The sequence below is a fragment of the Nelumbo nucifera genome, chromosome 1 (assembly GCF_055504915.1).
Source record: "Nelumbo nucifera cultivar China Antique chromosome 1, China Antique-T2T, whole genome shotgun sequence".
Taxonomy (NCBI): domain Eukaryota; kingdom Viridiplantae; phylum Streptophyta; class Magnoliopsida; order Proteales; family Nelumbonaceae; genus Nelumbo; species Nelumbo nucifera.
In genome coordinates, this window is record NC_142649.1 from 43,570,572 (window position 1) to 43,642,660 (window position 72,089).

A 72,089-nucleotide genomic window follows, 5' to 3' on the forward strand; every position below is an offset into this window, starting at 1 on the left:
GATGTCAATTTTATATAATTCGAACTGAAGTGGACAAGTAGTAGAGGTACAAGGATGAAGTGGTACATCAATTAGAACTAACAAATAAAGTGCAGTCAAAGGCCTCAAGGAAGAGGTCCCTAGGGAAGGCACTCTGATGCTCAAGTTAGTAGTCAGTTGGGCCAAGCAATGGAAAGTGAACTAGTCTGGCCTAAGTAGGGAAGCAATTGAGCAAAGGGAGGCTAAAGAGTTGAAGGGTTGAAGAGAAACTCTAGCTTGATGGCAAATGCCTTTAAATAGCCATAGTCTCATAGTCCTTGCACTATGTTCCATATTCTGCGTGAGATCTTGCCAAAGAGGCTGAGGTTCGTGATCTTTGGGGGTACCACACTATTCAGCATTGGATGAGCTATAACTTATCTGCCTGGGGTTTTTGCTAGATGACATGATCACCTACTTTTTCATGGACTTTTGGCTACTGACATAGCCACAGTTCTTAGGCAAAGCTTATCCATGTCAGCATCCACATGGCAAGCATTAGCGGTTGAGGTACGACCGCAATAGTATTGTTTTTGGATTCTAATAATTTCTTGTCTTTGACAACCTGTCATTACCAATTCAAAGTCTAGAGACTGATTTTCTATAATTGTTAAAACAGCCATTAGGATCAATTTTTCCCTAAGCATGACTAACTAAGTTTCCCAATCTGCGGAATGAGAGAAACAAAGTGGCATTTTGGATCACAAGTTGTAATACATTCTCACCATTTTGCCATTAACAAAAAAAGTTCAATTGCAGCTTTTTCCTTGTATTGTATATCCAGTAGGGTTCACTTTGATCTTTTAACTTTAATTTATTTTATGGAAAAATTTCACTTTAGTACCCTGAACTTTGAGGGTAGTGTCAAGTTAGTACCCGAACTTTCAAACGTGTCACTGTAGTACCTAAACTTTCAAAAAGTGTCAAGTTGGTCCCTATCATTAACCGACCATCAGTTATCTATTAAAAATGTCAAAACTACCCTTGAAAAGAAGACACTATTCATTGTCTTCTACCTTGAAACTGAACTGGTTATCTTCAAAGAAAAAGAGAGAAAAAACATTTTTGTCTAGTTAATGTCTTCTACCTTTAGATCTGAAAGGCATTCTTGTCTAGTTATTTCTTTGCTTTTAGTTATTGTTTCCCTCTATCATATTGCATGTTTTTTCTCTCTTTTTCTTTGAAGATAACCGGTTCAGTCTCAAAATAGAAGACAATAAACAATATCATCTTTTGAAGGGTAGTTTTGACATTTTCAATAGATAAATGACAGTTGGTTAATGACAGGGACCAACTTGACACTTTTTGAATGTTTAGGTACTGTAATGACACGTTTGAAAGTTCGGGTACTAACTTGACACTACCCCCAAAGTTTAGGGCACTAAAGTGGAATTTTCTCATTTATTTTTTACTACATACTTTAAATGGCATCCCCTGCTTATTTATCTTGTCCAACACACCATGTGTGAAGTCCTCTTAGTGGAAACAAAGGGAAGATCTATTACCAAAAGAAAACAAGGCACCTCGTGGAGTGTTTTGACTATGTACAAACAAGAAAAAGGATAAAAGCAATTTTCTTTATGTTAAAAGGTGTTGGAATAGGGTATGGTGACTGCTAGCAGCTGTATATATTTATATATGTCTCTTGATTATAAAACGCTAAACCCAAAGACAAAACTACACAATAAAGAACCTCCAATGAATTGAAGTATCTCATAGAAAAATATATCAAAGCAAGTATTTTAAATATGCAATAAACCTTTTTACTAAAAATCCAAAATATTTAGTGTTAGGGTGCATTTGGAAAATGTGTGGCCAAAGACCTTTGATCTCTTTGAAGAACAAAAGAGAAAAAGGTGACATTCTACATTTGATAAGAAAATTTCAGCAGATTCTTTTGTCTTTGAAACTATTAAAAGATCCATTTTGAAAGTTTGGTTTCAAGCTTTCATATGGTAAATAGGAGAAACCTTTGAAAAAATAAACACCACTTTTTTTGGTATAAGAAAAAGCCTAGGTTGTGTTTGGTTTCTACCTTTTCTTTCCTTTTCCTACCTTTTCTTTCGAACCAGCAAACACAACCTATGGGATTTGTAGGGAAACTTATTGGGGATTCGGGGTCACTGAAACTTGGAGGAAAAGCTCTAAGGTGTGTTTGAAGATATTGTCTTTAGAAGATTATTTGCCCCCACTCAACTCCATTGAGTTTGTTGTTGGATTACAAGCAAATCGATTCCTAGGATACAATAGAACCTTGTGCGAGAGTCTACAACTAGCAAAGTTGAAGATTCTCCAAAAAAACCATCTGTTAGACAATAGTAGATCAAACATAGAGAGACAAGAGTGATTTTTGAAAAGCTTGTGTGTTCATTTTCTTGATTCATGCTCCTTAAATAATTTCTAAAGAGTCATGGAGCAGAGGAAGGTGCTAGTTCAGAAAAGGCTCATCGAACAGTCACAATTTCAAACATTGCGATTGTTAAAAAGGTAGTTAACAGTTAATGATTGTTAACTTTTAATAGTGCCTCTTGATCTCACCTAAATGAATCATGACTGTTGAAACACCAACGGTCAGCCTCACACCAAAGTCAAAGCTGCCCTTTGTGAGCCACACAGGTATGTGCAAAGTGCGAGCAAAGTCTGCCTCTAAAGCTCTTCATTGTGCGGCATACATGCGTACATGCGCGTTGCATGGTAGCAAACCTCCATACTTTCTTCTTTATTTCTAAGGAGTGTAAATAAGCTCCTATTTAAAAACTGAAAACAAGTTTTGTAATTTTCCAATGTGGGACAAGTTGAAAACTAGTTTTAGTAAGAGGAAAAACTATTTTCCAAGACACGTGTGCAGGTGTGTTTTTCATGTAATTGATCAATCAAACCCCATTGGGTTTAATCTCTAATGAAACATTTCCCGTGTGTGTAGGTGTGTTTTTTATGTAATGAATTTTCCTTTCCAATTGATTTTCCACTTCAGTTTTGTATAGTTTAAACATATCAAAGGCTTCATCCTTAGTTCTCATAAGGTAGACATAGGTGTATCTTGAAAAATCATCAATAAAGGTTATGAAATATTTTACCTCATCTAATTAATACACAATTTAGTTCATAGATGTCAGAATGAATTAGTTCTAGAAGTTGAGAATTTCTCTCAACACTTGGGAAAGATTTCTTTGCCATTTTAGATTTTACACATATCTCACATTTTTCATTTTATTATAAGCAGTTAAACTAAGTTTACTCATGTTTTTTATGGATTTAAAATTCAAGTGTGTAATCTATCAGCCATAAAGAGAAAGAATCAACAATATAAGAAGAACCTTTTCCTTCATTACTACTCAAGTTGAACATACCATTACAACCATATACCTTTCCAACAAACATCCCATTCTTGGATAGAATTAGTTTGTCAGATTCAAAGACAATTTTGAATCCCCTCTTACAAACTAGATTTATTGAGACCAAGTTCTTTCTAATGTTAGGAACATGGAGAACATTTAGGAGAGTTAGTGTCTTTTTGGAGGTGATGTTCAATTCAATGCTGCCCCTTCTAGCAACTTTTGGCACATGTTTGGTCTCCCACCTGTACCTCCTATCAATCAGTTACTTCTTCATATGTCTTAAACAGGACTTGTCCTTGAAAACATGGACTATGACGGATGAATCAAACCACCATTTAGAAGATGATTCTACCATATTGACTTCAGTAATCATGGCCACTAGATTGTCTTCCTCCATGTTTGCGGACTTCACTCCACCTTTACTATGTCGGCAGACTTAGGCATTGTGCCCCTTTTATCCACAAACATAGTAGGATCTTTTTCTTATTGTTGCTCTTCTTGAAGTTCTTGTCTTTCTTTTTACTTATAATGAAGGAATAGTCTTCTTCAATTCATTTTCCACAAAATTAACCTTAAATTTCAGTATATCGGCCAGGGTGTTATCCTTACTATCTCTAATCCGAGACTCTTCTTTAATATGAAGGTGTTGCTGAATTTTCTCTAAGGTAAGTTCTTTGGCCTTGTGTAGAAGCTTCTTCCTATAATCCTTCCAAGAGAGTGAAAGTTTGGAAATTATTGCTCTCACTTGGAAAGATTAAAGAAGGATGATATCAATGGATCAAATTCTATTAACAATCACCTTTCGTGAACTTGCTCCTATATGGTCTTATGATTGTTCATGGTGAAGTTAAAGTATTTTGCGATAAGATACTTATCCGTACCTACTTCTTGCATCTTGTATTTAAATTCCCAAGTCTTCTAGATTTCTTTTGGAGACGTAAGTTCCTTGTAGAAGTTGTAGAGTCAGTTTGATAAGGCGTTCAGTATATGTCCTCGGCATAGAAGTAAATCCTCTTCTCATTTTTCTATTTCATTCTTTAGCTTTTCAGAGTCTTTGTTAGTGGGTTCAGGAAGTGGTTGTAGATTCGAATCTAGGAGATGGTACAATTTCAATGTGGTAAAAAAGAAGATCATCTTGTCTTGTCATTGATTGAGATTTTCTCCATCAAACTGGTCAAGTCGAACAAGATCTTGGTTCATCACCATGATTGAAGTCATGCTTGCTTCCACCTACATTGCAAAATAACGTTCTAAAATTGTTGGGGAATTGAGGTCACTGAAACTTGGAGGAGAATCTCTGAGTTGCGTCTGAAGACACTATCTTTAGAACATTATTGAACATTATTTGCCCCCACTCAATTCCACTAGAGTGGCCAATTTTGTAGGATTTTTTTTTCCTACTCAAAATGATACCAAAATGGGTTGCTTTTATAATTCTATGAAAGATGTTCAATATGTCAATATATAGGGTTGTTGGAACTTAACATGAAATTGACCAAAAGGAGCAAGATCAAAACTCCTTTATCTCCAAACATTGTTTTTTACATATTGAATTTGCCATAATATTTATACAATTTTACTATTATCGATCACAAAATTGGGAGAGAGAAAGAGAGAGAGAGTTGGAATGCAAGTAATACAAGACAAGAACTACAACAATACAAAAGGATTCACCATCAAACTAAAACTTTGATGGGTCCAGCTTGGCTAATCTTGCATCCTTGTGAATATGAGTTTTTAGGGATTGCCAAGGTACTATCTTAGAGCCATATTCTCAAGGCAAGTAGGAAGTGAGTTCACAGATCATTAAATGGACTAACCATTGAACTAAACTTAATTTGATGGGTCCAACTTGGGTAATTTTGCACCCTTGTGAATATGAGGAGTTTTTAGGGATTGCCAAGGTACCATCTTATCCATGTTCTCAAGACAAGTAGGAAGTGGGTTCACAGATCAGCAATTAACAAGTTTATTCGTGATGAAAAGAAAACAATTAATTTGTTGGTCTCACATATCAAATTCCATGGGTTTGTTTGTGGGGAGGCCTAGACTAGAGGAAAAATTTTGATGAACCTACTTGGAACCAGATCAATAAACTTTTTAGTTCACAACAACGTCTATATTAGTTAGATCAATAAACCTACTTGGAACCAAAACCTCTTTTGCCACCAGTTTTCAGGTCAGTTGTTCGACCATCTGGTTTGAAGGAATGACTTGTTGCAAATTAAAAGAAATAATTAAAATAAGAAAGCCAAAACTTGTTCTCTGGATCGGTTTGATCGATGGTTTGACTACCCAGCCCAGTGGGTTTTTGGTAAAATTTCAGTCCTAGGGTGAAATAACACCCGAGTGTTATTTCGGACCGCAACATACCAACAGCGAGTAGCTCGGTACAATAACACCCGAGTTAAGAAATGCCAATTCAGAGTTGCCGACTTAGTACTCAAGAAGGTCATGGTACCTGAACCTGGTGTGGGAAAGCTAGGCCCAAATTGGGAAGGCCCTTATAGAGGCTCCAGGGTGATAGGTGGAAATGTGTACAAGCTCGAAACACTTGAGGGGAAGATGGTACCCCATGTGTGGAACATAGACAACCTGAGAAGATATTACCATTGAAAAGAAGTGTTCTGAGCTACGTCCGCGGACTTGTGAAAGGCACGTAGCCAACCTAACTAGCGTACCAGATAAACATTTTGCATTCAAAGGCACGTAGCCGACCTAACTAGAGTAACAGATAAACAAGAAAAAGCTCCATCTAAAAGAAGGTACCAGATGTGAAAACACTAAGTTTTATTAAGCAAAAAGGCCAGTGATCGAGATACATGTATGTAAAGAAAAAAAAACTTAGCATCAATAAGTTTGGATGTTCGGACACACAGGCCCAAGAGATCACCTTCCAAGAGCTCGCAGGCTCCCAGAAACACCAGAAGAAACAGAAACTAGTCAAGTTGACGTAATCTTCATAACCGCCCTATAGCTCACAAGCTCGTAGGCTCTTCTTCGCCATCTACTCCTTCACCCTCCTCGGGAGTCAAGGGCTCCCTATCGACCTACACAGCAAGCTCATTCGGCACATAGTTCACAGAAAAAATGCCAAAATCAAAATTGGAATGCAGTGTCCTTAAGCAATGATGACAGAGTTTAAACCCCTTTCGCATTGTAGGGATTAATAGCTCCACCTTTTCCATATCATATTCAGGAGAGCTATGGAAACAAGCAACAGTTGCCTCCTCGGCCTGGTGGATATCTTCAGCATACTTGGTCCGCTTCTCTTCCAGTTGTCTCTCTTGGGCAGCAATGGTTTCTCGGGCCTCGGCCAGCTCATGCTGCATTTTCCTGCTCAGCTCAATGAATCACTAATAGTCTTCCTCTGCACTGAGGTAGATCCCATGCATCTGAGGTAGGCCAACATTGGCCTACAGTTTGCTTCTCTCCTTTTGGCTCATAGCAACCTGATCCAATAGGACCTGCCCTATGGTGTTCGCCTACCTAAAAGAAAAAAGATATGATTACCAAGATTCACATGACCAAAAGATAGAAACTTCGAATGAAGACAAACCTGGACAATGCATAGAGTCAACCAAGTCCTGGTGTCAACTGGGTTCAAGCTGCGATAATACCGCACATCCTCAGGAAGCAACATGCCCCTTGCCACCCGAAGAGCTACGTAGGCATTGGTTATGCAATCGAGTACAGAGATGTTGGCACACAGAACGAAGTGAGGTATGTCCGATGTATAAGGGTCAGCAACACATTCCTCCTAGTTGATCTAAGGTTGAGAGACTGTAGGGCCCATGGAATATCGATCGATACTCATTGGGTCGTTGCCTACCTCGAGATCGAAGACAGGAGGGGGTGAACGAGTGTGACCTCACCTCGGCACTAGTCAAGGTACCCTCCATTGATGAATGACGCTCGGCCCTTCACTTCTTCCTTGAATCTTTCTTTTTAGATGCCTCCAACATCGACTCGATGAAGCACAAAATATGCCCACCAATAAATAAAGCATAGAATCTATTCAGTCCCGTGTGTTTGGTGAGGTGGTTCGGTCTGGGTTCAATCTGTGGTAAGCCGAGCTATTGTGCCAATTTATGAAACCGAGCTGAGAGTTGCTGAAATGAAGAGAGGTTATAGTGCTTGGGTAAGTTTTACCCAGGGTGACACTCCGATGCTTAAGTTAGTGAGTGGTTCTTTTAGAGAATTTGAGAGAGAGTGAGAGCTTATGTGCGCATACCTTTTAGAGTGTCCCTAGGTTCTTTTATAGTTGCTAAGTTCGCACAACAGTTACAGTTTGCCTACAAGTCTCATGGCGTGCAGTTCGGCGAGTAGTCCCTATAGTTTCGGTAATGGTACTAAACCAGATATGGCGCGCGGGACGGTTTCAGGCGAGTTGTTGTTGTCGGTGGGTCGAGATCGCTTCAGCTCAGCCACACACCTATTATAAACTGCCACGTGTTGAACTGGAGAGCTGTCTTGCTGAGTTGGACGTTGTGTTGCTGACAGTGTCCACGTGTCCTCCATCAAGTGGGTTGACAAAAATGCCCCTCATTAGACTCCATCCTTGCCATATCTGAGAAAAGGAAAAAAGGGGTTAACCGAGCTAAAAAACCATCAATACCGAAAGTAGATGCAAAGAATTTGAAGGCCGACCTACCTACACGACTTAGGTCGGCCTGTATAAGCATGGGCTCGGCCAAAAGGGTCTCTACTAGAACCTTTTGGGGGACAAAATCCTAAACCATAGCTCACAGCTCTCCATTCAACTCTACACCAAAACCCTGACACTCACTCTACCAAATAGTACTCATGTTCCAACCACTACTTTTAGAAAGGAAGAACTACCTACTCTTCTAGTCCTTAACCTTGGAGGGAAACTCAGTTAACACCGTATAGCCACCATAGAAGGGGAGATAGAAACATAAAGAAACATTGGGAACTTTTTTCATAGGGCTGGAGAAGATATCTAGATCTAAAGGAAAGCCACAATGGTGGCATAAGAAGATCATCCCTACTAGAGTCCGAACTATGTTGGGGTAAAGATCACCTAAGGAAACACCATAGTATGACAACACCAAAGGATCAAAAAGGATGTAGGGGAAATCGGAGGCCGGTGATCAACGCCTCCTTAAAAACACAAGCAACATCTCGGCCGTGACTCCAAGGGTATTCATGAGGGTCGGGCTAGATACAATCAAACTCAGTAGGAATCTGATAAAGATTGTATAGTTCTACAATGCACTCTCTAGAAAGCACAACTAGACCAAAAATGGACTCCACTAATTGGACATTTTCTTCTGTCCCCACCCAAGAATCAGAAAACCACCTTGAGAAAACTCTCCCGAGGGACCCACCTCTTCGTCCCACCTATGGTCGGATGACCTACTCCCCAAGGGATCAAAAGACATTGATAAAGGAAACTACTTACTCGATAAGAGATAGTGAAAACTGGCACCGATGATGGACAGAATCTCAATAGGTGAACCAAAGACAACACTTTGACCAAGATCTCCTTAGATCAGACACCTCTTCCTCAAAAAAATCCAAAAATAGTGCAAGTGGAGCCTTGGTAGGGACCCCATATTTACAATCCTTTGGGTAGAAGGGAAAACAACTAAGATATGCTGACAGCAGATCGACGGTTGAGACAAAGGCGCCATGCGCAGGAAATTTTGAATTCAAAACATTGCATGCATGCAATTTCGAATTCAAAATTTTGCACACCTATGGAGCATGCCCTTCTTTCGAATTTGAAAATTGAAATCCACTGCAGTCCCGCCCAATCTTAGACCGGATTAGAAGAGTGAGTCAGTCCCTTCGCCGAGCTGACGTAGGTTTGGGAGTGGGGGAAATTGATGAGGGGTAATTTGGTTGTCCGAATTATATCACGACACGTGGCCTTCAAGTGACACCTCGGCGTTGAGTAAGTGAACTAGCTCGGAAAGTCGGCCTAAAGAACCTCGCCTAGGTCGACCTCCACCTCAGCCGGGCTGAGCTGACAGGTTTCCTAACTTGTTGCGACCTACCTCTGAAACCGACCAAGCTGTAGGAAACTATGGTGACCTACAAGGCGAGTCGGCTGACTTGTCTCGAAGATACATTACCAGCTCGAGATCCTAGGAGCATTAATGTGTAAACCGTTAGACCAGCCTATCGCACCGCACGCACTACAGTTATTTAGATGGACCATAACCCCCGCATAGATTACGTAACCAATGTAATAACTCACCTGACTAAGCGGAAATGATTCTGCAAGAACGCGAGACCCGTTTTAAGGGTGCTTAGACCACTCACACTTGTATAAAGTCCTCATTTCTACCTATGAGGGTATGTGTGATCATGAGCTCTCAAACTCTCCCATTCTCTAAAGAACTTTCAAAAAAAATTCTCTAACTTAACCATTGGAGTGCCCACCCCGAGTAAAGACAACCTAGACACTCTAACTCTCCCTCTTGCAGAACGAAACAAGCTTGGCCATCTCCAGCTCGACCTGACGAGGTACCATCCGAATCAGCATCCGAGTCACCTGACACGTGAGGGGAGCCAGATCGTGCAACATCAGAACCTATATTTTTTACAGTGAGTTCCATCTGAACAATCTGACCTCGTGAACCAATTATGGGCTGAGATAAGTAAGAAAGTGCATAAACTGAGCACTCACTAGATGAAATGAAACTTTCCATCATGTCCATCCACGCGAAAAGAACACCCAAAACAACCATAAGAGAGAGAAATATGAGAAGGTCAGTACAGATGAAGGGAGAAATAGATATTTGGTAACTGCTTGAAGAACATGGTGAAATTGGGTAGGGATCCGCTAGAAGCTGCTGCTATTTTCTTTGATGAATAGATGACAACATTGTGCCTTTTGAGGTGACTACTGCATCCAAGCCAATGTGCAGCAGTTCTAAAATGGAGTTACTGTAAGCCCAAAAAACCAGTTGTACGAGATAGTATGTATCACCGACTAATATTTAGTGCACTCTCCCTTTGAGACTAAAGAAAGAAACTGTCTGAGGCAAGAGCTCATAGGGCTGTACCTGTACAACTACAAATTTTCCAATGAAAATGGCCCCAATCTATTCAGTCTCAATTAAAATGACAAAATTTGTAGAACAAAATCCTATACGAGGAGAAACTAAATCCCAACTTTAATGGGATTGTACCATGTAAACTCGATGCTGATTATGGAATTGGAGATCCCTAAACCTTAAAAATTGTATTGGAAAAGAAAGAAAAATCCAGTTCTTCTAGAACAGAGACAGAAATTTGGGAAGAGTAAAGCAGAGCAAAATTCAAATCCTTTTACCTATAGTCTGAGATTCTTGGAGATTGAATTGACTCGACCAGATCTAAACTATGGAAACGTGGAACTTCTCCGGATCAGTTATGCGCTTGAAGAATTCAGCAGGCAGTTCGGAATCCTAGGAGAGAGGCAGAGGAGAGAGACCAGAGGGAGAGAGCATTTATGTATCTATGTCGGTGCTAACTGCTAAGAGTTGTTTCATTAAGGATTGTATTCTTGGGTATCTATGATATATTCAAGAAGAAATGGATTTAAAAATTGGATGCCTTAGGTTGTGTCGGATTGTTGACTTTTCTAAGATGGATGACCTTAAAGCAGAAAAGGAAAGTGGAAACATTGATGCAAGAGCCCGTATTAGCCCTAGGCCATTATTGCCTTGGGCACGATGCCTTGTGGATAGTAGATCCTCAAGGCGTAGGTGGTATTGGTTCATCTCTGAAATTTGGGTTTCTTAGGTTGTCTCTATTTGTTGACTTTTCCATGGAATTACAAAGATGTATAAAATTAAACAAAAAAGGAAAGTCGTAAAAGAATAGCCGTAATTGCAGCTGATATGATCTCTATATATGAATTCATTTGATAGTGATCCACTGGGAGGTCTGTCCAAGGTTTAGAGTATTGAAAACATCAAGTGTATTAGAAAGATAATTTTAAGAGATGTTTTAAGATACATTGAGAGAAAAATTAAGAAATGCATAGATATACATGGAAACACTATATATAAATATTTAATAAATCATAAAATATATCAATAACACTAAATATAAGACCTAAATGAGGTATATATACATTAAATTAATATACTTTAATGATTTTATGAAGAAATACATTGTAGTTAATTGTAATTTCACTAAAAAACCTATGCTTAATTTATAAAATGTAATTCTTAAGTTTTATGGGATGAAAAAACCCAACTCTCCCATCCAAGCATAAAACATGCATTGACACAACTTCTTAGTGAAAATATAATTAATAATTAATTATTACTTAAAAATTTATTATTTATTATTTATTTTCAAAAATTATAAAAGATAAAAAATAAATAAACATTATACAATATATTCAAAATATGGTTATTAACAAAGAAATTTTAATTGCTTTGTGGATATGGTAGATCATCTTTAGGATTATAATATATTCAATCATTGTGATGAAATGATAAAATATAATTAATTATTAATCATTCTAATTATAAAAATATAAAAATAATTATTAAGGAAGAAATTTCAATTGTTGGATATGATAGATCATCCATAGAATTATAATATATTCAATCATTGTGATAAAATGATAAAATATTATTAATTTTTAATTTTTAATTCTAAAAATATAAAAAATATATTAAAGAAGAAATTTCAAATGCTCTATCGATATGAAAGACAAATTCATAGATCAAAAACATATTATGTCTCCCCAAATATCTTCATGGAATTTCCATAATACTCATAACACAAAAAAATTGTGATTTTGAATGTAAAAAAATGTAGGTCAACATTGATTTAAACATTCAAGAAAAAAAAAAGAAATCACAAGATATTATAAAAAATGAATAAACTTACCTATTTTTCCATATTTTTTTTCAAAATTTGAAAAATCTTCTAAACAAAAAAATTCACACTTGTTTATTGCAAATTTTTGCAAATCTAGCACTCTAGGAATTTGATTTGGAGTTTTAGGGTCATTTGGGGGTGAAAAAAAAAGTTTAGGAGAAAGAATTTTATTTTTTTAGGGGAAAGAACTTTCTTTCCCCTTTATTTTTTTTTTCAGTTTTGGGCATATCTTTTTTGTAGTGTACCGGTCGATATTCCCTGATACACCCCCGATACGCCACGATACACCCTCAATACGGCCTGATACGGTTCGATATGGGTGGGCCTGATACAATAGAAAAACGATGATACCGTCGACTTTCCACCATATCTTGTATCGAACATTTAAAGATACGATACAATACACCCTGTATCGAGCGTATTGTATCGAAATTTGAAACCTTGGGTCTGTCTTTATTGGGTATATTTTGTGGTTCATAAACTTAAAGTGTTATGCCTCTAATTGTTTCCAGATTATTCTTTATTCTTCTTGTATATATTCAGCTTGTACAATCTATTAATCGGTTAATGAAATTTGACCCATTCTTTGAGACTACTATCTTCTTAGAATTTAACTAAGGGGAGAAAGAGAAGAAGAAAAGGGAGAGAATGAAAGAGATAGAATGAGAGCATCTTTACCCGCCACCACAAAACCCTAGCCCTAGGAGATGGGTCGTGTGATTAAAGTGCAGTGTAAGGGTGCTGGATTAGTGTTCATCTATTATAGTAAGAAGGATGAGTGTTCGATTAGAGTGTAGCATAAGTGTTGAAGTCCCACACCCACCACCAGAAGGGATTGGCCATATTCAGAAGCCTTGACTTCGGTGAACCCAATGGATACCTTAAGGGTGTCATCACCGAGATCATTCATAACCGAAGTCGTGGTGCACTAGTTGCATCCCAAGAAAGCTAAACAAAGTGAAAGGTTATTGTTCATTGTCTTCGACGAGGAATAGAGTGACGAGAGTAGAGGAGAGAAGCAGTGGTAACCTTCATAGAGGATCATTGTGATCAATGTCGACAACGAGGTAATGACATCCAAGGACCAAAATCTAATATCGAAGCTATTGCTAGTGATGAAAAATATGCATAAGCCCTCGAAGAAGCATCTCTAGGCAGGAAGGTCAAGGTTCGACAATGGCAATTATGTGAACTATGTTGTCTCCCTCACTTCCAACACTTACGGGTTATGAAACTAGATGAAGAAACCATCAAGGAACCAGACAAAGAGGGCAAGAGTTCTTCTTGTGTCGTTCTTCCCAAGTTTTAGAAGTTGCAATGGCCTCTCAACGTTCGAATGTCAATGGAAAAATATGGTCGAAGCCATCCATGGTAGAGGTGGCAAAGATGGATCATTTCGATTGATCACCAGATTCTTTTCTTCTGATTATGTTCAACAAGATCGAAGATGTAAAGGTGTTGGGCCGCCATTGCATTGTGTCTCGTTGGTTCCATAGTCTAGTAACTCAGGTGGACAATGTTGTTGTAAGGGTCGACTGCCTAATCTCTGATGACTACGCTTCTACAAAGTCTGCCTTTTGAAAAGATACAAGGCATCTTCTCAAACCTCGTCCATTTTTGTTTTCGGTGGCATAGTTAAGCCTCTCCAAGCCTTTGGTCAATCTCTCAGCCCTAACAAATCTTTGTTTGCCTCGTCTCTCGTCTCTGAATGGTGGTAGAAGTGGTGGTAGGGGAGGTGTAGGTGTTAGTGATGACGAGGAAATGGAAGCAAATAGAATTACCCACCACTTCCTGACCCAGGTGTTGAAGAACTTTAATGAGATCTGTCGCCTTTGAATCTAGCTCCCTAGTGGAGAATTACGAATCGAGACCGAAGCTGGTGGCACCTGCTCTTGATGAGGAAGTTTCAATGTTGTGCTCTGAGAGCTTTATTGCTCTTTGATATATATGGAACATCAATGAATCATTGTGAAATTTTGAAGGAAAATAATAGGTATAGTCTTTTTCATCTTAACATTAACAATGTTAATGACAAAGTGGTTTTAAACAATTATTAAAAAAATTTAGGGGTACTCTAAGACAACATGTAAGCAATAAGAGTAAAGTTAGTTAATTAACTAAATCATAAGGGTAATTAAGAAATTTGTCTAATAATAACTACAAATTAATAGGGAAAAATCTGAACACCAGGCCAGCCCATACAGAATTTACAATGACTCTCGAATTCAACTTTTGAAATTATAAGACCAATTCCCACGCCACGTAAGCATCACACTTTTACCTATGCTTTTCCTGTGAGGTAGCAATCCAACTCGGATTCCATGTCACAATAACATTTATTTAAAATTTTATTTTGAAATTTACCCTTAAATTGCAAAGACTAAAATGACCCTGTTAGGGCCCAAGATCATTGTTATCTCCCGCCCTCCCTATTCTCTCTCTTTCGTTCTCTCACACTCTCAACTCTCTTCTCTTTGACTGCTTTTGCAACTGCAACTTTTGTTCTCTCACTCTCAACTCTCTTCTCTTCAACTGCAACTACAAGTACTCCTCCCCAGCAGCGCTCCTCTTTCTCACTCTCATTTTCTCCTTCCTCGCTCCCCCTCAGTCTCCCCAGCAGCGCTCCTCTTCTCTTACTGTTTTTTCCTGTAACTTTTCCCTTGGCCTTTGACTGATCCTTGACTGAACTTCGGCTGCGCTCCCTCTCCTTCATTGGTTTTTCCCAATGTGTTGAAGACAATCCTTACTAAAGAAGCATACTAACAGGTATTAGATAATTTCTCTATACATAGTTCATTTTGTTTTAGTTTATGAAAAAGTCCATTCAATACATTTGTTTGTTGATTCTCCTTGCATGCCTGTTGTACTAAATGGGCGGTTGTTTCTAATTTACTTTCTAACATTGGTTATTTGGCGTGGAATTCCCAAATCTGAAATGGGCCAAATTCCCAAATCTAATAGTTTCGTTAAGTTAGGTATGAGTGAGGATGCATGATAATGATATGAGCTAACCTATATTGGTACCCATTTACCAGTGTAGGGAAGTAGAAGATATTTACTCTGTTTCTAATTCATTTTCTAGCATTGGTCTTTAAAGTAAAAATTATAATATACCCCACCTCAATGAATAAATGGGTTTTAATGACTGGAGTGCTGCATGAAGCATACGTTGCAAACAGTATTCCATGTACTTAACAATTACATATTGCCTTCTTCAATTTAAAAATTACTCATTCCTTGTCGTGAAACCTCAAATCTTTCTTAGGCTAGACTGGACGAATCGTTATTCATTTATTAATTGTAAAGCCAAATACACTAACTTGTTTTACTATTATTAGCGGAACATTGAGGACTAGGTTGTTTCTAAAACTTAATTCATGGTGTCTTCAGTCCAATTTAGATGGCATAAGTATTAGTCTACAACTCTACACTATCTGTCTCATTTTCAAGCAGTACAAATACAAAGCATTAAACTTTAATCCAAGTCCCAGAAGCACATGAACACACAGCAAGAAAAAGTTAAAAGAACTATGAAGATTTACTATGAAACCTTGCACATGGCACTCTTATTCTAAACCCACCAGGTCTATCCCAGCCTTTGATGCCCTTAAACATTAAATATTTCTTGATGTGACCCAGTTTTGAATCTTTTGAACCAGAATGCTGAGAAGAAAAAATCAACTGAATTTAAAGCTGTGCAAACTACAAACCAAAATTAAATAAGGCCTTAGCATCATTTGCCCAAAAAAGTGACAGATGACATAAAGATGATTCTTACTTCATATTTTCATACTTCTAGATTTCATCAGACAAAATTCCCAACCTGAAATCTTCAATGGTTGGGTTCATTTGATCAAAATGGTCATAACTCATGAAAGCAAAAACATGGATGAAGGGAAATTGCAGATATATGACTATAAAACCATTTTCAGTTGATTTGAAAACTGATTTATTCCCTTGAACTATCTTATTGATTTAAGATTACAGGAATACCACAAGGCTTCAAAAATTAAATAAAATGCACCACAAATTAAGAATAAAATCTCAAGTCAAAGGCATTGATAATTCAGATATAGTGCAAAAGAATAGGTAACCTATAATATTGATCCAAGTCTATGGAGCATAACCTAAGAAAAGAATAATAGGAAAAAATCACATTAAACAAAAGGACATAATGTTGAGCATGCACCCAAGAACAGTCAAGAAAATACTTTTTAATTGTAAATTGAGAATGGAATTAGGTATTGAGGCAATAAAAGGGCCAAAAATGAAAAATACTGCTCCTCTAGCCAGCCTACCCATCAACCCCTGTCCTCGGAGGTATGGCATCTTCAATGGCATTGCAAGTTTAACTATTTTCAAACCAAAACAACCAATCTTTTTTTCCAGTTCAGATTTTCAGTGACAGGGAGCTCTACTTCAATGTCATCATCATGATCATCCATGCTTTATCCCAACTATATGAGACCGGCTATATGAATTCCATTTCGTCAATCTGTTCTATTTAAAGCCATATTCACTATTGAATTATTGGTGTTTAAATCATTTTTTACTACTTCTGCCCATTTCCTTTATGATTATCCGAGCTCTTTTACTTGTGAAAAAAAAAACCATTGTTTTCATGATCCATACTCAACAATGGGTTCTGAAGTATGGCAACAACTACCATCTTCCTAATAAGTAGAACAAATTACTTCTTTAACTCCAGATCTAAAATCATAGGAGAAAAAGTAGGTCAATGGGTACATCAATCTGTTGGCTAATGGGCCATATCCTAAAAGTGGTGTAAAAAATTAGACCACCAATGATTTAGTTCTGGAGGTTATAAAAAGTCACCATGACGCATTCCAAGAAAATCATTAATAAATTAAGGGGGTGCTTGACAACGTGGTTGATTTTGTTTTTTCAAAAAGTTATAACTAAACCCTGTATAATACATTACAATGTGGATGTATATTTCTAAACAAAGGGTGAATCAAAGAAAGAACTAGGATGTCTATTTCTAAACAGAGGGTGAACTGCCAACAAAGAATTAGCCATCCCCAGAATTTTACGTAGGATTTCTTCCTTTGAAGCTTGAATCCCTTCAAACAATCTCCTGTTTCTTTCACTACACACAGCCCATAACACTGCTGAAGGAAGTATGCTCCATGCTACCTTTCCAGCTCTACTTAAGCCTTCTAGATGCCATACCTCAATGAGACCCTTCACTGCAACTAGGAAGCACCATTTGGCATCAAAAACACCTAATATCCTTAACCAGCTCCAATGAATAAATTCAGTTCTCAATGAATAAGTAAGTGACCAGAAGACTCCACATTACCATTGCATAAGAGGCAATCCAAATCTGTCACCTGCAGACCTCTTTTGACTAGATTTTAATTTGTTAGGATCTTGTCTAGCACTGTTGACCAAAAGACTCCACCTTCTTAGGCCTGATTTAGAATTCAAGCATGGTGGGTTGGTCAGGGCTGATCTTAATGGCATAAACCATGGAGTTTAGTATGTAAATGAAAAGGGCTAACTTCAATTCCACAAGTATTAAGATGATCTTATTCTTGGAAAGAACCAAATAATTTTGAAGTATTTGACAATATGCATATTATTAAGCTTGTGCATATAATTAGGAGTAGGAAATTATAATTTAATTCTAATGCTATTTTTTTCCTCACCATATGGTTATTTGTTCTCAGTACCTAAATCTAACTAACCTCCTTAATGGAAAGTTCTTATTATAAATGCTTCAAATTAAGTCTTAAGGTTAATCATATAAACATATGTAAACTTCTCTTTTTGAGACTATTCCCTTTGACTAACAGGAACCTCTACTCAAAGGCCTAGGTTGAGGACCTAGGCTAAATGCTATATAGAAGTTCTTTAGATTATTTGATAGAATATGTGTCACTACTTTTTTTAATAGATTGCCCTTGCCACTTCAGTTGAATAGGCTGATTCAAAGGCCAGAAAACAAAAGAAAAATCTCCTTTCAAATAGTTAAAGAGCTAGTAATATCCACCACTAGATAAACCTATTCAATAGATCAATTCAAAGAGTTTAAGAGCTGGTAAATTCTATCAAACCTGTACCATTCATTGATATAGACTAGCATAACCTATCCAATGAGAAACCTTAATCTGAAATGAAACTTACATGGGATCTCCATGAACAGAGCTGCAATGTCCCTGGAAGACCCAAACTTTCTAATGGAAGTATTCTTTAGAGAAAATAATTTGTAGCAAATGTCAAATTAAGATTAAATACAAAGTTAGGTTATGTCATCGTTAATAAGAAATAACTAATTTAGGAAATTTTAAAGGGACTTTTAGCAAATGAAATTTCACTTAAACTTACATCCTGTAACCATAGAAATTTTGTTATCATTCTCACCATTCAGAACCAAATTTCTGACAAGGACACAACTCATTATGGTCATTTTACAAATAATGATGCACCTAAGGACATGTTAGAATATCAAAATGGAATATATTCCAATTGATTCAAAGTTTGGCATTCTCAAGAACTTTGAACAAGGTTCTAGATATGGAATTCACACTCAACACTTAAGTTTTAGATTGGACAAGACTGATTTGATTGCCTGAATATCATCAGACCTGCTTGAATTTCCACTAGATAAACCTATTCAATAGATCAATTCAAAGAGTTTAAGAGCTGGTAAATTCTATCAAACCTGTACCATTCATTGATATAGACTAGCATAACCTATCCAATGAGAAACCTTAATCTGAAAGATTTGTTAATTCCTAAAATAACTATTTCTATTAACTGCACAAATCCAATTAAAACACTAATGATATTTCTCTGAAATGTCAATAAAAGGTTGAAATGAAACTTACATGGGATCTCCATGAACAGAGCTGCAATGTCCCTGGAAGACCCAAACTTTCTAATGGAAGTATTCTTTAGAGAAAATAATTTGTAGCAAATGTCAAATTAAGATGACAGTAAATACCAAAGTTAGGTTATGTCATCGTTAATAAGAAATAACTAATTTAGGAAATTTTAAAGGGACTTTTAGCAAATGAAATTTCACTTAAACTTACATCCTGTAACCATAGAAATTTTGTTATCATTCTCACCATTCAGAACCAAATTTGGCACTGACAAGGACACAACTCATTATGGTCATTTTACAAATAATGATGCACCTAAGGACATGTTAGAATATCAATGCAACTTTTTGGAATATATTCCAATTGATTCAAAGTTTGGCATTCTCAAGAACTTTGAATCATATAAGTACAAGACTCTTGTACAAGGTTCTAGATATGGAATTCACACTCAACACTTAAGTTTTAGATTGGACAAGACTGATTTGATTGCCTGAATATCATTTTTTTCCTGTTTCAGACCTGCTTGAATTTCAATATTCCCACATTAAATCAACAAAATGCAACAAATAAAGAGAGTGAAAATGCTGAAATACAAAGTATGTATAAATTATATATTAAATAAATGAAGGGAAGGATGATAATGCTTTTCCTTTTCCAATTTATAAATTATCTACCTTAGAAATCATATTTGAAGAGAATGCAAATGTTGAAATGCAAAGTATGTGACCTTTTTTTATGGGAACCTTTTTTTTTAAATTATAGTTTAAGCATATATATTATGATAATTAATGATTCACATCCCTACAACCATCATCACATTGTCGAATAGATGTTTGAGCATCATAATTAACACATTTTATAGTGTATTATGAAATATGTATAAAGGAAAAGGATGGGATAAAAGATTAATATGGATTGAATAATTCACAGTGATAAAATTAGATACATGATTCATAATATTTACAAGATCGCATAGCCTCTTTATTTAAATTTATATGTTTATGTCTTTATTTTGATTTATGACAAGGTTTTCATATTGTTTATTGTGTAGAAATGGCAACAACTCCACACAAGGTCTTATTATGCTATTGCACTTTTGAGGATACTATAATTGGGGTTCGTGTTGACAGCCAAATAGATTTTAATGGATTTGTTGATAAAGTGTGTGGTAGCTTGAAGGTTAATGCTAATAGCGTGAGCTTACATTATACAACACATCTCAACAAAACAAGCTTCTTTACTAAATGGGCCATGTGACATTTCAAATCTGTTGGAGTTTAATAATGAGAGTGCAAAGGTGCATGTGTTTTGGAAGAGCATAAAGCAAACTAATGTTGAAACTCAACCAAGTCCTCATGCACATATTGTAAATGATTTGGCAACATCTTTTAGATAGCCAACAATTGAGCTTAACATCAATAATCATGCCAATTTATTACTAGTTTGGGAGCATGAGATAATTGGAGTGGGGCAAACATTTAACAGTGGAGATGATTTTCGAAATGCATTAAATAAACTTTTCATTGCTAGAATATTTGCATATAAGTTTCCAAAGAATGATAGAGAATACATACGATGTAGATGTGGTGTCAACACTTGTGGATGGGAAATCCGAGCAAATGTAGTTAATGGCGGACCAACATACAGGGTGTATAAATATAATCTCGTACATACACATTCAGCTGGTGATGAATCAAGTTGTCAGCTTCGTATATCAAATAAATTCATAAGTGTTGTTTTGTTGGAAAAGCTTCGTGATTCTCCTAAGTATCTTTCATCATATATAATAAAGGATTTTAGTCATGATCATGCCATTTCACTAACTTATAAACAAGCATGGCGGGGGAAAGAGAGAGCTAAAGAATTACTTAATGGGTCTGCAAACGATTCGTATAAGCTTATTCTTTGGTTGTGCAAAAAGTTGGTCAAGACTAATCCAGTAACAATTGCTACTTTTACCATTGATGATTTAGGTTGGTTTAATCAATTATTTGTTGCTTTCCACTCATCCTTAAATGGCTTTCAAGTTGTTTGTCGTCCAATGCTATTCATTGATGTGGCCCATTTAATGGGTCTGCCAATGCATATGATGTAAATAATCAAATGTTTCTAGTTGCGTTTGTAATTGTTTTATCCGAGTCAATTCTAGATTGGACTTAGTTTTTAGAGAATTTGCAAACCACATTGAATGATGATCGGAAGCTAGTAATTATTTCTGACCGTAATACTAGCATTTGCCATGTAGTAGAAATTATGTTTGATTTTGAATATCATGCTTTTTGTTCAAGACATTTGATGGAGCACCTTAAGGGCATGCACCGTCTACCCTTATTAATTTATATAAGGGATACCGTGAATTTTGATCTTTACCTCATTAAAATACAAAATCAGAATTTGGATATCTATGGTTGGACAATGGATAGTGATCCACTACATTGGGCAAATTCTCTATTCAAGGGTAGACGGTATGATAAGTTTACATCTAATCTTGCAGATTCATTTAATGCATGTGTGTTAGAGGCACGAGAACAACCTATCATGTCCTTAATCAACACAATTCGCTTAAAAATGACAGAGTTGATATTTAGGAGGCAATGTGAAGCTAAGAGATATAAAGAGCCAATGGGCCCTAATATAGAGGATTTTCTTAAGTTTAACATATCAGAGTCCATAAATTTAGGGTACACACAATGTGGAACTGATGAATTTGAAATTCGCTATAAGGGAAAAAAAGAAATAGTGCACCTGACTTCTAGAAGTTGTTCATGTAAGGCATGGAAAATGGTTGGATTATCATGTATGCATGCATGTCGTGCCATTGGTCTATTGGGCCTAAACATTTATGATTTTGTTGAAGAGTGCTATTTGAAAGAAATTCAATAGGCAATTTACTCTGAGCACATATATGTGATGCCTAATTCAGATATGTCTTATTTTAGTAATGAGTCAGTTTCTTTTATGAGCAGTGGTGTTAATCATAATGTTATGAACTTGTTGCCACCAAAGCAAAAATGTCAATCTGGTCGACCTAGGATTAAAAGAATTGAATCATAACCAATTGAAAGAAGGGAAGTCCATTGTAGTCGGTGTGGAGAAAGTGGTCACTACCGACGCACTTGCTGAGCTACAATCAATTACTTGGATGCATTCTCAAGTATTATAAGCATAGGTACAGGTTTTTGTCTTGTCTTTTGGTACTGTCTATGTCTTACACTTTGAATTTTTTGTGTACTAATTGTATTTTTTTATAAGTAGTGGTGTAATATTTTGCAAGTTGTGCCAAAAATAGAACTTGGAATTAATAGTGAAAACACCAGCTTTATCTTCCACTAGTGGTTGTGGCTTGACCTGCTTCAAGATTTGGTGATGTGGCAAAACATTGATAAAGAGCAAACCAGATCTGATTACTAGTTTTGTTAGGGACCATTTGATAACATCTGAAGATAATGTTGGATTGAAAAGTGTGGGATGTCAGTCTAGAAGTTCATTCATTTGGGAGAGTCAAGCTGCTTTTAGAACCCTCTTATACCTCTAATTTCAATCTTTCTTTAGAAACATGCCTATTGTGCCACCAGGTGAGAAACTTGCACCAACTTTTGGGTTGATCCCTTAAAAGTTAATTTTAGCTTAATAATAGCATATTCAGTCCTAACATCAATTTGATAACTCGGGTATTTGGATAGCATAAAGTTGTTACCAAGAATTTGTAAGTAGCATAATCTATAGTATAAATTAAACCTAGAATCACCTGTCACTCAAAGCTTGCATCTTCTTGGATGTCATCTATAGTGGGTTCATGCTAGTAAATGGAGATTTACTTGATTTGATTTCCAAGGCCTCATTTTGTTAGACTTTGAGTGTTCGTTGTTAAGAAAGTGGTCTTAAACTAAAAGTAAAATGTACTCGGCTATAGGGAAGCAAATTTCTAAAATATAACTTGAGGTATTACAGCTTCAAAATAGACTAGAAGAACAGGTAGTTAGGTTGATAATGACATATTATGAGTAATTATATGCTCTAGAAAATGAATAAATAATGTATTTGAGCATTAAAAATCAGTCTTGTCACTTCAAAATCTAGCATCATTTATCCATCCAACTATAGGTAATGTTTACAACACGGGTTCAAAACCTAAACAGACCCCTAGTAAGGTAATGGAAAGTTCAGTTTTTGTTAAATGATAATGGTACTTGGAGAAAGGACTTGATTCACTTACTATTTGTTCCACAAGTAGTAACCAAAAGTATACTTAAGACTACCAAATCCTCTTCTAGGTCAATACCAAATTCTATGGAAGCCAATGAAAAACTGTAAATTCACAGTTAAGTTGGTCTATATTTCCTATAATCAGAACCAACTCTCCACCTCATCTGCTCTTTGCTCTCCTAAATTGGTACATAATCTAGAAAGCATTAGTGCCTTTTAATCTCCACATGTTTTTTTCTTGAAAGCTGCCTAGGGAGGAATTTAAACCAAGGATTGACTCAGTTTCCTTAACGAAGATGATTCGTCTGAGTCCTTTACAACACCCATAGGAAACTTTCGACCACCTTTTTTTCACATGTTCATTTTCAAGAGCAATTTGGATGTCATTGTACATAGGCATCAGCCCAGAGGACACAACAAACCTAGAATTACACAAAATCTTCTCAAATTGGTGGTCAACCAAATTGAATCATCCACCAAAATCCGGTAAGAAGCAATTATATGCTTGCAAAAATTCCTCATTGTGCTTAGACTCATATGGGATCAGATAAATAGGACCATTCATAACAATGATTGTCTATAGCCAATACAGATTTTGGAGTTAATAAAGTCGTATCTCTTTTCTAAAATAGTAGGCACCATTGACCAATTAAAGCAAGCAACATTGCAACACACAAATTAATACCTCACATACTTTCTCCATATATGATGTTGGCTCTTATGATCCACACTTAGAACTACCAGCAACATCTTATGTTATTGTGGATTCTAATAACTTTGTAACTGCTGCAGTAGCTAAAGTTCACATGAACTTTGGACCAACAAAAGCTAAATGGAGAGGTAACCTTGAAGTATTGATGTTGGCTAAAAATCAAAGACTCAACATTATTTTTCCCTATTTTGATGCCTTAGTAGTAGTCATATCAATCCACCATCCTCAGGCAGGACTCTTCTAGAAATATAAACATATTCTAGAGTATATACTTAGTTAAGTATTTTTTTTGGATGCAAATATTATGTGTGTCAATAGAGAAAACAACCAACTATTGCATGCTCTAGCTTATGTAACTTGTCAAAGGGCTGAAAGATCCCCAAATACTGAATATGAGTCTTCATATACATCACCTTCATAAGTTAATAGAATTATCCTTTTTTGCCTTAAAAAATCAAGAGATTTAAAAAGTATATCTTATAAATTATACAATATATGTATTCCAAGAGTTGTTTTTATCTAAAAACTAGTATTTTGCCTAAAAACTAGCCCCGCGTGCACCCCTGCCCATGCACACGACCAGCCCCACGCCCGCCTATGCACGCCCAGCCCTGTGCCCACACGGGCCCGTCCGCCCGCCGACCGCACACACGACTAGTCCTATGCCCGCCCAACCCTGTGCTCACACGCACCCGCCCAACTGCCAACCACGTACACGACCAGCCCCGCGCCCGCCCACGCACGCCCAGCCTTGTGCCCGCACACACCCGCCCGCCTGCCATCCACGCACAAACGCGAGCCCCCTTGCCCGCCCACGCACGCCCAGCCCTGTGGCCACATGCGCCCGCCCACCCACCACCCACTGCCCAGGCCCAGCCCCCCCGGTGCATGCCTTCCTACCCACCACCCGAGCCCACCATAATAGTTAGGATTATTGTGTTCTCCATCTCTTTGGTCAATTTCTATGTTCTTCTATAATTTTAGGTGTTTTTCTATATTTTTTCTGATTTTGTTTTCAATTTCTATAATTTTTTGTAATTTCTATGTTGTTATGTATTTTATATTTGAAAATGTTCAAAGAACATGAAAAATGGTAATATATTAAATTCAGTTAGTCTGTTTAACGTCAATTTTGTAACATGGTGAGTTTTGGATGTTTTGAAAAAGTTGTGAGTTTAAGAGAATTTCTAAAAGGTGATGGTGGGTTTTGGACAATTTCCCTCATATTTAAGATATGTAGCAACCATTCCATTGCAAGTGTGAAGTATTGTTTCACGAATATTGGAAAATGGAGTAGGCATGGTGGTACTATATATATTTTGGTGCACGCCAATAGTAGTGATGCATTGCCTTGCCCAGTTGCTACTATGGTAATATTTTACCAGGATGGGTCTAAGGTGTTGGTGATGTTCATTGGGGATGACATGGTCGTCCTCCTCATTTGGATAGGATAGCATACTCTAAACTAATTAACTAAAGGATAACGACATAACAGTATCAATCATTGTGCGCTATATCTCCTTTTTAATGTCCAATTGGCAATAAGAGAGTGTAGTAGCCAACTCAGTAAAGTTTTACATGAATAGGAGTAAGGGGTTATCTTAGTTTTGAGGGCGCTTGACAACCATCACAAATGTATAGTATTGTTTGATAATCAAAGAAATATATATTAGGTATGGGGGTGGTAGTTATATTTTAACTTCCTTCCCGTATTGGCATTGCATGCCTTAATTGCCAACTTGGTAAAAGTTTACCAACCTGAGACTAAGGTGTGTGTCAAATCATTATGGATAAAATTTTATACCTTTAAAGGGATACATCTTTAGGGAGGACTACCAAAGTGTAGATAACACAAAGGGCAATTTGGGACCATGTACTAATTTGGATAGTTACATTTCGGTTACCCTCTTAATGGCATTGCACCTGATAGCACGGTGGGTCACGATTGTTGGTTACTTTTTGGTCACCCTCTGCCTTTAGTAGTCGTGCATGCCCTGGCTGTTACCTTGAAAAAATTTGATCAGGATGGGTCAATAGTGTTGCCCTGGTTTGTTTTCCATGGACGCGACAAATCTAAATATGAATAGTATGATTCATGGAGACACTTTAATGAAACTTAATGAAAGGGATCTGTTATTATGTCATCCATCATCTGAATATATGGTTATAAAGTACATATAGGTCCAATTCAAAAGTATAAATCCCAACCCAGCTGTAGCAAATTTCAAAAGTCCAGATAATGTCAACAAAAACAGATGATGGGCAGATTCCCAAATTTCACTCTACTTTGCAGTTGTTATATAAGCTTCCAGTGAATATTTGCCTAGGTATAATTGGCAGCCTCCTGTATTGTCCACTGAAATTGTTGGAGCTGAGCCCTGACAACAATAGAAGAGAAAAAAAATGATAACTAAAAGAAAACAAAAAATGTTGCATTTTCAGGAAACAAACTCTTAATCATTGTCATGTTTCATGCCCTGACAACCACTTTTCCAGTTGGATTCCATACTGGACCCAAAGCACAAAGGATTTTCATGGATGTATCCCATAAATGTAGGTATGGACTAGGATTTAAGCAAGTAGTTTATTTGCTAAATAGCAATGTACTATATTAGAGTATTGGTTTGAGGGAGAGTGTTGGAGCATTCAGACTATAATTCATATGAATTATTAGTTATTTTAGGACAAGAACACGAATAAGGAAGAATACAAGGTTTTTTGTGTAAAAGTGAGCAAAGGGGGAATTGGGCAATTTGATTCCCCAATTTCATCATGTGATAGGAAGTTGTACCCATAACTATGTGGTTATGTCATATAAGCCAAACATCATAATTTTGTTAATATAAGAGGGGAAAATTTGAAGTGATTGAATAATGTTTGTTATGAGTGTACAACAAAACAATATGTGATTATTAATGTTTGTTATGAGTGATTATTACTAAACTATCATCTTAATTTTGGAGAGACATTTTCATAACCAAAGTAGATTAACCTTTCATAGAAGAAATTTTGCAAACACACTTGCTTGATCTTCTTTTCCATGTGTAAACTAATGTACACTCGTTCTCCAATGTACATTCAATAGGAATGAATCAACATCAAACACAACTTAACAAAATTTTTTATATAAAAATGACGGCCTATTTATTGTGATAAAAATACAAAAAGAACCAAAAATCAAATTTATTTGAAAGGAATTTTTGATTGACTATAACAAATTAAACTATCATACAAAGAAATTGTCAAATACCCGCTAGTGACACAGGTGTTCAAAATGATAACTTCCTCCAGTTAGGGAAGGCCTCAATGTATTGGCCAAAACTTTAGTCTAATGGATAAGGTAAACAAAATGATGGAGCAATGACAAATGCTGTACAAGAAACAAAAACAGTTAAGATGGGCCTTCACCTGGTATATATTGAGATAAGAATAGAAGTGAAAAGAACAACAATGCTACCTGGAAAATTCAACTTATGTAACAACAAGAAATGACCTCCAGCTGACAAGTTCCAAACCCTCTAGATTCGACCTCAACCACAAATTTGCAGGAAATGGACAACGAGACAGAGAGAGAGCAGGAGAGCGATAGAGAGGGGGAGGGAGACCGGGAGAGAGAGAGAGAGAGAGAGTGGGGGTGAGACAGAGGGAGAACGGGAGAGAGTTAGAGAGTGAGAGCGATGAGGGAGAATAGGAGAGAGGGAGAGCGAGACAGAGGGAGAACGAGAGGGAGAGCGAGACAGAGGGAGAACGGGAGGGAGAGCAGGAGAGAGGGAGAGAGAGAACGAGAGAAAGCAAGAGCGAGAGAGACTGATAGAGGGAGAGCGGGAGAGGGTGAGGGTGCAACAGAGGGAGAGCAAGACTGAGGGGGGCGAGGGAGGAGAAAATGAGAGTGTGAAAAATGGATAGCGAGAACGGGAGAAAATGAGAAAGTGAGAGCAAGAGAGACTAAGAACCGGAGACAGAGGGGAGCGAGGGAAGAGAAAATGAGAGTGAGAATGAGGGGCACCACTAGGGAGGAGAACTTGCAGTTGCAAAGAAGCAGCCGAAGAGAAGAGAGTTGAGACTATGAGAACAACGAAAGATAGTGAGAGAGGAGGGAGAGCAGCCGAAGTTTAATCGTCGAGGGAGAAGTTGAGGAAGAAACGTGAAGAAAGTTGAGACTATGAGAGACAACGAAAGAGAGAGAAGAATGAGGGCAAGAGAAAATAGGGTGGGCCCTGACGGGGTCATTTTAGTCCTTACAACTTAAGGTTAATTTTCAAATAAATATTATTATGACATGGAATCCCAGCTGCATTGTCACCTCTGATAAAAAACATAGGTAAGAGTGTAATACTTAAATGGCCTCGTGTTCAGATTTCTGCCTGCCCGTACTTTTCCCCAAATTAATATGAGAGATAATTCTCATGTACGGCCAAGCAACCATTCTGTTGCTTGGAAAACATATGGCCAATTTTTTTCATGCAGACGAATCCAATTTTCAACCACCATTGACTCTAAACATGGTGGTCCAATTAGCACCGACACCGTTTTGAGTAGGGAGGCCGATATTCCTGCCTTTCCACTCGTTCAATTTGGAGGACCATTTTCCATGTTGCCTTTACCTTCCCATTTGTATTATCCCTTTTATTGTATTACTATTGTAGATAAGCATGGCAAGCCCAAGGATCTTGAAGAAGTTGTATTCTATTCTTGTAAGGGCGGTGGCCCAGAACCAAAAATTGGACCGGGAAATGACCCAAACCGGCTAATGGATGATGGCATGTTTAATTTCTACGAGAAGTGGCAAAAGCGCTTCAAAGGTATTTTAAAGGAACAGGAGCCATCTGAGCCTCCCTGTTGATCTCATTACATTCAGAGTAGGCAAGATTGAAAGAGAGGATGGAGAACGGTCGACAACACAAACACGTAGTGATGCTTCCATTCATGGCACAGGGCCATATGATACCATTCTTAGCATTAGCCAGGCAAATTGAGCAACGAACAGGCTACGCCATCACCATCGCCACCACCCCCATCAACGCCGTTTACCTCCGGTCGTCCATCTCCTCCTCCACCACCACAACCACTACGACCATTCGTGTTGTCGAGTTGCCCTTTTGCAGTGCCGACCATGGTCTACCACCCAACACCGAAAACACAGAAGCCTTGCCAAACCATCACATAATGACCCTCTTCCGTGCCTCACAAACCCTTGAACCTTCCTTCCACAACCTTGTCTCCACCATCACCGAGAAATACGGCGAGCCTCCTCTATGCATTATCGCCGACGTCTTCTTTGGATGGTCAGTTGACGTCGCCATGCGGTTCGGATCATTCCATGTTGGTTTTACCACCTGTGGAGGCTATGGCACGGCCGCGTACATCTCTCTGTGGTTGAACCTCCCACACCGTCATACAGACTCCGATGACTTCACCGTGCCGGGCTTCCCTGAAACATGCCGTTTCTTGCGCTCTCAACTAAATCCAACACTGAGATCCGCCGACGGTACTGACCCCTGGTCTACCGTTTTCCGGAGAGAGCTACAACTATCTTTGCGTTCGAATGGTTTCTTGTGTAACACAGTCGAGGAGATGGAAACATTTGGGTTGGAAGCACTGAGAGCGGTTACGGGAATTCCAGTTTGGCCTATTGGACCTTTACAACCTCCAGCGTTTCTTAACCTTCCTTGTACTACTGATTCTAATCTATCATCCTCACGCTCGGTGAAGAAACACGGCATCGCACCTGAAAATTGCATCAAGTGGTTGGATTATCATCCACCTGGTTCGGTTCTATACATTTCGTTTGGATCCCAAAACACTATCAATCCTACCCAAATGATGGAACTAGCTATGGGTGTCGAGGCAAGCGGGAAGGCTTTCATCTGGGTTGTTAGGCCACCTGTTGGGTTTGATATAAACGGTGAGTTTAAGGCGGAATGGTTGCCGGAAGGATTCGAAGAACGTGTAACTGAGAGCAGACGAGGCCTTGTTGTGCGTACATGGGCACCTCAGCTAGAGATTCTGTCGCATAAATCGACAGGAGCATTTCTTAGCCACTGTGGATGGAATTCCAGTTTGGAGAGCTTGAGTCAAGGCGTGCCGATTATAGGGTGGCCATTGGTTGCAGAGCAAGCTTATAATTCGAAGATGATGGAAGAGGAGATGGGTGTTTGCGTGGAATTGGCAAGGGGACCGGACAGTAGGGTCCTGAGTGAGGAGGTGGAGAGAGTAATTGAGTTGGTGATGGGTGAGGGAGAAAAAGGGAAGGAGATGAAGATGAAGGCGAGTGAAGCTGCGAAAAAGATAAGAGCAGCAGTGAGAGAAGGAGATCAGTTGGGGTCTTCAGTTAAGGCACTTGATGATTTTCTCCAGACTGCTTTGTCAAAGAGACATGAAAATGCAGATGAGGCGATGACGAGGAGAGCCATAGCGGCTGGTCAATAGAGGATAAAACAGTGCCTCACTAATCCGACCAGGTTTTAGTTTTTTTTTTTTTTTTTTTTCTTTGCTTTTGGCTTTTGGCTTTTGGCATTTAGAACAGAGAGAGTAAAATAGAGCTTTCGCTCAAGATCTGCAAAAGAGAACCCATTATCACTAGAAAAGGGTTTCAATGTTTAATTTTAACACAAGGTTATGCCCACGTACAGGATATCTCTGCACGACGGACTAGGTACGGGGAAATTCATCAATATGTTCATTTTCTTTTTATTTTATAATTATATCACTTTGTGAATTATATCTAATTTGGATTACTTGTTTAATTTAAATATTTAAATCAAGTTTAATTTTTTGATAAATTTAAATCAAATTTAATTTGTCTTTATGAAATTTTATTTGGATTAAAATTTTTTTGAATTACAAAGATTAATATAAGTCACATATTATTACGAAGATCAATATTTTTTATAAGTGGCTATGTGTATCTAAAGTTGACACTTTTTTGAGAACATTTTTGAGAGTGGAAAGACACGTCGACACATATGCTCTTGCTCTGAACATTTGCTTCAAATTTTAAGCTTTTTACTGCTTTTCCCTGGTGATGCTGTGTGAATTCCATTATAGAAAATAAATCTTGTTGAATGGAATGGAATGGATTGGATGCCGTAGGGATCAGAATATAGGAGAGAGAGAATGAGAGTACAGGAGATAGAGAGATGTCAAAGGTTGAAGCTAAGGTCTCCGCTTATTGCTTTGGTGGCCGTGTCCTTGGGATCTTCTGCTGCCAACTATGAGACTGGGACCCACCATAATGAGATGTCAGATGTGTGGTGTGAGATCTCGTTGGTAGAGTGTTGTTGGAACGTGCATTGGTGGCCCGTATTTTCAGCATAATGAATTAAATCCTGAACTAGCAAAAGATTCCTGGAATTGGGAATTCATGTCCGACCCTCATTGGTAACGCTTATTGGCCCTCAAATTCTCTCAACAACTAAAAGTGGAGTTAACGTAACAATGTAACATTGCCTGCGATCAACGTCACAGAACAATTCAGCGACTCCCAGTGCCAGTCTGTGGTGAAAATGAGCTTTGAAGTTCTTTATCAACCGGTTATTCTCTTATATATTACCCCTCAATGGAATATCAAGTACACATAAAATCAAGCTTTATCTCTGCCAAGTAATATTAATAATAAAGAAACTATTCAGACATGAATATGTGTGAACGGATGGGAAGAGCTTGATTTTCTTCCAAATCTCCACAGTGAAGACACTACAAGAAAATTGACTTTTAGCAGCAGTCAAATGTCTTGTAAACTGATGCTAAAGGTTTTACCGGCAGTCGGCAAACTGCAGCTAAAACAATTGTTGTTAAAAATTCTAGCGGCAGTTTTCCTGACTGCCAGTAAAGCTTCAAAACTGCCGCTAGTTATAGTTTAGCAGCAGTCGTGACTGCCGCTATAGAGATGCACCGACTGCCGCTAAAACCACTACATTTTTTTTTCACACCGGCCCAAATATCCTGAAATTCGTTCAAAATAACCTGTAATTATTTTTAATTACTAAACAAGATTTTAATTTGCTTCAAATAAGCCATTTTATATTCAATCATCCAAACTGAAATGAAATACAAAAATACAAAATGCAAATTCCATTAATTCATTCATTCATTCTCAAAAATACAAATTTCGTCCATTTATTCTAAAAAATATCATGTTCCATTCAAAAGACTTTCTTTACAAAAAATAAAAACTCCAAGTAGGATTTCAGATTATCCTCAGTTTCAATGTTTCTATCTTTGTACTCTTGCAGCTTGGAGAACCTCCATTGATTTATAACTGCAGCATCCTGACAAAAAATAAAAACTCCAGTCATTATACCACTATATAATACACTGAAAAAATCCACCAATTACTGTTCCTTTCTACCCATTCTTATATGTGAATCATATCACATTGTGATCCCGGATGAAATTGCTACCCTTACAGCAAGAATACGAGGTTTCTAGAACAAGGCCAAATAGAATGACAAAATGATTGGCAAAAGCTCTAACTACAGATGAAGGAAAACTGAACAAGGATTGCAAGATGGCATAGCATAGATAAAGCAAAGCAAACACAATGGCATTCTTCATACCTAAGGTTGCTAGAAACGGCCATATAAACACCATAGGCAACACTGGTTGATAAGGGACTTCCTCAGCTTCACCAGCAAAAGACTTGTCAACAGCCTTTCTTGCATTAATCAAGGCATTCGTTACACCTGTACCAACCTGGAAGAAAAATATTCAACTTTCATCATGTACTTGCATTTACACAATTCGAGCCTTAAATATCTTTTTATGATGTCAAAAAAATCTATAATTGGAAAAGAAAAAAAATGAGGGTTGAACTTTTTAAGTCTAAGTGCTTTAAAGAACAAAATAAGTATAGATGGGATTAAGGGAATTGTATCAATCTCAAATATCAGAAATGCAGAGAAAGTTACAGCCATGTGTAATAAGAAGCATTAATCACTCACTTTAGAAACAATATCACTTTCCCAATGAATAAAATCCTGATCATGTCCAAAGAAATTAACTTGAGAATCTAATGTACGTAGAATAGTAATTGGATGAAGCCTCAACAACACAAAACACACACATCAAAAATACCTTAGAATATATCAAAAGCAACAGAAACATGGAACTTAGGCCTTAATACAAAACAGAAAACATTCAAAGGACTTTTTCTAAATATTGGTTCCACAAAGAACACCCTAACAACATAACCATAAAGAAATGCCAACAAATATGAACAAAGGAGAGGTGGACTGGATACAGATCTAACCTTTGGCATTTTTTGCAGAAAGTGGCCACCCAAAGATTTGAACCCATGTTCTCAATATTATCACCCCAAGATTTTGTCATTGCTCCTATTTCTATGATAATCATCCAAAAGAAAAACAAATGCTATTATGGATTCATTTGCAGTAGAGGGACTTCACAGGCAAGAGCTGTATTCATCCCCCCCCCTCCCCCTCACCCCCAAAAAATAGGCTAGTGACTGTTATGTTTCTTTGGGGGCAGGGGATTGCTTGTTTTTCTAGGTCTGATATGCCTTCGTCCTTTCTTTTTGTTTCATACTTTACTTTTCTTCTTTAATAGAATTTCTTGATCAATGCTGATAAAAAAAAATCCTGATCAAATGCCAGTAAAAAAATACAAAAGCTAAAACAAAATTAATATTCCTATCCTGTTTTCCTTCTCTGCATTCTTTAGGCTCAATTCAGAAACAGTATAAATATAAATATGTACAGTGCAAATACATTCAAATACAAGGTTTTGTATCCTTCATATTTGTATTTGTACTCATTCCAAACTGATCCTTATGTTTCTGTTTTTACAAGCTAATATGGTTCAAAACTTAAAAACATTATGAAAAGTCAACAGTAAAAAAATTAATAGGTCAAAGGATAAAAGCCTCACCAAAGAATATATCAGTTTCCAGAGGTTAAAACCAGATAAAAGGTTAAATCTAAATCAAAGGGTCTCCTAAGAAAACTGACATACCAGAAATGCGCCGGTTCCAACTGCAAAAGGCTTGGCTCCATTACGCTGCATAAAAGATCCAATACCACAAGTTAAGATGATGCATTTGGAAATGATATTTTAGACATTTGTGATTTAATTCAATAAATGCATTTAAAAAAATCAATAAAGTAGGTGAAAAGCAATAAATTATATGTCAACAATACCACTATGGCTCCTATTCTCTGTAAAAATGAATAGGATGTTCCAGCCAATGCAACCTGCAGACATGATTCCAAATATCAAGTAACTGTATGCAGAAACAGCTACTAAAATTCAATGACCTACTCCCCCCACCCAAAAAAAATTATAATTCAATGATATCTGTATAAATAAACAGTAAACTGAAAGGCATTATCAGGACAGTGTGGAAGAACTTAGCAATAGATCCAGCATTGACTGCAAGAGGTGGCTGAAGAGATACTGTGGGAGCAGGAAGACAGCAAGCATAAAATCTGCAATTATGGCCATAAACTAAGAAACAAATTGCATTAGCTAGATAAATGAACCAGTTTTTTATCAATAATATTAACAAATAAATCAGTTCAGAAAATATCATTTCAACTAATGAACAAAACCAGAATAATTATCAAGATAAGGGCTTTTTTGTATGCATACAAATCTGTATGTTTTGGACTATTTATATTTATTCCCCATCATTTTTTCAGATTCTGTCTTTAAACCTCCAAGTCATTAGGTTAATGCCAGCAAGGCTGCACCATGTACACTCTGTTTGCCAACTCCTTTTCCCAATTACAGTTCCATAATTTTTTGTTTCTGCAGTTAGGGGGTCAAAATTTGTCTCATCAGTGTGATGTTTGGAATCATTAAAAATGTTATTTCATAACCAACTAACAAAACTAAGACCTTGCATATTCCATGTGATTTGCAATTTTCAGAAGCTATAGCCACTTTACTAGCATAGTATCAAAGGATGACAGTATTGGAGTTTTCACAAAATTTATTTTAATTAAACCTTCTTTATGTACTTTCTTGGTTCTTCAGAGTTAAATTGATGAATAAAGTTATGTTCTAATCAATATATTGAGATTTCTGATTAATGGTAAGCGATGTATACATCTTCCTCTTCTTTGCCATTTTTTTCTTTTTTTCTTCAGTCCCTTGCAGTTTAATTGGTTCTTCGAGCTCTTCTTATCTTCTTTCCTTTGCAGTTATTCACCTGTTTTTTCACCTTTCGTCCCCAATTTCCCACCCCAAGGTTCCATATAATCCACCCCACTTCAGTCACCCAAATTTCAATTCCTTAAAACCAAATCAGCCCTTTATAGAATCCCAAATACATACCCAAAAATCTACTTACATATTCTTATATTCCCAAATTCCATTACATATAGATAACCATATTATGAGCACTCTTACTAAGTAAGCTAATGGTCACTTTACAGTGTTTATTACTCATTAGCTTGAAAATAAAAGAAAAAACTCAGGCAACAAAAATATATTGAATCTTTTCTATCTTCACTCAAATGAATGAGAAACATGGTAGAAACCCCATTGCTTACTCAATGAGAGCACACTTGTCTGATTGACACTCTTACATACAAGCGATCCACATTTTTTTATATAAACAAAAAGATAATCATATTTTGACGTTTTAAACTGCAAATGACTAAAATAACCAGAATCTGACACTGTGGTAATATTCAATGAGGTAATAAAGGATATTTGGTAATTTAATAGTCATTATGCAACAATGATTTGGCTATCAATTATCTATTCTACCAATGAAAGCAGACCAGTAAATTGTCATCCAAGAAAATTAATCTATTTCACGCACTTCCTTGTGGAAGTCGGGTTATTGTAATAGACATTCTTCTTCTAATACAGGACCTACCCCTCTAAATTAATGTAATAAACTTATATATGTCCTCTGCTATACAAATATAATAATATTCCTGTAAGAACTTTTCAAGTATCCAACAAAGTCCAGCATAAACATAACCAGAGAAATTTTAAATTAACAATTCATTTTCCTGTTGAAAAGGGCATACCACATCAGCTAAGACAAAATCCAGCTCCTTCATAAAATTCTCTCTACATCGGTCATACTCTGCAGCAGTCTGGAGTCATAACTCAAAAAGATTATGATTTTATAATTGGACAAACTTTAAGAATAAAATACCAGTAAAAAAAGAAGTCAAACAAAGAACACAAAATAATAACAGAAAAATAATTAATAAAATGCATTAATAGACTTACATTTTAGAGCAAAATAATTATGGCACAGTCAACCTCATAAAAGGTACATAAAGCTAATCTTAACAAGTGACAAAGGTCATTATCCAATGTTGGTCCCAGCACCCAGCTATCAGGGGTGTTGGGAGGGCTAGACTGGATGTGGTCCTAACCTACACCGAGGAGATGAGCATCTTGACCATTTAACAGTACTTGAGTTGGCTTGGATTGACTTGGCTCAATTAAAAATGTCATAAGGCTCTTTCTACTTCAATCTTTCCTAACAAGGCCGTGGATCGTATGGGTCCCCAACTAGTACAGTGTATAATAAAATAACAAAATGAAAATATTAAGATATGATAGAGGTTATATGTTCATTGACTCTCTCTTATCTTTATAATCTGGCTATCACAGATCAGCACCCTGCCTCAGAAACGTTTTCCTTCCCAAATCATCAGCAACTTTTAACTAATTAACTACATTCCAATAAAAATATAGCTTCAACTCCGCTTTAAATATCTATTAACTATGCAGAGTTCCAACTGTCTGAAGTTATTTTGAATATCTAATGAGGTTTGGTTGTTACACCAAAAAAACCGTTCACAAGTAGGAAAAGTTGGCCACCAACGGCAACACTGGCATTGGATTTGTCTGTTCTTCATGATTATCCCTATATAAACCATAACTCCTCTCTTCTTCTGCAACCCAGATCCGATCAAATTCTCCGGCCTCCCATCTCCTAAGTTCAAACATATCCAGTGTGTTCAAATGGCACCCAGAGGGACGGAGTTGGCTCTTGTGGCTATCCTCGTTGCTATGCTCTGGGCAGGGGCTGCGGCACAATCCTCAAGTTGCACGAATGTGATCATCGGCATGTCATCGTGCTTGAATTACATTACAGGGAACTCTTCAACCCCTGAACCTCAAGTGAGATAAGTCCTTGAACCCAAGAGATTTTAAATAGATTTAGGAAGTGAGGATGAAGTTCTGTAAGAGAACGACTAAAACATGTTGAGAAACAAGTGAAGAAAGACAAGACTATTGGAACTGAAAATCACAACACTTGAAACAGAGGATACAAAGAAAATGAAAAAAAAAATCTGAAAATAGAATAGTAATGTCGCTTTTGAAAGACAAGACTGAAATAATAAGATAAAATAAGAAGACAAAATGGAAGTTGATGCTGTGGAAGTGAAAGATTGAACCTTACCTGAGCGATCGACCACCGGTGGGAGGAGTTTGTGTCGTTGAGAGATCTGTCATCCAAAATAGTTTTCAAACTCTCCAATTTCATGGAAAAAACAAGCACAAATGGTTTGATTTGTTAAAAAAATCAATAAATGAAACTTGGATCGACAACTTACTCTATATAAAACCCTAACATCAAATAGAACCGTATAGCATATTGGAAGAAAAAGTACAAAAGCAGGTACTTCGAGAAGCTTATACTTCGATTCGAAGATTTTGACTTAACACAGCGAACGAGTGATAAAGTATATTTGAAGAAGTGAAGAAAAATGAAGGATGAGATAAACAACTCAAACCTGAGACGAGGAGGCTGTTTCGGAACAAAGAAAATCCAATGACGCAGAGAGAGGTCCTTCGTTGAATCAATAAGATTGTGGCCTGTTGCGTTGGGAAATGAACTCGAGCTTCGAGGTCTCCCAGTCTTACCGCACTCGGGGCTTCAGAGAGAGATGTTACTGCAGGTGAGAAATCAGAAATGGTTGACTGTGAGAGAGAGAGAGAGAGCAAAGCGAGAATAAGAAAGGGTCAGAAACTTGTTGTAGGATTGAAAGAGAGAGAGAGAGGAGAGCGGAGATATGAAAGGGTGAGAAATTATAAAAGCGGGAGGAGGGAGGGCATAGGTTCCGCGGGAAGTTAAAATTTATAGCGGCTGTCGCCCATGTATCAGTTAAAAAACTGCCGCTGATGCCCATTTTTATTGTAGTGAGATTAACGCATTGAACAGAAGAAAGAAAATAATACACCCAAGTGTCCTTTCGAAAGCTTGAGCCCATAGCTCTGTTTTATACTCTCTGTTCTAAATGCCGATCGAGAGCATAACAGAATATTGGAAAACAAAAGGATAAAATAAAATAAAAAGTAACCTCAAACTGTTTTCTCTGCAACTGCTATAGATCTCTTCTCCACCACCTGATCTGCTTTCCCAATCACACCCTCCACCATTTTCATTTCTCTTAAGAAGGATATCCATTTGCTTCATTTAAACTAGAGCTTCCTCTCTGCGACAAAGCAATCTCTAAAAAACTGTCAAGTGCCTTAACCGAAAACCCCAACTGATCTCCTTCTTTTTTCACTGCAGCTCTTATCTTTCTTGCAGCTTCACTCGCCTTCATCTTCATCTCCTTCCCTTTTTCTCCCACATCCATCACCAATTTAATTACTCTCTCCACCTCCCCACTCAAGATCCTACCGTCCAGTCCCCTTGCCAATTCCACGCAAACACCCATCTCCTCTTCCAACATCTTCGAATTATAAGTTTGCTCTGCAACCAATGGCCACCCTATAATCGGCACGCCTTGACTCAAGCTCTCCAAACTGGAATTCCATCCACAGTGGCTAAGAAATGCTCCTGTCGATTTATGCGACAGAATCTCTAGCTGAGGTGCCCATGTACGCACTACAAGGCCTCGTCTGCTCTCAGTTACACGTTCTTCGAATCCTTCCGGCAACCATTCCGCCTTAAACTCACCGTTTATATCAAACCCAACAGGTGGCCTAACAACCCAGATGAAAGCCTTCCCGCTTGCCTCGACACCCATAGCTAGTTCCATCATTTGGGTAGTATTGATAGTGTTTTGGGATCCAAACGAAATGTATAGAACCGAACCAGGTGGATGATAATCCAACCACTTGATGCAATTCTCCGGTGTGATGCCGGGTTGCTTTCCCGAGCGTAAAGAGGATAAATTGGAATCAGTAGGAGAGGGAAGGTTAAGAAGAAATGCTGGAGGTAGTAAAGGTCCAATAGACCAAACTGGAACTCCCGTAAATCTTCTCAATATTTCCAACCCAAATTTCTCCATCTCCTCGGCTGTGTTGCACAAGAAGCCATTTGAACCCAAAGAGAGTCGTATCTCTCTCTGGTAAACAACAGAACAGGGGTCAGTACCATCGGCGGATCTCAGTTTTGGATGAAGCTGTGAGCGATGGAAACGGCATGTTTCAGGGAAGCCCGGTACGGTGAATTCATCGGAGTCCGTGTGGCGGTGTGGGAGGTTCAACCACAAAGAGAAGTATGCGGCCGTGCCGTAGCCTCCACTGGTGGTAAAAACGGCATGGAATGATCCGACGCGCTTGGCAACGTTAACTGACCATCCAAGGAAGACGTCGGCGATGATGCACAGTGGAGGCTGGCCGTCTTGCTGGGTGATGGTGGAGACAAGGTTGTAGAAGGAAGGCTCAAGGGTTTGTGAGGCACGGAAGAGGGTTATAATGTGATGGTTTGGCAAGGCTTCTGTGTTTTCGGTGTTGGGTGGTAGACCATGGTCGGTGCTGCAAAAGGGCAGCTCGGCAACACGAATGGTTGTAGGGGTAGTGGAGGAGGAGATGGTCGATCGGAGGTAAGCGGCGTTGATGGGAGTGGTGGCGATGGTTATGGCGTAGCCTGTTCGTTGCTCAATTTGCCTGGCCAATGCTAAGAATGGTATCATATGGCCCTGTGCCATGAATGGAAGCATTACTACATGCCTGTGTTGGCGACCGATGTCCATCCTCGTCTTCAATTTTGCAAACCCTATACGTAAGAGATAACAGTGAGTCAGTGAGGCTCCTAACCTAAATGGCTAAATGGCTAAAACCTAATCCTTGCTCTCTCTCATTTTAATGCCGTTTCTTTAATAGTTTATTATTTTTTTCAAAAAAGTTAAATAGGTTGGGGCTAAAGTGGATTCGAACATAGGTCCTGTTCCCTGGCGAAGGCCCAAACATGAAACGGTGACATCGGGTCGGCTACACCCTACCTTGGGTCAACCCATATCAGTGACTATCCAACTTGCATGTGATGTCCGGATGGACAAACAGATGACACATTCCCCATTCTCTCACGCAGAGAACGACTCACTCAAAAAGCCAGCAGCTAAAATCTGAAAACAAAATAAAATTTTGGGTAGTCATAACGTAAAGCATGGCTTGGCTTCAGGGAAGTGTTATCTCTTTACGTCTGTTCTTTGTTCTAACTCAGATCAAATCTCCTTCTGATTCTGCTTTAGTTAAGATCTCTTCGTAGGTTCTTTAGAGTTTTTGATCTTTTCGTTGGTCCTTTTAGAGTTTTGGGTAGGGAATCGATTTCTCTGTTTTCATACGACGTATGCTCGTGGTTTCTGTCTTGCCTGGGGTGATGTCTTGGCTTCTGGGAAGTGTTTTCTTTTTTCTTGTGTTCTTTGTTCTAGATCAGATTCAAACTCCTTCTGGTTTTGTTTTAGTTAAGGTATTTTCGTAAGTTCTTTTAGAGCTTTAGTCCGATTGTAGGTCATTTTAGAGTTTTGATCTTTGCTTTCTTTTCTTTTCTCTTTTTCCTGGTGTAGGAGTTCGTGTTTTGTAATTATTAGTAGGAATTCTGATTTCGGTTTTCTTTACTTCGTTCTTTTTAAGCTAGATTCATATTATTGTAGCAGGATAGGCTGCGATGTAATGGGAGTAAAAGGATCCAGGGAAAAATTTAAGAGGCGAGCCCAAAAGCTAATTGAGAATCAGATAGCTAGAGAACAACTGAAAGTCATCGATGATGGAAAAGTTCAAAGCAAATCAAGAAAGGAAACTTTCGACAAATCTGATGCTCTGCATAAAGAAGTAAAGACGGAAGATAGCCATCTGTTAAAAATTACAAAAAGTACTGCTTGCATGCAGGAAAAAATGCCTGAAATTATCAAAATGTTCCTAAGGAAAAATCCTGAAAAAATAGGAAGTCCAGACAAAAAGGGGGCAGGAAAGTGTTATGCAATAACCAGGAAATCGAAGGAGATTAAAACCCAAGTGGGGAATGGCAATACTTGGAGTTGTGGTACAAATCCAGTACAGTTTAAAGGCAAGGATCACACAGGTTACAAACTGTAACGATTCTCAGACCATCTACATAAATTGTAAGGATCAGGAAAAAACCATTCATGGTGGTCCCTTATGTCATTTCTTTAATGCTGTTAATAAAAAGGAATGGAGCCTTAATGTAAATGGAGAAAGACGTAAGCCGTGGGCAGCTGAAGTGGATAAAATGTTAAAGAACTTAACGGTTAAAATTCAAATAGCAAGCTCCAGTGATTACATATGTTATGGGGAAATCAAAAAAGAGAAAAGGAAGATGCACGCGAGCCCAAATGAACCAGCCTCTTCATCCAATGGAAATACATTGGAAACTGAAGGAAGCAAGCTAAGCCCAAATGAACCAGACTCTTCAACCAATGGAAAAACTTAGGAAACTGAAGGAAGCAATAAACCCATGACAGAGTTTCATGTGGAAAGAAACTCGAATAGGTGTAAATCAAATAAATTTAACAAACAATATAAGTTCTCTTCATGCGTGAATCGAGAGAATTTATTGCTCTGCGGTGGAGAACCCAGAAAAGAATTCAAGACCTCTCATTGGAACTATCAGATAACTTCGGAAATAAAACCCAAAAGAAATCAACATTTAGAGAAAGTGGAGAGAGCGCCTAAGGGACATAGGAGTGTGGAAGACGAGAGGTTGGACGCGCATGAACAGTGCATGATTACAGCTACAGAGAAGCATTAATGAAGAAAAACACCATTCACTATGGAAGGTACATGCAAGAAACGAACAGTCGCACTTTCAAGTTCAGGCACGTGGTGAGCATTGAGGGTGTAAATAGGATAAAACCTGAGAGTGGAGACAACACAAATTCTTGGTTTAGTGAAGGGATGAGAGATTCATCATATGGATGCCCAAACCCTACAGGTAGGTTGGGCGGAATTTGAAAAATTTCTCTCTCTCATATGTGAATCACATTCCCTATTTTAGAAAAACTGTATTTTCAAAAATCAATCTTGAACCTAAACCGAACCAAATCTGAAACCAAAAGGTAGGAGAGGGATATACCTAATATGGTTTAGTAATAACCCCCAACAAGGTATTCACACCCAAGGAGAATGAATACCAAAGACTACTCCCACTGAATATGACACAGCGTAGGGTGGAGCAGAATCAGTAGGATAGTTCTTCAGCAAAAACCGAATTCTTCAGCAAAAATTCAATGAAGGGCAGGTGAACACGACTTCTAATTATCTTTTCTCCCAAAAGATAATATCAAGAACTCTTCTTGATCGCTCCTACAGGTGGAGATCGAACTAGCAGAGGCGGCAAGAGCAAGAAAGGATGCAAATCTAAAGCAGTCAAACTACAAGATTTCTTTCTTGTGATCTACGAACCAAAAGATCTCTCTTGCTTTCTATGTGTTTTTGGTTTGCCCCTTGCTGCTCTATTTATAGCCTTTAAAAAGAGGTTCTCCTAATCCCATTAGAAGTTTCCTAATCCAAATATTGTATTCGGATCTAGACTCTCTTTAAGAGATAAGGATAAACCCTTATCTTATCTGTAGATAAAGATCAGTCCTCCTAATCTAATTAGGAGTTTCCTAATCCAATCTTTATTTGGGTCTGGACTCTCTGAGTGGATAGGGATAATCTCTTATCCTATCTGCTGATCTGAATCTCAAAATTGCCCTCTTTTAATTAATTAGGGAACATCCTTCATGCCCTCGATCTCTTCGGGAGTCTTGGAAGACATACCCTTGGAAAGAGCGACTCCATGCCTGAAAGGAGCATTTCTTTTCTTGGAATTCTCCATGCTGTATCTTTTGACTATCTTGTCAATATAAGCACATTGGGATAATCATATTATCCTCTTCGATCTATCTCTATAGAGCCAAAGACCCATTATGTAGGAGGATTATCCAAGATCTTTCATGGAGAATTGCTGTGAAAGCCATACTTTCACCGTAGTCAACATTCCTACATCATTCCCAATGAGTAGAATGTCATCTGCATATAGAACCAGGAACATAACCTTATCCCCACTAGATTTCCTATAAACACAGGGCTCATCCAGATTTTGCTCAAAGTCAAACTTTTTTACGGTAGAGTCAAATCGGATGTTCCAACTCCTAGAAGTTTACTTAAGTCCATATATGGATCGGTTTAATTTACATATCATGTGTTCCTGAGCCGCAGCTATAAAACCTTACGGTTGCTGCATATAGATATCTTCACTAAGATCTCCATTCAGGAATGCAGTTTTATCATCCATTTGCCAAATCTCGTAATCCCGGTATGTTGCTACAGTTAGCAGGATCCTAATGGATTTAAGCATGGACACCGGCAAAAAGGTTTCCTTCTTTCTGAGTGTGCCCTTTTGCCACAAGACGAGCCTTGTAGGTCTCAACCTTACCATCAGGGCCCTTCTTCCTCTTATAGATCAATTTGCAACCAATTGCTTTTACCCTAGAGGGCGGATCTACCAGAGTCCAGACTCCATTGGTCTCCATTGAGTCCATCTCAGCTCTCATGGCATCTACCCACTTCAAGGAATCTATGTCCAACATAACTTCCATATAAGTCATGGGATCCTCCTCACTGGTCGTGGCTTCCACCAAGTAATTATCCTGGTCATAGCCAAAATGAACTTGAGGCCTGGAAACCCGGGTAGATCTTCTAGGTTGGTCATGAACTGGAGGCCTGGAAACCCGGGTAGATCTTCTAGGTTGGTCATCAACTGGAGCTTGTGGGACATCTCCCACTACCCCTGAGCTCTCCTCATCAAGAACAACTTCTTAACGATGATTGTTCAAGATGTAATCATCTTCCAAGAAATAGGCATTTCGGCTACAAAACACCTTTTGCTCTCCTAGGTCATAGAATAAGTAACCCACAGAGCCTTTGGGGTAGCCTATGAATAGGCAACGACTGGTCTTGGATTCCAATTTGTCCACACTCGTTCTTTTAACATGTGCCGGACAACCCCAAATCTTCAAGTGTAAGACACTTGGTTTTTTACCGGTCCAAAGCTCATATGAAGTCTTCAAAACAAATTTGGTTGGAACCTGGTTCAACAAGTATATCATAGTCTCTAATGTGTAACCCCAAAAGGATGTGGGTAGCTCTGAGTGTACGAGAAGTGATCAGACCATATCCAATAAAGTCCAGTTCCTCTTCTCTGATACACCGTTTAACTATGGTGTAGCAGGAGGAGCTAATTGTGATACTATCCCATTGTCCTTTAAGTAGTCCCTGAATTCGTCAGAGAGATACTCGTCACTTCGATCCGATCGAAGGGTCTTAATTTCTCTCCCTAATTGCTTCTTGACCTCTTATCTGAACTCTCTGAACTTTTCAAAGGATTCAGACTTATGTCTCATTAGGTACACGTAACCATACCGTGAGTAATCATCGGTAAATGTTATAAAATAAACGTGCTGGTTATGTTTCCTAACACTCATGGGACCACATACATCAGTATGTATAAGGTCAAATGTGCTTGTACATCTTTCAAGCTTACCGTTAAATGGTCATTTCGTCATCTTACCCAAAAGGCAAGGTTCACAGGTTGGAAGATCTTCTACAGTTAGAAAATCCAAAGGACCATCATTTGCCAACCTTGTGATACGATCTATGTTAATATGGCCAAGTCAGTAATGCCACAGCTATGTGGGATTGACTGTATCACAGGTTCTTTTCTTGGGGATATCATCCGACGTAGTTTCAATTATGTTAGTTTCTAGAGAAGGATGTAGAACATAGAGATCATTCTCAAGTTCTCCGTATACGAGGAATTTGTTATTTCCTTTGATAGTAATCATATTACTAAAGAGAACAAAATATCCATCTGCACACAGTTTTGAAACAGAAATCAAATTTCTTCTCAAATTCTGTACATAAAGACAATCTTTCAATGCAATGATTCCTTCTCTGAAAATTAACTCTACAGTTACTATGACTGTAACTGCAACACTTGCAAAAGTCCCCAACTAAAGAGTCACCTCTCCATCACTCAGTCTTTTGCTTATCCTGAACCCCTGCAGTGAGTTACACACATGAGTCGAAGCCTCGGAGTCAATACACCAGGAAGCAGAAGTTACAAAAAAATTGGTTTCTATGACAAAGGATTTGAATCTACTTTGTTTCTTGGATTCCAGGTATTGAGAACAGTTCCTCTTCCAGTGGTCGGCCTGCTTGCAGAAGTGACAAGCATCTGATGCCTTTTCCTTCTTTTGCTTCTTGGACTTATTTGCTTTCTTCAGAGGCTTTCTCTTTGCCTTCCTCTTCTTCTTGCCCGATTTACCAGCTTCAACAAGCATGGCAATGGGTTCATCCTTCTTGATCAGTTCCTCGGTCCTCTGCAACATATTGCTGAGTTCCTGGATGCTAACATTTAGCTTATTCATGTTATAGTTCATGATGAATTGATTGAAAGAAGAAGGCAAAGAATTTAGGATGGTGTCCACCTTAGTGACATGGTCAAGCCCTAATCCAAGAGCCTTAAGTTCATTGATGTATCCCATCATCTTAAGACAATGGTCATGAACTTGCTGGTTCTTGGACATCTACACAGTCATGAACTGTTTCAAGACCGTTTGTCGAGTAGAATGATTCTGCTCTTCATACATCATCCTCAGACTGTCCAGGATATCCTTGGACAATTTGATCTGATCAAATTGTCGCTGTATCAGATTTTCTAAGGATGTTATGATGTAGCAGTGGGCAAGGGAACTTTTCTCTTCCCATTCCTGGTAGTCCCTCCTATGGGCCTCAGAAGCCCTATCTCCCATACGTTCCGGGGTAGGGTTTTTAGCTACTTTGTTCAACTTTTCAGATGTCAGAACTAGCATAAGGTTTCTGTACCAGTTAACATAGTTTGGGCCTTTAAGTTTGTTGTCATCCAACAATTTTGCGAATTGTCCGTTTGCCATTTCTGATAAAAAGCAAATATTAGTCAACAACCTTATTTGATTCATGTTATCTACATAGATATAGCTTTTAATCTATGTTCTATTCCCATTTGTTCATCTCTGAGATTTCCCTCCCATCTCAATGACGGAGACTGAAAATTATGTCTCTGAAAATGTGGGAAATCACATAGGGTGCATGGAGCCAACTGTTTCAGCTGCATAACCCCACCACCTTTCTGTGAAGGATCATATCCACTCATCTTATGAGCTTTCCCTTTGGCCTCTGTCAGACAAGGTTCATTGCCATTTTAGGTTAAACCTTTCTATCCAGTGAGTGCTCACCCATCATATTCGTGAACGCCAAGGTACCGTGAGAGAGTCTTCCATTTTAGGATAGGCCCCTCCCACATCGGTCTATGACGCCTCTATCATCTTATAAAACATTCCAACAGATCATCCAACAGCAAATGGATAGCCCAATTTTATGGTGTGTTTCCTCATTACTAAAGGACCCATCTTCATGCTAATGATAGAAGGCCTTTAGAGAGTTCATCATATGAATCTCCCTATCGCATGCACTCATATTTCTGCGAAGGGAACGAAATATTATGCCTTAGTTTAATTTAGGTCAAACCAAAGTGGCTCCCACTGACTTTCACAAAGCCAGATTTAGGTGGGCCCCAAACGACTAGGGATCTGCACGGTTCCTCTTGAGGAGGAAGCTAGTGTGGAGCCCACCATGAGGGGAGATCATCCAATGATCTTAAGGACACCATGGTAATGATGTGCATTCAGCCATGGTGTGTGTAAGAGCCACTATCGTATCAGCATGGGCCAAGTACTTATGGCCCATGAACTTTGCACATCACACATCCATACATCACATGCATGAAAAACAGAATTGGTCCAATCAATTAATATCTATAAAACCCATAATTAAAGCCCCAAATTACCCATAATATTACTGATTAATATTATCTAGGTATATGGGCTAAATTGCAAAGAGCAGTTCGGCCCATATAGTTTTTATGCAGTTAATGGGCTAAAGTAGTTTTAACACATTAAAACAGGGTTTTACAAGTGTGGGCTCAATTGCATCTTGCAATTAGACCTGTTCATGGGCCGGGTGGCCCGACGGGCCAGCCCGGCCCGGCCCGACCCCCAGACGGGCTTGAACATGCTTATAGGCCCGCAGACTTAAATTCGGGCCAAAAAGCCCGGCCCTTAATAAATTCGAGCCGGGCTCGGGTTTTGTCAAAATAGCCCAGCTCGACCCGACCTAATATTAAACTTAAAATTAGTTATGTGATTATGTCCATTTGAATAAATTTTTTTATTTAAGAATGTAAAATTGTATTTTAAAATATAAAAGAAAGGGAAAAATACCATCTTGTAGGCCCATTGTTCATTTAAATAGAAAAAAATACTATTTGAATTTTTAATTCTAATTTGAATAGGGAAAATTGTTTTTTTTTTCAATTAGGTCGGGCTTCGGGCTCGGGCTCGGGTTTCGGGCTTTTTACCAGGGCCGGGCTCGGGCCCAAGTTACAGGCCCGTTGGTTGGGCCGGGCTTAGGCTCGTGCCTAGTATATTTTCATTAGTAACAAGTGAAAGCCCGGCCTGAGCCCGGCCCGACCCGGCTCATGAGCAGGTCTACTTGCAATTAACCATCAACTCCTTGACCCAAGAATGAAAAATTAGGGCTGATAACAGCCCCCATCGAACCATAGATTTGGTCCAACCAGTTTGGTCCAATCTGGCTCGAATGGGTCTAGGGTTTGATCTTTAATTCAAGATTTAATTCAAGAACATGATCTGAAATTAAATTACTGATAAAAGACATTCAAGAATCAGAAGAAGGGTTGTTCGTAGATCTGCTACCCTGCAAAGCAAAGGTTAGTTCATAGTTTGCAGTTTCTCAAACTGCAAATCACAGATAGCCGAACCCTAATCTGCGAAACTCCTTCCTTCTATGCGATCTGCTTCGAATTTGAATGAAATAAAATAGAAAACCCTAATTTTCTATTAATATTACATCAAAAGAATTCCTATACATTCTGTCTAAAAATTAAAAAAAAAATTAATTACAAACAAGAATGAATAGAACAACAAGTGCGCAAATTTCTTGCGCCAATCAAGACTTCGATCTCCAACATACGAGCAACCCATAAATCAAGATAAATATAAAGAACAATTCTAAATATAAATCAGATTTAAAAGGATTTAATTTCAGATCAATTGCCCTTAATCTGGGAACCGATTTCCAAGAAAATCAACAATCTGCGCAAATCAGGTAGAACGCCTTCTGCCCATTTGCACAATTTCAAATCTGGCCAATTTCGGTTCAAGATTTGAACCTGGATCTGATACCACTGAAGTGATGAGAGATCCATCATATGGATGCCCGAACCCTGCAGGTAGGTTGGGCGAAATTTCAAAATTTTTTCTCTCTCCCATGTGGGATTCACATTCCCTATTTTAGAAAGCTGCATTTTCAAGGATCAATCTTGAACCCAAACCAAACCAAATCTGAAACCAAAAGGTAGGAGAAGGATATACCTGATACGGAGTAGTAGTAACCCCCAACGAAGGTGTTCACCCCCAGGGAGAATACCAAAGACTGCTCCCACTGAAGATGACACAGCGTAGGGTGGAGCAGAATCAGCAGAGTAGTTCTTCAGCAAGAACTGAATTCTTCAGCAAGAATTCAATGGAAGGCAGGTGAACATGACTTCTGATTATCTTTTCTCCCAAAAGATAATATCAAGAACTCTTCTTGATCACTCCTATAGGTGGAGATCGAACTAGCAGAGGCAGAAAGAGCAGGAAAGGGTGAAAATCTTAAGCAGTCAAACTGCAAGATTTCTTTCTTGTGATCTACGAACCAAAAGATCTCTCTTTCTTTCTATGTGTTTTTGGTTCACCCCTTGCTGCTCTATTTATAACCTTTAAAGAGAGGTTCTCCTAATCCCATTAGGAGTTTCCTAATCCAAATCTTGTAATTGGATCTGGACTCTTTTTAAGAGATAAGGATAAACCCTTATCTTATCTGCAGATAAAGATCAGCCCTCCTAATCTAATTAGGAGTTTCCTGATCCAAATCTTTATTTGGATCTGCACCCTCTGAGTGGATAGGGATGATCCCTTATCCTATATGCTGATTTGAATCCCAAAATTGCCCTCTTTTAATTAATCATATTAAGCTAGTCCGATTTGGGCTTTAGGCCCATTAAGTCCATCTGCTCACTCATCCTCCTATCTGCTGCCCAGTTGGATATCCTTGTATGGCGTGGGACCCAAACATTGATCTACACATCAGTCACATGGGTTCAGCCTAGCCTTTATTACAAGGCCTGGCCAAATTCATTGTACGAAGCAGTGAACCCTTGAGTCCATCGCCATGGGCTCTTAATGGGCCCAACATTTACACTAAATGGTCCCTGGGTCAAGCCACCTTATAAAAATCTAAGGACTGTGGGCAGATGCAAGATTATCCCATCAGGTATTACCCTCAATGGTTTTAAACTCACCTCTCAGCCCATAATGATCAAACACTACCCGACAAGAGAGGACCTCTCCCTCGGCTGCAAGGTACAGTGCTGCACTCTCTACTCACATGGATCCCGAGAATTAATACCCTTTGTAAACATTTTGAAACCATAATATATGCATACATATATATATATATGTAATCTCTATATAAATATATTTCGCAAAACAAATTTCAACGGTTGAAATCAACTATCGGCAGTTTTGGTTTCCATCAGAGAGAGTGCATCCCCGATCATTCACTTTGTCCGACAAAGGGGTTGATCCTATCACTATGATCACCCACTCAGATGAATTCTCAAAGTGTCCCAACATACCCATGTTTTGACCCCCTCTAAGGATCTCACTGATTGGCATATCAAAGACAGCCCAATCCGACATCTAGTGCAATTTCATAATCGAGTCTAGGGGTCAGGTGTAACATTCTAGTTTTTCCCATCTATCTCCAAAGTCTAGGGCAATACTGGAATTCTGGTCTGGTTCAGGGTTTCAAGAAAACCCACACTGCATGTACCTCAGGTCTCACCTTGGCAGCTGAGACAATCCACCCCAACCAACTTGGCGGCACATCAGTGTTAGCCTTGGCAGGATTAATCTCCCCAGATCTATCCAATGACTATGAAGATTCTAAACTAACATGAGTCTCATATGTGTCCAGTTTAAGGGTATTACACAGAAATACACCACAATAGCAATCAAATATGTACTTTATTCATTTACATTAAATGTCATAATGTACATCATTCTAATTGAAGCTAAGGGCATACACTGTCTAACATTTAGCCCAGGGTCTCCCTTGACTGTGTCGAAAGAAGCTAATAGTGAAACCATCGTGCTGAACAGACGGAAGATAAGAGAAACCAGCAAAGCTAAAAGATCCCACATGAGTGACTTTCAGGACGACAATGGGCACCGACAACAACAAAGTAAGGATGATAAACTAGGCTCGAAGGTGGCTAAAGCCATTAATCTGGATAGTTTGAAAGGAAAAAGAAAGCTTGAAGAGAGATGAGCTTTAAGTCTGTATGCAAAGATCCTAGGAAACCCGGAGCCTCTTAAAGCCATAATTGATAAAGCAAGAGACTAGCAAGTGGATAACAAAACTAACATTCAAATAATCGGTAATGGCTTCTTTCTCATAACTTTTTCTTCGCTGGGTGACTATGACAATGTTCTAAAGAATGGACCCTGGATGGTGAATGTTAAGTTGTTAGTTTTAGTTCCTTGGAAACCTGGTTTCAATCCGTTAAAAGCTAAACTTGAGTCAGTAGATATCTGGGTAAGGTTGCCTGGATTACCTATAGAGTGTTGGTCAAAAGATGACTTGGAAGTTATCCTTAAGTAGGGGAAGTGTTATAACTTGATGATGATACCATCAAAATGTCACGTACATTGTATCCAAGGGTCTGCGTGAGAGTGAACCTCACAAAACCTTTCATCCTTGAAATCCCCCTCACTTCTGAGGAAGAACGGAATAATATCAAAGTTTTCTATGAAAACTTTTATGACCTTTGCATCAATTGTGGTTGGCGAGGTCACAAAGCCTATGAATGTCCAAAAGCTAAGCAAAATAACAACAATCAAGATGGGTGGATTACTGTCAACAACAGGAAAAAGATTAGTTTTCATAGAAAAACTCCAAGTAATATGAGGGTGGTCGGCACAAAGGGGATATGAACGCAACAGGGAAAAGGCTTGGAACAACAAGTGCAACTTTCGTACTCATTTGAAAATCTCTCGATCGGAATTGTGTTTGGACTATACTAATGGAGTTGCTAAGACCCAATTCATAAATCCTAGTCATGCCATCATTGAACCTACCACAAATATCCAATAAAAACGATGGGTTGAAAAAAAGGTACAAAAATATTTCAAAGTGACTAACTTTGTTGGGACCAATAATTTTCTTTCTAAAAGGAAAGTTTTAATTAAGGACAAAGTGAACGATAATGTTTATGAGGTTGATTTGTAGGAAATGAAAGAAGACGACCAGAATGAAAATGGGCTTGATGGTAAGGAGGAAGACGTAGGAAATGAAGAAGTTGGGGAAGGAGATGATGAGGAGAAGGACGATATGGAGGAAGATTGGACGGAGCAGCTCCAGAATGAGATTGTAGAACCAAATGAAGAAATGAAGATTAAGAAAAACCAGCATGGTAAAGACTATGAGCATGATTGATCTTCTTGGATGGGACAATATGGGTCCAAACAGCACCAAAGTGAACAATGAAACTACTTAGCTGGAATGTTAGGGGCACGGGTAGACCGCAACTCCAAAGACAAGTTTTTGATATGAACCACATGCATAAGTTTGGTGTTATTTTTTTGATGGAAACTAGAGTCAATCCAGTTCGTGCAAGAAAGATAGTGAAATCCTTAAAGTTTGAAAACTATTTTCTAGTTGATTCTGTAGGTTTTGCTGGGGGTCTTTGGATTTTATGGGAAAAAAATGTGTAATCTCCATATAATATTTTCTAATGACAGACTTGTTCATGTTAGCATAACTTATTTAACTTCAAATAAATCTTGGATGTGTACTTTTGTTTAGGTGCCCCCTAATAAATCTGAACAAAGAGTTGTCTAGGAATGGATTAAAGACATTTCAGATTCAATAACTGAGCCTTGGTGCCTTGGTGATTTCATTTCTTTCAAGACAAGTGATAATAAGAAAGTAGGGAGAGAGGTCATGGCGAGCCAAACAAGGGATTTCAACTAGCTCATTAATGATTGTAACCTTATGAAGTTGGAAATGAAGGGTCTCTAATTCACATGGAAAAATAAATTCACTTGGAAGCATTTGGACTGGAGTCTGGTTAACGATGATTGGAGGAGACTTTTCCCTTTGCCATTCCTTTCCTTGGACCACACCCCCCTCATCCTTCTTATGGACCCTCCTCAATATAAAGGTCCGAGGCCCTTTAGATTCAAACAGATGTCGTGCTTAGATCCGAGTGTGCAAGAGGTCATATCTAAAGCTTGGAACGTTGAATGCTTTGGATCCAAAGCACTCCAATTCGTAAAGAGAAGAAATAAAGTGGTGACAATGCTGAAATTTTGGAATGAAAAACACTTTGAAAATATTTTTAAGAAAAAACAAAACATTTTAAATTCTCTTGAAGATGTCTAAAAACGTTTGTTGGATGAAAATAATAATAGATCTTTACAGAACTTGGAAGGTGCCTTGCAAAAACAACTAAATAATATTCTTACTAAAGAGGAAGCATACTGGGCTCAAAAATAAGTTTTTCCATACTTTAGCAACTATAAGAAAATCTAGAAACAGAATTACTACTATTAAAAATGACAAAGGTGAAAGAAATTATTAGGATCAAGAGGGAATATTATGTGTCTTTTATGAGAACTTCAAGAAGAGATTTCAAACAGAAGGGACAAGAGGAATAGATGATTTTATTAAGGAGATCAATAAATGTATAACTTAGGATCAAAATAAATCAATTATTAGGGATGTTATTGATGAGTAAATTGTTGAGGCTCTTAAATCAATCAAAGATCTTAAAGCTCCTGGTCCGGATGGTCTTAATGCCCTATTTTTCAAAAACTTTTGGCACATCACAAAAGATTCCGTTTGTAAAGTTGTTAAGGCTTTCTTCCATTCTAGGAAATTGTGTCGAATTCTGAACAAAAATTTTATCGCACTCATCACAAAAAGTGGGAACCCTGAAAATGTTAACAACTATAGGCCCATAAGTTTATGCAATGTCATCTACAAAATTATTTCAAAAATCGTTGTTAACAGGAGTAAGCCTTTCTTGGATAATATTATATCTCCATACCAAAGTGCCTTTGTGCCTAACAAGCAAATTAATGACCACATTCTTATCACTCATGAAATGTTACATACAATGAGAAAGAAAAAAGTAAAAATTGGTATACTTGCCTGCAAATTTGATATGGAAAAAGCTTATGATAGAATATAATGGGATTTCATTGAGAAAGTCTTAAGGAAATTTAGATTCCATGAGAAATGGATTACCTGTGTTATGGAATGTATAAAAAAGGTATCTTATCAAATTTTAATAAATGGTAGCCCCTCTATGGAATTTACCCCTTCTAGAGGGATCAGACAAAGAGATCCTCTTTCTCCTTATATTTTTGTTTTTTGTGCATAAGCATTAGCAAAGAAATTTGAAAAAGAATCTTTATGTAAGAAAAGCACAATTGGTTGTAAGGTTACCAAAGGAAGTCCAAAAATTCCAATTTTACAGTTTGTAGATGATTGTATGATATTCTCTGAGACCTCGATTACAGGATGTTTGAAAATAAAAGGCATTCTCAATAATTTTGCTACGACATCTGGCCAGTGCCCAAAATTTTCAAAATCTACAATCCATTTCTCAAAAAACACGCCAACAAGATTCTAAAAAATCATAGCAAAAATTCTGAAGATCCTAATCCAAGCAAAGTCTGATATTTATTTAGGAGCCCCATAATAAATGGTAGAGTTTCAAAGAGCACATTGACGCTAACAGGCGTTAGTGGGCTGGGCCTCCCAGCCCTATGTGGGATGGGCCAAGCTAACCCACATCACTAGCTAAAGCGTATGTCTTCACCTGTCAAAAGTGTCAAAAGATGATGACAATAGTTTCTGTCTTGAATCCAACCAATACATCAACATATAATGAGTGACCGAGCAGATTTGTTGCAAGGGGAACCAAAAATTGAACAATGCAATTGAGAAGAGTTTTGACAATGCCATGGTAGATTCAGAAGTTGGAACTATCATGCATCAATGATGCAAATGGTTAGTTGTGCAAATTGTTGATGCTCGGAATGGCCAAGGACAATACTATGAATTCACTCCCCAAGCCCAAGTGGGACCGAGGTGTCTAAGGGCTGAGGACTGAGGTGACCAAGGAGCAAAACCCGAGGTGGATGAGTTATGAGGTCCGAAGTCTGAGCCGGGGGTCCGAGGTCTGCTTTTCTAGAGGACAAGGTTGTCGGTTTTGCGAGGACAAAAGAATGTTAGAAGCCTTGGGTGGAGACCCGAGGCGGAGACTCCGATGGTCAAGTTAGTACTGAGGAGTGAGGTGAGGTGGACGAGATCCGAGGTGCAAGCCCCAAATGAGATCGCAAGGGAGTAAGAGACCTCAAGTGCTAATAAGAGAGTCTTGAGTGTTCGATCCTTTACTTGGAGTTGGATCACCTCATATTTATACTTGAAACCGCCTGGAGGTAAGTGAGCTTGGACGTTGGAGTCCAGTTGGAGTCTTTGCACTCAAAGGAGAAGGACGAAGTCACACACCATTGGTGCAGTACTGAACAAGTTGTTTCTGTCATGGCGACTAAAGGAGATGCTACTATGGTGATTACCTGCAACCGGTGGACCTCAAGACCAGATAATTCACCTCTGTAACCTCCCTTCTTATCTGAATAAAAAGCCCATGGGAGTAGTAATTCCAGAAGCAGTATGCTCTGTAAGTTGGAGAATACTACTTGGGTCTCAGCTCAGTCTTGTAAAGGAACCAACCCTTATGGAGTCACAACAGAGTTCGACATCACCTCTCCTTACCACATGAACCAAGGAATTGATCTACAATGAGAATTTTTCAAATTCTTGGTTACCGACATCGTTGCTCGAGACAAAAACAAGCACAGAGCTGGCGTTATCATCTCCAAAGCCTTCGGGACAAGGAAGGAAATAAAGTTTGTAGAAGCTTTAAATTAAGGACAGAAACTTAGTTCTAAGCTATCATGGTTTTTTCTTGGACCATCTGGTTCCCGTGCTTGCTTACCAATGTTCGGTTAAAGAAGACAATCAAGAAGTTTTGAGTCTTCTTTTCATTTCAACTCAAAAAATGGTTTACAAGATCAAAACTTCCATGTATTTAATTTGTAGCAACGATGATGGAGGAAGTGGGCATTCCTTGCGACTTGCCTTGGACAATGGGAAATGGTCCAATCTTCGTTCAGTTTTACACCACCGTTGGTGTTGTACTTGATGGCATCACAGAGAATGAAACAAGTATTTACTTTTGATAAGAAAATAACAGTTTCTCCCATCAAGTAATTACCAATGAATGCCTCTGCCTGTGCTCCCATACCTGATGCCCAAATCAGATTTTATAACATGTTATCTATCTATGTTGGGTGATTTCAAATTTTCAATTTGGCCTTGCTAGACTGTCTGATAGTTAAATGGGATCTCAACCACATTAACCAAATCGACGAAGTCAATGCTAGACATTTTGCAGATGCACACACCCATCCAAAATTGGTTGGTCTTCCACCGTCACCTTTAATGGTGGTGGGCATAATGTCCTTAATGGTGGTACAACCATTCTTACAACAAAAAACCTCTTTAGTGTACCAACTATGGAAGTCGTAGCTCCCAGTCCCAGAGAAATGGTGATGTTGTTGAATTTTAATCTCATAAGAGATTAAATCCAATGGGTTTGATTGGTCAATTACATGAGAAATTGCACCTACACACTTGATTGAAAAATTAGCTTTCATTTTGCAAAACCCAATTTTGAACTTGTCCCACATTGGAAAATTATAAAATTTGTTTTCAGTATTTTAATAGGAGCTGATTTACACTCCTTAGAAATAGTAGAGGAGAGTATGGGAGTTTGATACCGTGTGCGTGTGTGTGCGACGCAATGAGGCGCACTTTGCTCGCACTTCGTGCAAAGTTGGCTTTGAATCCGACAAACTAATCCTATCCAAGAATGAGATGTTTGTTGGAAAGGGATATGGTTGTAATGGTATGTTGAAATTAAGTATTAATGAAGGAAAAGTTTCTGCTTATATTGTTGATTCTTTCTCTTTATGGCATGATAGATTAGTACACCTGAATTTTAAATCCATAAAGAACATGAGCAAACTTGGTATAATTGCTTATAGTAATGAATCAATTGAAAAATGTGAGATATGTGTAAAATCTAAAATGGATAACAAACCTTTCCCTAGTATTGAAAGGAAATCTGAACTTCTAGAACTAATTCATTCTGACATCTGTGAACTCAATGGTGTATTAACTAGAGGAGGTAAGAGATACTTCATAACATTTATAGATGACTTTTCTAGGTACACCTATGTCTACCTTATGAGAACTAAGGATGAAGCATTTGACATGTTTAACTGTATAAGACTAAAGTTGAAAATCAACTAGAAAAGAAAATTAAAATCCTTAGAAGTGAAAGGGTGTTGAATATTTTAAAAATGAGTTTAATTCTTTCTGTGAAGAATTTGAAATAATACATCAGTTTTCTGCTCCCTATACCCCTCAACAAAATGGCCTGGCCGAAAGGAAAAATAGAACACTTACAGAAATGATAAACTGCATGTTGCTAAAAGCTAATGCACCCTTAAACCTATGGGGGGAAGCACTCCTAACAGCCAGTCATTTACATAACAGAATTGTTTCTAGAGTTAATAACAAATGCCCATATGAATTATGGATAGGAAGAAAACCTAATTTAGCATATCTAAAAGTGTGGGGGTTCTTAGCATATTATAGAGTTCTAGATCCTAAAAGAACCAAGTTAGGACTTAGAGCTAAGAGAAGTATGTTTGTTGGATATGCAGAACATAGCAAGGCCTATAAGATTCTAGACTTAGAGTCCAACATAATAATTGAAACTAGAGATGTTGAATTCTTTGAAAATAAACTATGCTCTGAATTTATAGAAAATGACAGAGAACCTGAAAGAGAAACTCATATCTCAATACCTATTGATAATAATGAGACTGAAAGAAGAAATGACCCAACTGTAACACCTACAATAGGACCTAGAAGAAGTCAAAGACAAAGAACAGAAAAACACTTAGGTTCAAATTTTATCTCTACTCAGTCAATTGTATTTTTAGTTGAGGCTGATAGAGAGAAGATTTTAAATAAGATATCTATTGTCCTAAACATTGAAAATGATCCAAAAACCTACAGTGAGGACAGGACCTCTAGAGATGTTGCCTTTTGGAAGGAAGCTGTAAATGATGAAATGGATTTAATAATGTCAAATAACACATGGGTACTAGTAGACCTACCTCTAGGATCAAAACCAATAAAATGTAAATGGGTATTTAGAAGAAAATACAGCACTGATGGAATTGTACAAACTTTTAAGGCTACATTGGTAGTCAAAGGATTTAGTCAAAAGGAAGGGATTGATTGCTTTGACACCTATGCACCAGTGGCTAGAACAACTTCTATTAGAACACTCATAGCATTAGCATCCATTTATCACTTATTTGTTCACCAAGTGGATGTTAAAACTGCTTTCTTAAATGGTGATTTAAATGAAGAGATTTATATGGAACAACCAGAAGGATTTGTTCTTCTTGGAAACGAAAAGAAAGTCTATAAACTAGTTAAATCATTATATAGATTAAAACAAGCACCTAAACAATGGCATTAGAAATTTGATTCTTGCATCATAGCTTTTGGTTTTAAACATAATAGTGCTGATAGATACATCTACTCAAAATTCACTAAAAATTATGGAGTAATTGTATGTCTTTATGTTGATGATATGCTTATTGTAGGTACAAATATGGTTGGCATAAATGAAACTAAAAACTACTTATCCTCTGTCTTCAAGATGAAATATTTAGGAGAAGTAGATACCATCTTGGGAATAAAAGTTAAAAAGCATAGTAGGGGCTATGCTTTAAGCCAATCGCATTATATTGAGAAAGTACTTGAGAAATTTAAGTATTTAGGGTTTAAAGAATATAGCATGCCATATGATTCTAGTATAAAGCTAATAGAAAATACTGGTAGAGCAATTGCACAACTTGAGTATGCTACTGCAGTAGGAAGCTTGATGTATGCTATGCTTTGTACTAGACATGATATTGCGTTTGCAGTAAGTAAACTCAGTCGGTTTACAAGTAATCCCGGTGCAGAGCACTGAAAGGCAATTGAGAGAGTTCTTGGGTATCTCAAGAGAACCTTGGAACTTGGTTTGTTTTATTGTGATTATCTAGTTGTACTAGAAGGGTACACTGATGCAAGTTGGATTACCGGTAATGGAGATAACAAGTCCACCTTTGAATGGATTTTCATCATTGGTGGGGGTGCGATCTCTTGGGCATCCAAGAGACAAACTTGTATATCTCATTCGACCATGGAATCTGAATTCATAGCCTTAGCAGCTGTTGGAAAAGAGGTTGAACCAATTAGGAATTTATTATTGGATATAAAACTTTGGCCTAATCCTATGCCTCCAATTTCCATTTAATGTGATAGTGAGGCAACTCTGTCAAAAGCCTACAATGGTAAGTCCAGACATATAAGTCTGAGACATAAATTTGTTAGGCAACTGATTCAAGATGGAGTCATCACTATAACCTATGTGAGGTCAAGTAAAAACTTGGCTGATCCTCTTACCAAGGGCTTGGCCAGAGAATTGGTAAGAATGACAACCAAAGAGATGGGATTAAAACCCTTTACTTAGTCACCTATAATGGTAACCCAACTTGAATTGAAAAACTGTCAGTATTAGGTTTAATGGGTAATAACAAGTTACAGCAATGCGACTGTTAACTCTGACATTGAGAAATTTTCCATCACAACATAAATAGTGTTGTTTGTTATGATGAGAGGTTGAGTTAAACTCTTAATGAAGTTCTGAAATGTTTCAAATAACGGAATACATAATGAAACTTCACCTATGTGAACATAGAAGTGGTGTCGCTTCTCATGAGAGTTTGGGTTTGCTCTCGGGATTGTTCATGAAACCAGGAAAGAAGCACATGGCCATAACAGTGCTAAACAAAACTTGAAACTCTTGTAGAGACTAAACATTTTTGTGTGTATAGGTGTCTTCGATCTGTCTAGAGAGTAATTGGTTTAAGGTCTTACCATCAATAACTTTGACAAGGCTCTGAGATATCTATACTTAAGAGGTTTAAGTTGATAAACACTTTTTGTATGCATAACTGTGTCATAGTAGTTTGAATTGAGAGAGAACTATGTAATTTTTCAATCAATGTGGGGAATTGTTGGATTTTAATCTCATAAGAGATTAAATCCAATGGGTTTGATTGGCCAATTACATGAGAAATTGCACCTACACACTTGATTGAAATTTAGTTTTTCTCTCGCAAAACCCAGTTTTGAACTTGTCTCACATTGGAAAATTATAAGCTTTATTTTCAGTATTTTAATACCGCACAACACGCGTGTGTCCAACGCAATGAGACACACTTTGCTCACACTTTGCGCGCACCCGCGTGGCTCGCGAAGGGCGGCTTTGGTTTTGGTGCGATGCTGACCGTTGATCACCGTTGATGAGATCAATGGTCACGATTTGATCGGGTGTGATCAAGAGGCACAATTCAAAGTTAACAGTCATTAACTGTTAACTACTTTTTAAACAGTTACAATGTTTGAAGTTGTGACTGTTCAAGGTGCCTTCTCTAAACCAGCACCTACCTTTTCTTCATACCTCTTCATAAACTATTTAAGGAGCATGAATCAGACTCCAAAAACACACATTTTCAAAATTCACTCTCTCTCTCTCTCAATCCGGTCTGCTACAGTCTCTTAGAAGGTTTCTTCGGAGATTCTACAACTTTACTGGTTGCAGATTCTCGCCCAAGGCTCTGTTGTATCTTGGGAACGGATTTGCCTGTAACCCAATAATAAACTCAGTGAAACTGAGTGGGGGCAAATAACATTCTAAAGACAATGTCTTCAAACGTGCCTCAAAGCTTCTCCTCCAAAGTTATAGTGACCCCATTTTTCCAACAGATGTTATAGGAGGTAACATTGATTTTTTCAACTTCCTTCTTGAGTTCATATCCAATCTGAATGATAAAGGGCATGCAGTCCATTACTTACAGACAATGGCTAAAAATGGTGAAAAGATGTTGAACTGGTGGTTCCATGATATGTGCATGAGTAGCAAGTGTCATATTCCTTATTTGCTGTCAAGAGGCGGTGCTACCCGGGTACACGGGAGGGAGATCTAGATGTATTAGTGGAGAATTCCACTCGAAATTATCTACAAAAACAAGGAACCTGATTCAAGCATGTGGTCGTGGGAAGAACATGATGATTAATTTACATGCATTACAAGACTCCATTTGGTTCATCAAAGCTTTAACCTTGAGGACAAGGTCATTTTTAAGGGGATGGGAATGTTACATGCCTGAACGCATAGGTTGTATTGGGACCTATTTGCTATTGTTAATGTTAGTCGTATAATTGTTAGGGTCAATCTTGTTAATGGTTTTGTTTTATTAAAGTCAGTTGGGGTATAGTTAGGGGTGATCATTTCAGCCCGGCTCAGAAATTCTAGGTTTGGGCCAGGGTTTTGTGTTCTGGCCCGAGCCCAGGCCTGCAAATTTTAGGAATGGGCCTGGACCTATTACTTCAAGCCCTAAAACATACACATTTTGTGTATAATGTATATATATACATTATACATATGTAATGTTTATATTTTATATATACATTATTTTATATATAAATATTATAATATGACATGCATAATTTATATTACATATAATATTTTATATTATTTAATGTATAAAATAAGTCTATATGCATATTATATGTCATTTAATATAAAATATTATATATATATATATATGTAATGTTTTTTATATGAAAGACATAAGCTCAAAATCAGGCCCAACCCAGCCTAGACCCATATAGACCTGGGCTAGAGATTATTTATTAGGCCCATAACCCTGAGTTAGGTCAGGCCCAGGCCTATGCTATAGCCCTTATCATAAGTTCAAAGCCTGGCTCAGCTTGACTCGACTTGTCCCGGCCCATGATCACCCCTAGGTATAGTGGGTTTCATGGGCCCACGTTCATGGAGGAAAGAGGTTGTTGAAGTAGTCAATGGATGGGTCTTTAGATAAGTGCGTCTGCTATTAAGATGGAGTAGAGCCTTAAAACAAGGAGAGAATCTCGGTAGTAGTTGATATTTTGGAACGTTGGCTCATGTATTTAAGTTGTATTTTGAGAGTTAATGAAAACGTTGGATATTATCTCAAATTTGTACTCTTGTTAGAGTTTGTAGGCTTTGGGTTTCCACGAATTAACCTGGCTCTCTCCCCACCAAGAGAGGATCGTATAAGAACGGATGTGCCGAGTGGGTTGATTGATTTGTAGACCTTGTTTTGGCGAAGCTCATGGTGCAGGTTTTGGCGATGCCATTGGAAAGCCATAGTTTGGACCTTCGAAAACACTATATTGTGTTATTGTAGTGTCGGTACTAGAGCAGGGACCAACAGGTTATTGTTGTTGTGGTTTGGTGAGAGAGCAGGGACCAATGCATTCAATTCTCTCTCTTTAGATCCAACATTTAAGTTATTAACTTGCATTCATGTTCATTGAAATTTATATTTAAGTCATTTTTGTTTCTTCTCATCATTAAGTTATATTAATTAAATCCATACTTAATAAGTTAATAATTCCAATAACATAAGAGCTTATACTTTTAAAACATACCTAGAAAAAATAGTGTTCTCATCTAGGTGGTGGTACGAAATTAAATCATTTTGGGTCAAATGGGTTAATCCATGTTGCCACAATTAAATAATAAAATTAAAAAATAGATAAAATGAAAAAATAGAAATTAAAAAAATTGGAAACATTTTTAACATACATATTAAACAATAATAAGTATGATAAATAAGAAATGTTTTTGTTAATGATGAAAATGGAATGTAAAATTTAAAACCAATTGGAAATAAAAATATTTTCCTATTATTTCTCATTAAATCCTATATTTAAGATATATTTTTATTATAATTAAATTCTTGTAAATAAATCCATAATATTAATTTTAATAGTATAGAAATAAATATTTTGAAAAGTAATTTGAAAACAAAACCATTTTCTTCCCTCTCGGTGGTGGGCAAGCAATTCGACCATTTGGGGTCAAATGGATTAATAAATAGTGCCATAATTAAATAATAAAAAATTAAAAATAAATAACTATGAAATGTTAGAAGCATTTTTATTAATGATGAAAATGGAATGCGAAGTTCAAAATCTACCTAGAAATGAAATGATGTCATAGTCACATAATAAAATTTTTAATAATAGAAAATACAAAGAATCACAAAAATTAAAAAAAGAGAAAATTTTGGGCACATATCTAATGTTATATATTTATAAAAAAATAAAATATTAGGTACATCTCTAATATTATGCATTCATTACATTGAATAAAAATAAATTGTATACATAATAAATAATTTAATCAGTGATGGAAATGTAATACAAAATTTAATGTCAACTTAGAAATCCAACAATTTTTATTTTTAGATGGTTGGTTATTGGTTTGAGTCAAATGATACCATAGAAAAACAAAAAGTAAGTATGATAAGTAAAAAAAATATTTTATATAATGTAAATGAGATATATAATTTAAAGGGAAAATTATAGTAAGAGTCAATTGTACATTTAAAATTAGGTTGCATGTTGGTCAAAAAACCAACAAAACTTTGACAATCAACTCTACGTTTCAAATTTTAAAACCCCCGCCATATCATCAAAGGCTTATGTTGGTCAAAAAACTTAATAAGTGGTGTTTTAGTAAAATGCTAACTATAGGGTAGATTTTAGTAAATCCATTGCAATATAACAAATGTATATCTCCTTCTCCCTCAATCTCTATCGTTCTCCAGTTGGTGTAAATTTCATAACCAAGAGTTTCTTGTGAATTTTTATCAAATTGGTGTGATGATTTTTGAATCATATCAATTAAGTTGGTCTCATATTCTTTTATATGATTTGATTAATACCACATAAGTGTATAAGAAAACAAAAAAAAAATGAGAGAATGAGCATGAGAGAAACTAAGGGAGAATGATAGAAATGAAGGGAGAAGGAGATCAACCAAGAAAGGATGAGAAAGATTGAGGGAGAGTGTAAGGGAGATTGAGATTGAGATTGAGAGAGAAAGAGGGAGAGTGAGAGACTAAAAACCCTTTTTTTTTTATTTTCTAATCACCCAACATTAAAGGGCAATTTCAGTATACTCTTTTTGTTGTGTCCAACATGGACTAAGAGTTTCATGTTGGCAACAACCACATAAGCCTTCGATGACATGGTGAGGGATTTTATAATTTGAAATGTAGAGCCAATTGTTAGAGTTTTATTGGTTTATGGGTCAACTCGTAGCCTAATTTTATATGTACAGCCGGCTCCAACTATACTTTTCCCTAATTTAAAACTAATCCAAAAACAAAGTTTTTTCTTATCTAGATGGTGGGTCAATGATCCAACTTTTCAAAGAAACCCATGATGTCATAATTGAATAATAAATATTTATGTTCATTTTTAATCATATTGTTACTTTTGTTAATTTTCAATTTCTATTTTAACTATAATATATCTAAAATTCAAGTAATTAATATGAAGAAAAATTCATCATGTGCAACACATGTGCTTAACTTACCCCTCTATATTTAAATTTATTGATAAAAATAAGGGCAAATAGGGTAATTGGATATTGATATTTTTTTTTTCACTTCAGAATTGGTTATTGATATTAAATGAGTTGAAAAGAGGTTATTTTAAAATATTCACTGCATTCAATTCTCTCACATTAAATCCAATATTTAAGGTATTAATTTTCACCTTCATTGAATCATATATTTAGGGATTGTTTATTTCTTCTCATCATTAAATTCTATAATTAACCCATACATAATAAATTAATAATTTCAATAACATAAAAACTTATACTTTTAAAATCTATCTAGAGAAAATAATGTTTTCATCTAAGAGGTGGTAAGAAATTAAACCATTTGGGTCAAATGAGTTAATCCATGTTGCCACAATTAAATAATAAAATTCAAAAATATAGAAAATGCACAAAATATAGAAATTAAAAGAAAATGGAAACGTTTTTAACATCACATATTTGACATATTAAAGAATAATAAGTATGATAAGAAATGTTTTAAAAACTGACCTGGAGGCCGAATCATTTTTGCCTTTAGGTCATAGGTCACTGGTTCGACTATCAAGGTTAAAACGACTCAAACCACTCAGTTTCAACACTATGTGTGTGTGTGTGTGTGTGTAAAAATACATATTTTATCAATAAATAGTATAATTATGTTTTACATATATTAATTACATATAATATATGTATTATGTTACGTGTATTTATGTTTTCTAATTCTGTTTTTTAATTTTTTATTTATAAAAAATATTAAAAACAGTAATTTGGGGCAAAAAATGGTTTTTTTGCAAAAATAGCAAGGCAAGGCATCTAAGGTGCTTAGGACTTATATATCTTGATAAGTTACTTAAAAATTAAAAAAAGAAAAGATAACACCAATCGAACATCAAAGTGCAAAGTTATGGCTTCCAAAAGTTTGCACATAATTAAATGCACAACGTACGACCTGCTTACAAGGTTAAACAAGTCAAAGGTTAAATAGCTCGGGTTAGACAACTTTTAGCTGAAAGGGGGAATTTCAATAAAACCAAACATAGAATCAAGGCCGAGTGAGGGTTTGAACGGTTCAATCAGCTAAGTCAACAACAGGTTAAAAACATTGATGATAAATAAGAAATGTTTTTATTAATGATGGAAATGGAATGAAAAATTTAAAACCAATTGAAATTTGGATGTAAAACTATTTTCCTATTATCTCTCATTAAATCTCATATCTAAGGTATATTCTCTTATTCAATCCTATATTTAAGATATATTTTTCTCATCATGAAATTCTACTAATTAAATCCATAATATTAATTTTAATAATATAAAAATAATTATTTTGAAAAATAATTTGAAAACAAAACCATTTTCTTCCCTCTCTGTGGTGGTTAAGCAATTCAACCATTTAGGGTCAAATGTGTTAATAAATAGTGTCATAACTAAATAATAAAGAACTAAAATAAATAAAATATATAATACAAAAAAAAATAAAAAGAACTGGGCACGTCACTAATATTATATATTCATTATACTCAACAAAAATTAAGTGTGAAATGTAAAAAGTATTTTTATAAATGATGAAAATGGAATGCCAAAATTAAAATAAACCTAGAAATGATAATAAAATTTTTAAAAATAGAAAATACAAAGAATCACAAAAGTAAATATTATACATAAGATATAATATAGTCAAAAGAATATATAAAAAATTATGTATTAATTATGTCAAACAAAAATTAAGTGTGATAAGTAAAAATCATTTATATAATGTTGATGAAATATATAATTTAAAACTGCACTAATCTGAAAGCAAAGCTATTTCGTTATTTAAATGGTGAGTCAATGATCCAACTTTTCAAAGAAATCCATGATGTCATAATTGAATAATAAATATTTAAAAAAAGATAGAACACAAAAAATTAAAAAAAAAAGTAAAGAGTTTTGTCAAAGACATTTCAGAACATTTCTAATGTTATATAGTCATCATATTAAATAAAAATTATTTTTATTTAACACAGAAATGGAATACAAAATTTAGTAGTAGTAGTAGTAGTAGTAATTGTTATTGTAATTTAAAATTTCTACAGGTCCACATTTAGTACAAGTATTTAAGTTTATTTTTAATCATATTGTTAATTTTATTAATTTTCAATTTCTATCTTAACTATGATATATCTAAAATTCAAGTAATTAATATGAAAAAAAAATTATACGTGCAACGCACGTGCTTAATTACTAGTAGGGTAAATTGCCGAAACCTCTACTCAAGTTTTTGACCATTGTTGAAACCTCTCTGAAGATTGGTAATTACAATCACCATCATTGGGCTTTTCTTTTGGTACTCAAAGAGGAAATAATTCATTAAAAGGAAACTCAAAAACCGAGGTTGCAGAACCTAGTCGAATTTGCCATAGAGCAAGCTTGGCCAAAGAGTTATCCAAAGAATTATAATTTCTCAAAATATGATTCAAAGAGTATGCTAACGTATTGGCCAGTAAGGCAACCACGATATCCTGACAAATAGAACCTAGAGGGTGATTAAGTGTTGAAGTATCATTTAACATAAATTGTTGAACCAGAGAAATGGCTTCCTTTGAGTCCAATTCAAAATAGATTTGTGGCTACCCGATTCGGAGGGGGGGGGGGGGGGCGGACAATTTGGATATGGAATTTGGATTTTGGAGTCGCCACCTAAATTTTTTGAATTGGGAATTTAGGAAAGTCCAGGATTTTTCAAGTAAAACATTTTGTTTTCTTGGTGACTCATTACCTAATGGGGATGAGATCCTTGGGTCCGGGGACCAAGGTATGGTGTGGGAAGGCTTTAGGCACCCCACACACGCCCGGTTGAACCGGCCTCTACTTCACCAATGTTCCAAAGAAGATTTTAATAATTTTGGGCTTGTAGAAGTAATAAAATATCACACTAATAAAGCTATATTATACTAAATTAAACAAAAGAGAAAAACTAACTATGGCCTAACAAACAATAGTCAATAAAGGCAAAAAGATGCAAGAGCATTTTAATAATTGGCTAGGAAATTCAAACAACAAATTTGAAGTACGAATTCTAACGTAAAAAGCCATAAATAATAATTTAAAATTAAAAAGAAATGAACAATATGCAAGAAATTCTAATTTGACCTAATACTAATGCATGGGATGAAGAGAGATTTGCTATTGATTAGATTGTTGCCAGGAAGAAAAAGAAAGGACTAACTGAAAAGGGCGTTTCTAGCATGCTTAAGGATGTAGAAGTAAAAGGATTAAAAGAAAACGGCAATTTCCTATCTTCACGAAAGCTGATTTATTGATGAAACCGAATTCTTAGTTAACTTAGGTACTAGAAAAATAGAAAAGATGCCCTATGTGTTAAAACAGAACACAACATTTAAAGAAAGAGAAGCCAAATTCTTTTGTAGACTAGCAAGGTAATTGTTTGTTGAAAAAGAGAAAGAAAAACCTTACGAATATAGGGCGAAGAGAAATCGTAGGTATTAATAAGCTTACGGTATGTCTACTCAATTCAAAAAACTAATTTATTAAATGTATAACATGATGCAAGAATAATTAAGGAAAATGCACATAGCTTATCTAAAAAAAAGGGCAAGCCAATGAGATGATTGTATTGACCCGAAGAAGCCAAAATAGAAAATGATAATTTAACCATATAATACTAACTAAAAGGAAATGCAATCTGAAATAGACCAACCTAACTATCCGTGGAAAACAAAACAGTCTACAATGAAAGAAAACTGAATTGAAAAAATGAAAATTTAAGGGCAAGTATGGTACTAGATGTTCGGACAAGAACCTTTACCTCAAAGAAAACTCCAACCAATTGAAATTGCTTTGTCCTCCACTGTTACGTGCTTACAAACTTCCCCTTCAGTGACTGCTATAAATGGACAGAACACGAATCTCCTCTACACTTTGAAGTCTTTCTTGCCAATATAATAGATCTCCAATTACTTGTTAGAAGCAAAAGACGTGAGTTGTATGGCTTCAATGGTGAAGGATGCTGTTCCACGATGGAGACTTCCTGTTGCACTTTCAAGCCTGTTTCATACTTTAGACCATGGATCTAGGGGGACTTATTGACTTAATTGATATGGGGGGACACAAGGACGTGGGGAATGTGAATGGGGTATTCTCTATACTAGTGAGTGTAGAATAGTTGCTGATCTAGGCTTTCTTGTGTGTCTAGAATGTGAGAAAGGGGTGGTATTTATAGATTTTTTGAGAGGGGAATGGAGGGCTGAGATGGGAGATAAGGGAGAATAATAGCTGATGTTTAAATTGTTTTTGGAGGGAGATTGATTTAGAGAATGGGCTGTCAGGACAGCTTTGTGAGAGATTCTCTCAATCAATCCATACAAAGAGTGAAAGATTTCACCAATTTACCTAAATTTGACATTCCAAGTTTACGTGATTGGCTTAATTGATTGGAAGCTATAGCTGGTCAAATCTCAGATTTTTAAGATGTTTCTAGAGCCTGAGGGGAAGTTTTGATCGTGGAATGCCCAAGGGTCGAAGTAATTGTGAAGAGGATTCTAAACGGAGGGCTTGGATTAAGTCTAGCTTCGGGTCTTAAGATGGAGGGGCTAATAGTGTTGAAATTGGATGATCTTGGTATCGTTGGACTCGGAATTTCGAGCTCTATCCATCTACATGGTTGCATTTCAGGTTTTCTAGGGGATAGGATTTAGGATCAGAGATAATCTCAATCGGACAATAGGAATTGGTTCCAACTTCGAGTCTTGAGATGAAGGGGTAAGCGGTGTCGGATTTGGGTGATCTTAGTGTTTTCGGACTTGGATTTTTGGGCTTTACATACCTATGGTGTTGGATTTCTAATTTTCTGGGGGATAGGATTTAGGATCAGAGATGATCCCGATCAGACAATCGGAACTGGTTCCAACTTCGGGTCTTGAGATGAAGGGGTAAGCGGTGTCGGATTTGGGTGATCTTGGTGTTGTTGGATTTGGGTTTTTGGGATATAAGTATCTAAGGTCTCGTATTTTGGATTTGATGTGAAATGAGGTTCAGGATCAAAATGACTCTGTTCAGACGATCAGAATCGGTTTTGGCTTTAGGTCTTAGGATTAAGGGGTAAACGGTATCAGATTTGGGTGACCTTGGTGTCATTGGGTTTGGGTTTCTAGGCTCTACGTACCTATGGTCTTGGATCCTTAAGGCCCCAACTTTTGTAAAATTCCTAAAATACCCTCGAGTCAGCTGAGAGGTTAGTTGAAGCATGCTTGAAGCTCAAAGTGTTGTAGAAAGACTAAGGAGCGCAAAAATGGGGTGTCTACAAGATTGATACTTAATCAAAAGTAACAGCCTCCAAACATCCTAGGTGCAAGGTAAGGACTTCTACAGTCAGGACCGAATTGCAAGGAGTTGCCAAAACTAGGCCAACTAAGACATCCTATGCGCAAGGCAAGGACTGCTTAGGGCAATGAACCCCTGATTCAATCAACTTGGGCTCAGTTTGGGCCCAACATTTACAACTAAATAATCTTTAGATTCAACCACCTTATGAAGACCCAAGGATAATGGACTTATGTAAGACAAAGTCCATCGGGTAATCAACCCTGTAAAGGTCTCTTACACTTAACATCTCTGCCCATAATCATCAGAAAACAACCCACAAGGAAATATCTCTTCCCTAACTGCAAGATGCAGTGCCACACTCTCTGCTTGGATGAATCCCGGGACTAAAACCTTTTACAATTCTTTTTCATAAAATAGTATTATAACATATAGATACATTTTGCAAATCAGATTTCAAATACAGTTGAAATCCATTACCGACAGTTTAGTTTTCCTTCAGAGAGAGTGTAAAGCTTGATTTTCAGTTTATCTAACAAAGAGTCGATCCTATCACAATGATCATCCACCCAAGTAATTTCCCAAACTATCCCAACATACCCAGGTATTTGACCCTTCATGGATCTCATTGGTTGGCACATCACAAACAGCTTAGTCCAATACCTAGTGTAGTATCATGATCAAGTCTGGGGTTAAGTGCAACTTTCCAGTTTTACCCATCTAACTCCAAGGTCCAAGGCATGGTTGGAAATTGGTCTAGATTCAATGCTTCTTGTAAACACTCACTAGTTGAGCTTGGGGTCTAACCCTAGCAGTTAAGACAAGCCGCTTTAATTGTTTGGCAGTAAACCAATGCCAACCTTGTTAGGATAAATTTCTCAAGTTTATCCAATGGCTGAGAACATTCTAAACTAACATGAGTATCTTAATTGTCCAATTTAAGGGGTAATTCATAAAAAATAAAAAGCATAAGAATGGGAACATGAAACAATAATGTAATTTATTCATTTATAAATAAATGTTTATATACATCAATCTAATTGGAGCTAAGGGCATACGCTGTCTAACAATTCCCACTTACACTTAGGTTCAATTAGGTATTAGCCTCAATCCCATACTATCCATGTGTCATTCAAACACTTTCTGTGTTAGTGGCTTAGTTAGTGGGTTTGCTACATTTTTCACTTATGCTAAACTTCTAAATTTGGATATCTCCTCTACCAACAATCTCTCGTAGAATGTGATACTTCCTCTTGATGTGCTTTAATTTTGAGTGGGTTTTTGGCTTCTTAGTCTAAGCAATGGCTCTAGTTTTGTCAAACAACAGTGGAATGAGTGATGTGCTAGATGGTACAACTCCTAATTCCTGCACGAATTTCTCCATCCATACCTTTTCCTTAGTAGCCTCACTTGTGGCAAAGTACTCAGCCTCGGTCATGGAATTCGTTGTGGACCATTGTTTGCTACTTCATGCGATCTTCCTCGATGTCCATGGCTTTCATCAAATAACTTTATTGATCATAGTCAAAATGTATAAGAGGTTTAGAATAACTTTCTGATGATGGTTGTTTAGGATGTAGTCATCTTCTAAGAAGTGGACATTTCAACTAACAAAAGGCCTTTCGTTCTCGTGGGTTATAAAAGAGATACCCAATGGAGTCTTTGGGGTAGCCTACAAATAAGAAACAACTAGTTTTGGATTCCAATTTGTCTACACTTGTCTTTCTGACAAGTGCTAGACAATCTCATACTTTAAAGTATCTAACACTTGGTTTCTTATGAATCCAAAGTTCAAATAGAATCTTAGGAACTGACTTGGTTGGAACCCTATTCAGCATGTAGATCATAGTCTCTAATGCGTATGCCTAAAAGGATATGGGTAACTCTGAGTGGACGAGAAGTGACTGGACCATATCTAATAGAGCCTGATTTCTTCTTTTTGATACACCATTTATTATGGTGTAACAGGAGGAGACAATTATGATATAATCCCATTATCCTTTAGGTAGTCCCCGAATTCGTTAGAGAGATGTTCACCTCTTCGATCTGATTGAAGGGCTTTGATTTGTCTCCCCAATTGTTTCTTGACTTCATGTCTGAACTCTTTGAACCTTTCAAAGGATTTAGACTTATGTCTCATTAGGTACACGTAACCATACTGAGAATAACCATTGGTGAAAGTTATAAAGTAAGAGTGTTGGTTTTGTGTCCTAACATTCATGGAACCACATAAATATATATGTATAAGGTCAAGTGTACTTGTACTTCTTTCAATCTTACCTATAAATGGCTTCTTTGCCATCATGCCTTGGAGGCAAGGTTCACAAGTTGGTAGATCTTCTATTGTGAGAAAATCTAGAAGACCATTCTATGGCCAAGTTGGAAATGCCATAGGCATATGGGATAAATTGTTCGTGCTTTTTTCATGGGAATGTATTCCGAAGTTGTTAAGGTCACATTTGTTTCTAGAAAAGGGTGAGTACATAAAGACCATTCTCATGTTCTCCATAAGCAAGGAATTTATTATTCAATTTAACTGTAATCTTATTACAAATTAAAATAGAATAACCATCCTTACATGACATAGAAACTAAAATCAAATTTCTCCTAAGTTGCGAAACATAAAGACAATCTTTTAGGGTAATTATCCATTCTCTAAAAACTAAATCTATTGGTCCTATAGCAGTAGTTGCAATGATTCTAGATGTATCCATGTAGATCACGATCTCATCATCACT

The 72,089-nt window shown here is 37.2% G+C and overlaps 1 long non-coding RNA gene and 2 pseudogenes across 4 annotated transcripts; 1 reads left to right on the forward strand and 2 right to left on the reverse strand.

Moving 5' to 3' along the window:
* Positions 1-6,129: 6,129 nt before the first annotated feature.
* On the reverse strand, positions 6,130-10,888 carry LOC109115956 (uncharacterized). Of its 2 annotated transcripts, none has more exons than XR_002023617.2 (3): positions 10,663-10,888; positions 6,916-7,926; positions 6,130-6,845 (listed from the first exon to the last, which is right to left on the reverse strand). It is a non-coding gene; the product is annotated as an uncharacterized LOC109115956 (long non-coding RNA). The 2 variants fall into 2 exon arrangements; XR_002023618.2 differs by lacking the exon at positions 10,663-10,888 and adding an exon at positions 8,011-10,654.
* A 17,723-nt stretch (positions 10,889-28,611) lies between these two features.
* Positions 28,612-30,860, forward strand: LOC104586273 (UDP-glycosyltransferase 92A1 pseudogene; annotated as a pseudogene). The gene has a single exon (XR_016081232.1). The product of XR_016081232.1 is annotated as a UDP-glycosyltransferase 92A1 pseudogene (transcript).
* Positions 30,861-32,036: 1,176 nt separating this feature from the next.
* LOC104586274 (UDP-glycosyltransferase 92A1 pseudogene) lies at positions 32,037-40,002 on the reverse strand (annotated as a pseudogene). Its single transcript, XR_016081346.1, has 8 exons — positions 38,276-40,002; positions 37,709-37,867; positions 37,375-37,420; positions 35,981-36,049; positions 34,136-34,442; positions 33,951-33,995; positions 32,537-32,672; positions 32,037-32,248 (listed from the first exon to the last, which is right to left on the reverse strand). The product of XR_016081346.1 is annotated as a UDP-glycosyltransferase 92A1 pseudogene (transcript).
* Between the last annotated feature and the right edge of the window lie 32,087 nt (positions 40,003-72,089).